This window comes from Lycorma delicatula, chromosome 1 (assembly GCF_047948215.1).
Source record: "Lycorma delicatula isolate Av1 chromosome 1, ASM4794821v1, whole genome shotgun sequence".
In the NCBI taxonomy this organism is placed as follows: domain Eukaryota; kingdom Metazoa; phylum Arthropoda; class Insecta; order Hemiptera; family Fulgoridae; genus Lycorma; species Lycorma delicatula.
The window spans coordinates 343,081,081-343,142,028 of record NC_134455.1 but is presented as its reverse complement, the minus strand read 5'-3'; the positions used below and the strand labels follow the sequence as shown (position 1 = coordinate 343,142,028).

The window sequence follows — 60,948 nt, the reverse complement described above, 5'->3', positions numbered from 1 at the left end:
TAGCGTCACTTTTTCAACGTTTTACAAATTTTTAAATTGCAAAAAATGCTGACGCGATGGAAAAAATGAAGATTATTTTCGAATTCAGCGCTAAAAAATACATAATATTCAATTATCAAAAGTTGAAAAACATTCTACAACCCATATTTTGCAGGCTTGTGTTATCCTTTTGTGGTTGTTACGGATATTTCCCCAATTTCGCCACAATTCAGTATCAATCAATACAAAACTCAACTAAATACAACAGAAAACCCCCGCTTTATATGAAATAAAAGATGTAAAACTTTAAACCGCTCTAACAAAAACTGAAATTATTTTATTGACACATATTTTGCACTTATATGCTATAGCATGGTAAGAAAATAAAAAAAAGAATAAAAGTACAATAACAACTACAAAATGCAGTATTTATTTTTCAATATAAATTAATAATTGAAATATTGTTATAGATCATTACCGCAGCGAAATTCCTTAAGTAATTAAGGATCTACATAGAAGCAAGTACTTGTTTACACTGATACACTTTTCTTAACGTGTGACAAGTTTTTGCATTCCGTCGCCGAAAAATTATGGCAGTCTTTCTCGGATCCAAGTGGCCACAGGTTCCTTCACCTCATCGTCGGTAGTGTAATGATTACCTTTGAGATGAGGGAAGAAGTAGAAGTCGCATGGAGCCAAATCCGGCGAGTATGGCGGATGCGAGATAGACTCAAACTTCAACTTGCAGAGAGTTTGCGTGATACCCATCGTGCACAGATTTTACGGTAACCCAATTGTTCGATAATATAGCCTACTCGTTCTTTAGATATGGCTAACTGAATAGCGATGCGTTGCTGAGTGATTCGTCGGTTACTTTGAAGCAAGTCGTCACCTCCTTTCGATATTTCTCGTCAGTCACAGAAACTGGCCGTCCGCTGCGAGGTGTGTCGCTTCACATTCGTGAAATTTCAACGTCCCCTATTCACAGTACTCCTGTCAACAGTTTCACTACGCTTTTAAACGATGAAAAATTTTCGCAGGATTCACATTTTCTGCTGTTAAAAATTCTATCACTGCACACTGTTTTAACCGTGCTGACATATTGGCCGTACTCGACTCCCTTTTAACTGCTACTGAAAACAAACCGGTAAACGGATTTCAACGCATTATTGGAGGTTTGTAGAGAGAGATTTTAACTATCATGTGCTGCCACGCCCAACTCGATAGTACCTCCTGTGTCTATGTAGCACACTACTGTACAAAATTTATCAGCCAGCCCTCGTAATATTTTCACAGATACCTTAGATATCTAAATTATAGTTATTTTTCTTTACCGGAGGATATGTAATTGCCCGTTGATAATTTGTTGATTTTCTTTCGGCCAGGCTTTGAGTTTTGAATCGGAGTCTGGAGTTGTGGATTTGGAGGACCTGGCAGAGAGTCTTTCGGCAGCCTTTATTAACGCCGCCCAAAATTCAATTCCCGCTGTTCTGGTCAAGAGAGGCTTGCTCCATGGTGGAGCAGGGAATTGTCAGCTTTGAAACAGGCTGTCAGTCGTTTGCGGAGAGCTTCTAAACGTGAGGGTGGTTCGGAACAGTGGGCAGTTCTTGTGACTGTATTCAGATATCGTAGTTCTCTATATTTTCACAAAGTTCGGACGGTGAAGAAGAATCCTGGCGTTCCTTTGTGCCTGAGCAGGGAAGTAAGGACCTTTGGGGAGTCGTCTGTAGGGTATTGGGACACAAACGACCTAAGGACGTAATTTTCTCTGCCCTCTCGACCAGTTTGGCGTACTTTCAGACATGTCTGAGATCTTACGCAAATTAATTTATGATTTACTCCCTGACGATAGTGAAGCAGGAGAAACTGCTTACCATCTGCGGTTGCGGCATGAGGTTACTAATTTTCGCGGGTATAGTATCCTTGGAGACTACCCATGTTGATATGCATCAAGTTATCTGCAGTTTAGGTAGGGAGGCAACAAGGATCCCGTTGTTAATTTGTCGTATAGCCCCTTCACGTTGCTGCCGATTATTGGTAAGGTCTTCGAAAAGGTTCTGTACCTGTGTATAAATGAGAGTCTGACCTCACAAAGCTTATTGATGGAAAATCCGTACGGGTTTTGTCCCGGAAAGGGTACCGAGGACGCCATACTATGCGTGATAATTGGTACGAGCTATTGAGGAGGAATATGTCTTAGGAGGTTTCCTGGACATCTTCAGTGCGTTTAATAATCTGTGGTGGCCTTCTGTCGTTTATCAATTACAAAAGCGACAATGGATTGATAGTGAACTGCGAGTAATACAAACTACTTCAGCTATCGAGATGTGCTGCTCCGCGACGGTGAGCATGATGTAGGCAAGATGCTGTCCAAGGGTTGTCCTCAGGGCAAAATGTTGGGTATACTGATGTGGGTGGTGGGATTTGATTTCCTTCTGCGGCTGAGTTTGCCTGGCGGTTCTCTCATTATGCCGACTATGGGCATTTGGTTCGTGGAGGGAGACTGAGTCCCAAGCTACCCATGCATGCAGGATACTTTAGTTGTGGGGTCATCAACATAAGATGATGTTCAGTCTGAAGACCACGATGATGCTTCTTAAAGGCCGTTTGGCAGTGAGGTATCAGGTTTGTGTTTCGATGTCAGGCCTGTGTATTAAATATGTTCAAGTTCGAAAGAACCTCGGGGTGTTTCTTGACGAGAAATTAAAGTTCAAGAAGCACCTTAATTACGTCGTAGAGAAGGCCTATCGTACCTTCTTTGGTATTTGATGAGTGATCAAACTTGATTGGGGACTGAGTAACCTGTATAAGGGCATGTGCGAGGCAATTATGCTGTATGCAAAGCCTGTTTGGGGGGATAGGCTAAAATTTAAAATCTATCGGGTTGTATTAAAAGCTCAACGCCTTTTATTATTAATGGCAATAGAGTTACCATAATATTTAATATTTAAATATATAATATTTAATATTTATCATAATATTTAATAGGAGGCAATCTTGATGAATGCAGATGTGAAATCGCGCAGTCAGAAAAGCAGCAACGTTATGTTGCTAAGAAGTTAGGTGAATTGACTTTAGAAAAAAAATTGTGAGATATAACGGCATGGCAATTCTTTATGGCAGGCCATATGGGATGAGGCAGAGGGTGGGCATTATATGCATGATTTCTTCTCAGATGTTGGTTTGCAGAGCGCCCCTTGGGTTCATCATAACAAGGTTCACCATGGCGCCTTCCAAGACAGCGATTTGGCTTGGTGGACTCAGGTGTGTGTCCAGATTGTGGACAACTAGATGACGCATACCATGTAATTTACGAATGGGCAAAATGCGCATGGAGACAATTTCGGGTCGACATTAGATCTCCGTGAAAATTGGAAAACCGGACCGATTCGGTAATCATTGAAAATTGCATCTGGTACCTGGGAAGAGAACGAATTGCAGAAGGAATTTAATATTCCACCTGGTTTTTCCTGTGTTTTGGTTTCTTGTATTTTAAGGTTTGACGTTTTTGTAGTGTTTTGTTTATTTAGTTTTATTTTTTGTTTTGTGTCATGTTGAACTGAACTTCTTCTAATCTATCGGGTAGGTAGTTGCGTTTTTAATTTCAGTTTCTTCTTGTCACTCAGTCTTGTGGAAGACTCGATATAGATGAGCTGTGTTTTAAAGAGTTCATTTCCTAGTAGTACACCGATGGGAGCTGGCCTCCGTGGCGCGAGTGCTAGCGTCTCAGCCTTTCATCCGGAGGTCCCGGGTTCGAATCCCGGTCAGGTATGGCATTTTTACACATGCTACAAATCATTCATCTCATCCTCTGAAGTAATACCATTCGGTAGACCCCGAGGTTAAAAAAAAAGAAAAGAAAAAGTACACTGATGGGAATATCACGTGTGGTATTCGCATTGGTGGCATCCTGACTGAGGCAAGAACGAGGCTGAGAGATGCCATTTGCCGAGGTTTTGATGTCCTCCGGTAAAGCCCATAAGGGCTGACCCCTATGGGGTCAGGATACCTGCTGATAAGCATGACGAAGTCAGTTTACAGTTGTAATGTAATAAATTTGAATGGCTCATTTCCTAAGTACGGGAATTATATTTGCAGTTTATAATTTCAGAAATTTATGTATTACCCTTGTTTATAGAAATAAAATCTCTTTTTTCAAGTAAAGTAATGCGAGTATTTCTATTTTGTTCATAATTTGGAACCAAGAACCTAATGTAAACCAAATATTTAAAATAAAGGAATAGTTCGTTAAGTAACTGCGTACTAAGTTTTACCAATCGGATAACCTACTCAACCCTAATACTATTATTTTAGGTTAGGTGCATTATTTTTATGTAGAAAGTTAAAGTGTTTACGTACTTGTAAATCAACATGATCAGAACTCGTCAACTACTGTTAACTGTTTCTAAATTGTTTTCCAGGTAGATATATGATACTGTTCTCAATGTATGTAAATGAATTTCGAATGGAAAGTTTTTAAAAGTCTTTGAACGGTGCAATTGACTTTCTGTAACTTATAAATCAATAGTGTCGGTATATTGTTCTTTCAAATTGCTCAGTGTTTTTATTACACTAATTCAGGATTAATCACGTGCTGTTTGTTCGCAATTAGGTTTTCTTAATCTTCTGTATGTGTAATAAAAGCCCTGTGTTCAGTTAACTGAATTTTATTTAGTAAACGTTTTTTAGTTTTGTTGGAACTGTAATTACTCTTAAATATTGAAAAAAAAATTGCAGAGTGCATGTTGCATGGTATTGATTCTGTGTTTAATATTATTTTGTATTCTTTTGATTACACAGCCATTACATACATAAGCATCTGCTTCAAAAATCTAAAGTTTTGTATGTATAATTTCCCAAGAACTTGTTAAATATATTGTTCAACATAACTAAATGTGATAACACTTTAAAATTGTGCAAAAGCACAATTTCCTTACAAATATTGTTTCAATGTCATTTTTGAACCTGTAATACTGCTCTTTCATTGGTGGTACTAATTTGAGGGCTTATTTCAAAGTGGTTAAGAAGATCATTGGTGTATTATTGTTCTTAATGTTTGCTTTTGTTTATTTAGCATAATTTTTTATCACATTAATCAGTTTCCCATTCTAATCCTTTCTACACATGCCTAATATGTCTGATGTTTGAGAAATTTTTTTATGTCGACGGTACTAATTATTATTCCTTTTTTAAAATTATGTTAGAACTCTTGTAGGGGAAAAGTGTGTGTAGAAGCCAAATTTTACCATTTACTTTTCCAGCATTGTAATCCGTGAAGAAAAGCCTGCCAGGTGAAATGCTTGGTTTTTGTATTTAGTCAAACAATTCTTGTGTTTATGTGATTTTATGCACTTAAGTTGCTTTGTTTAATTGATGTAATAAGATAGGTCTATTCTGGCTGAAACAATTAAAAATGTTACTTTTATTGAGTTATTTTTACTAATTAAACTTCATTAGGCCAAAGATAATGTTTTAATATATAATTTGATGATATTTTGTTACACAAGAAGGATAGTGGTCATATTTATAGAAAATTATTTTTGACGAGACAATTAAAAAACGTAAAACTGTTTTTATTTTCACCAAGATGCTTTTAATTATCTATGATCATTACTCCCAGGAATAGTACTGTTATACTGGGAGTTAGTCAAGAAGACATACTAGCAGTTTAATAAAAAAGTGGCCAGAATCTGTCAACAAAGAAAATTTTTAAACTGTGTCTATTCATTTAAAATATTGTGTATCCTATATTGTTTAAGTGTATTAAGATGAAGTATTTTTTTTTGTGTATGGAGTACTTCTCCAATATAGATTGGGGCCTAGCTGTAGATGTTTACCTACAGCTAGGTGCAGCACTAATGTAGGTTTAGAGAACTACACTAATAATATCAATGATTATAGTTGTAGATAGAGGAAAACCATTAGTGCCTCATGATAGCTGCAAATATAGATCAATCCAAGTATATAGTTTAAGATGGACGTTGCAGGATATCAAGTATTGTCAAAGGAAGGGCAATATAAATAAAAATTACCACAAAGTTGATAATAATACTATGCTACAGTTGACACATTCTGTAAATAAATTGGGAATTTCCTTTACATAGAAGCTTTTGCAACCTTTTGAGAACATGATGGTACTGTACATCCTACCATAAGAGGGGGTACTGGTGGGAAGTTCAAACAAAGGAATGATTTCTGAAAGATAATAGCAGTTTTTTTAGTATTTGTTGAATGCTAATTACTGGTTGATACAATTTGAACTACAACAACAAACAAATTTGAACTAATATGAACATTGTGCAGTTGAATGCAATGGAAAAATATAGCTCTTTCTTTTGAGGAAATGTATTGTACTCATTTCTCTTCTTTATATAAATCAATATTGTAGTATGTCGTCAAAAAAAATATTCCAAAAAAGAGGTAGTATAATTTGGGAAGGTGGATAAAATAATTCACAAATTCCTAAATCACATCTCTGATTGGAAACAGCACAAGAGAAGATTTAAAGAAGTTAACACTTCTTTAATGCGAACACTTTCTTAGATTGAGAATGTGGAATGTTAGAAGCTTGATTAAGACTGCTAGGCTAGATATTTGAAATAAAATATGTGTAGATTAGATCTGTATAAAGTAAGAATTAATGAGATAAGGTGAAAAAGGAACAAGATTTTTGTTGGAAGCTATTCAATATTAACCCAAAAAAAGGAAATACAGAAAGCAGTTGTAATTATTAATCACAATATCAATTAAATATTAATCTATCTGATACTGTGTGTATTTTAATAAAATACCTTTAAAAATGTTGTTAACATTGTATTTGTTGTGATTGTTTATAATAAAAGTGTGATTCTTTTTACTAGAAATGTCCTCTATGACTGTCATTATGGAACACGTGTTAAAAAGTTATTAAAAAACAACTTTATAGAAAACACCAAAAATAATTTCCTTCATATATCAGCAGTTCAGTCGATGTTTATCCAGACTCAAGAAACTCCAAACCCAAACAGCCTTAAGTTCTTACCTGGAATTAAGGTATGTATTGCTAAAATAGATAATTGAGAAGTATTTTTGTAGATAATGTATTGTATTCTAAATAATAGTTGTAGGTGCTTACTTTAATTTGTGTAAAACATTATTGAATCTTCTGATTTAAAAAAAAAAATTACTAAGTTCTTGCAGTCAAGTAACATTGTTTTCTGTTACGACTAATTTTGCGCTCTTAGTATCTTATCACTGGCGCGTAACACAAAGTAGTTGTGGTTTCAAAACGTTTCTGAAAGGATATGAAAAAATAAATTTTAAATGGAGGTTTACAGAAACTTGCTTCTTATCTGTCTTTGTACAAGATGTTTTTGAATAATGTTATTATCTTGAAAGACTTTTTGTTAGTGGTCTATAAACATTGAACGATAATAATTTTGGTGTATTTTAAAATCAATTTCAGTGGTTTCTATTTGATGTTGTTACAAATTTTTGAATTTTTTGTTTAATAAAAAGAATCTATTTATGTTTGTAAACATGTTTTCCAGTGTAAGGTAATTTTTTCTTTCTGAAATATTTTATTTCTTGTTTCATTTGTTGGCTGTAACTGTTCCTGATTCTCAATACAATTTAGAGTAATTTTTAATTTAAAAAAAAAAAATTACTGCAGGTTTTTTATTTCTTTTGAAGTTGCAGTTATAGTTTATATAATATAGTTAATAACCCCTTTTTTCAAATTTTAAAGAAAAGATTTTTTTAATGCAGTATGTTATTGAGACTGGAATATACAAAAAAAAAAAAATCAAATTGATGTATTGTTTGGTGAATGCAATGGTGTATGGCATTTTATTTGCATTATAAAAGATCACATTCCGCTGCAGCATACTGTTCTTGAATGTAGACTTCTATAAATAAAAATAGAAAAAGTTTGATGTGATTACTATACAATTTTCTATAAGTTGGATGTGATTGATATACAAATTTCTGTTACATAAAAAACTCAACTCTAATTGTTTTGATTCTTGGGATGAGCAAACTGCTGTTTTTATCTTTTTAATCAGGCTAGCTGCATTTAAAAAAAAAAATTGATGCCTTTTTTACAGCTAATAAAATAATCTTTCCATTAAATTAGATTTTTTTACAGTACAGTAAAGTTTTTTTTTTATTGGAGCTGGTATATTCATTTTAAGAAATTCATGTACAAAAACAAAATGTAAAACCTTCAATTATCAACTCATTTTTGTTTAAAGCCGTTTGTGATAGCGATGAATTTCAAGTGTCAGAAGAACAGCTCTGTCTTCCATTAGTCAACATTAGCCTTCTTCACTGAGGTTTTATCTAGTAAAAAGAGAAATAAGATTACCACTTAAACTCATTTGATTTGTTTTAAATAGGTGTACTTTTTTATTTGAAAGAAATTTCTAAATACTCAATCCATGTATATTATCACATGCATTACTGAACATTCTTCTGTCTTTTGCAGAAACTCTTCTCTAGAAGAAAAATATCCATTGTTTGTTTTCACATACCGCTCCCTTCTTTTTCATCTCAGAATATCCAGGAATTGCAGTTTTACCCCTACAATAATATTCCTCTTTTTTATTCTCTGACTTTAAAGTTCTAGAAATCATTGAATTAAAACATAATCAGGTTTTAGTCCTAGTTCTGGTTCTACATCTCTATGTTTTTCTTAGTATCACTTGGATTTTAAGCTAGTGAAGGATTGGCCTGCTGAATTTTATTCTGTTGGTAGAGCTGCCACCTTATATCTTTTAGGCCATCTGTTTCAGTTGTATCAGAATGAATGAATTTTTGGAAATAAATGAAGTGTTGGGTGATGTACCTGTTGTTTGCTGTCCTACGTTTGTGTGTTTTTTATTATGTATTTACACATGACAACTGTATGAACATGTTGGATGGTAAGAAGAATATATAAATCCAGCTAATTTAAAAAAAATGTTGAAGGCATTAACATCACTTCATAATTATTTGACATTGGCATGTAACTTAAGTTTTAAATTTGGTGGAAAATTATTACATTTAGTCTAAGAAAGTTAATGAAGATCAAAGTTACTTTGCTACATTTTTAAAATAACTAGTATATAATAAAGTAACTGGATTTTGTATTTCTAGTTAGCATAAACTTTTCAAATTCAATATATAATCACAATTATAATTAGACTGTTTATTATTTATCTTTAAGTAGAAGAAGGAATTTATTAAATAATGTATTTAATTAATAAAAAAAATGTGATGTACATAAAAAAACACACGTTTAAAATAGTTTAGCAAATTGAAATATTTTTTTCATTAATGTCTGAATTGGTAAGTGCATATCTACATGAAAAAAGCAATAAGAGATAGAAAAATTAATTTTTTAATAAAATCATTTCATAATACACGTAAGTATTAATTGCTGTTCTTGATTGTTATTATTAGTATGGAAACAGAAATATTTGCTGGATGAGATGGGTAAGGAAGAGGTAATTTAAATGTCTTTAAATTATTTTTATGATTTATACAGTAACATTCATTTTTATTTTCTTAACTTAGTTGCAGTTTGTTATTGGCTTACAATAACAGTTATAGAAGTTGTCAGTGATGATAACAATTATTACATTATATGTTAAAATAAATAAATTTATTCTGATTGGAACGTAATAATAAGTTATATAACATCAATATAGAATAAATTATAAATATAAAAACAAATTATAAGATAAAAAATAGTCATTGATTAAATAATAATGTTAAAGAAATACTATGTTAATTTTTTTAAAAATACTACAAAGTAATTCACAACTCAGATATCACTATTGAAAATTATTTTAAGCACATGCATACATAGTTAAATGGGATGCAGATAAATCACTATTTTTTTTCTTTTCTTTATCAAGAGTAATATTGTTCTTCTAAACAAATTATGTATTGTATTTTAAATAAATTGGGAAAATATTTTTCTGATGGTTCAGCCATTTTAAAATGACAATTGAAAGGGCCTTATTCCCATTCAGGGAATAAGGCCCTTTCTCATAATCCAAAATAGTGTTGTGTTATATGAAAACAGTTCCATTGTCTGTTTGGTAGGGATGATATTGTTATTTAAGAAAAATCTGATGTGGACATCACATGACTTCCTTGTATACCTATTAAATTACATGTACACATTTTTTTTTTTTAATGAAAGTACATATAATTTTATTTCATTAAAACTTGTGACTTTTTTTTTGTTATTGAATTATTATTCATCATAAAAATTTTTTACGAGAGGTTAAATTAAAAAAAAAAAAAAGTTAAAAAAAGGATTGAAGTCTGTTTTGAACCGGATATACCTTCCCCTAAGATCCAAATATTTCATTAATTAAAATTTTATTTGGCTGTAACTCTGGAACCAATGTAAATAGGTACCACTTATGATATATTGTTGAAAAGCTCTCAATGAGGGTTTATTACTGCAGTTAAGAAAAAGTCCAGAATCCAAATTTCTTTGAATTATGGGCATTTTTTTGACACTTTTGGTTCAATCAATGCCATCAAAAGGGGAGGTGCACAACTACATGTTACAGCAGTCCTAAATCCAAAATTTCAACATCCTATGGCTAATCGTTTTTGAGTTGTGCGAGATAGACATGTACGTACATACATACATACATATATGTATGTACAGATGTCACACTGAAACTAGTCAAAATGGATATTTCCATTGAAATCTGGAAACTGAAATTTTTGCGATCACAATATTTCCTATACTTCATACAAGGAAGTAATATGTGACTATTTGTTTTTTTTTGCTGATTCCATATTCATAACACAATTTTTTTGGGGGAATCCCAGGAGATGACATACTTTATATGAGAATATATGTAGGCATAATAAATTTTTAAATAATGATAACAATCTTATGGTTTTATTAAGGGTAAGGCGTTTTGGAGCAAAGCAATACAACTTGATTTTGTTACAAGTAAAATCAATTTGATCATCCTACAAGAATTTGTTAGCTAATAAAACAACCAAAAATTCTATTTTGTAATCAACAGCAATACTATTATCATTAATGGGAATTCTATCCTCACAATCAGTGTTGTGTAGGTTTAAGTAATTTGATATATTTCTTTATTAATTAAAGAATTTTAATAATGGTTTATTAACAGCAATTACTACTACTACTACTAAATAACTGTTTGATCAATTATATGTGATAACACTATTGTCATTTTTAAATGTTTGAATGGCAGGTTCTTGATCCTGGCCAAACAATGGATTTTCCAAATGGTACAATGGCTTATGGTTCCCCATTAGCAAAGCTTCTGTTCAGGATTGAAGGAGTTAAGTCTGTTTTCTATGGTTCAGATTTTATAACTGTTACTAAGGTTAGTATTATTCATTGCTATAATTTCTTGTCTTGGTTACTAGAAATACTGTATTTATTCGAGTACCCCTTGCACTTTTTTTCTTGGAATTGGAGAGAAAAAGGGTGCGGGGCTTACTTGAAATATATCCTTTAGCCAGGATAATTTATGTAAAGTAAACGTTTTCTTAGAAGTACCTAAATTCAATCACATAAATATAGTTACATTAGGCTTTCGTTTATCAATACTGGATGCCGCTTATACAGAATACATCCTTAATTATTAACATCCTGTTCATATTATCGATAGGAATGAAGTTATGGTATTTTTATAAAACTGATTCATTCTGTATAGGCTGCATCCGGTTCTAATGACACTACAGTTACAGTATCAGTTACTCATCGTTGTCTTGTCTATTCGCCAAAGTCATTGTACTGTTTGTATATGTGGACGGTTATGTGCATTTTATCTGTTTAGTTTATCTTGTAAAGTTTAATACAGTGATTTATTTTAATTACGGCATTAAAATGAGTATAAAAGGATAGCGTCTATGAACTTTTACAGTAAATGAAAAACTGCGCGTTATAGAAGAGGCTGAAAAAATTGGAAATCGGGCGGCAGGAAGAAAATTTGACATAGATGAAAGCTGCATTCGAGACTGGTGTAAGAAGAAACAACTTCTGGTGAAAGGCACTGGTAATAAAACTGCTTTTCGTGGCTTAAAACCAAAATACACAGACATAAAAAAAATTGTATGACTTTGTTATGTAAAAAAGGAAATGTGGTTATGCTATCACGACAGAAATGTGTCAATTATTTAGTCATGAAATCGCTAAATCACTGAATAAAGTTGATTTTAAAGCAAACCGTGGATGGATAACATGATTTTTTGCACAAAATGATTTGTCAATAAGACGAAAGACGACCATTTCGCAATGACTTCCAGACACTTATGAACAGAAAATATTACATTTTCACAAATACATAATAAATCTTAGAAAAGATAAAGGCTATTTGCCTTCTCAAATAGGAAACGCTGATCAAACCCCCATATATTCTGAAATGCCATTTGACAAAACCATAAACAAAAAAGGTGAAAAAAGTGCTACAATTCGCTTTGGTGGTAATGAAAAACAAAGGTGTAGTGTTATGCTTTGCATTACTTCTGATGGATCAAAATTACCTCCGTACATGTTTTTAAAAGAAAAACTCTTCCTACCGTACAAGTAAATGGAGTTATTATCAGAGCGCAGGAATCAGGTTGGATGAACTAAACCTTAATTTTAGATTGGATCAGGTGTGTTTGGCAAAAGCGATCAGGAGATTTACTTAATAAAAAAAATACCGGTATGCTAGTAATGGATAGTTATCGAGGGCATACAAAGTGAAAGATATTTTAAAAAAGGTATGACAGATCAAATAATAATTCCAGGCTTTCATCTCTATTACAACCACTAGATGTCTGCATTAATAAACCGTTCAAATCTGCATTAAAACAACTGTACAGTAAATGATGGCTGATGAAAATTTCTTTCCACGCCTACAGGAAGAATCAAATGCCCAGATTTTAACCAGATTTGTGTTTGGATAAAAGATGCTTGGGAAGGTATTTCCATGGAATTAGTAAGGAAAAGTTTTAAAAATTGCGCAATATCTAATTGATGGTAGTGAAGACCATCACCTTTGGCAGAGCGACGTTGAGACTACCGGTAACTTTTCTACAGAAATTGACAGTGATTAATTAAAAATAAATTCCCTTATTAAAAAGTGTATTGAAATGAACCTTTTCAGCATGATACTTTCTTTTTGTTTTACTGGCCTACTGATTCTCAACTAAACTAGTACTTATGGTAATTAATTATTAATGTAATATTAATATTGTAATTTAAATGAACAAATTAAATGCTTTACTTTCTGAATATTTTCGTATTTACGAAAATATTATATCATATCTGTTGCACTTTAAAATACCTGTATATACTCAATTTTTTTTTTAGATTTTCGATCCGGAAAATCGAGGTGCAGGGCTTATTCGTGGGCGGGGGGTTCTCGAATAAATATGGTAACTGTAAAAAATAAACCAGAGCCACTGTAGAAATAACCATTGTTTGAATCTTCATATTTCTGTTCTTTTAAGTTATATTGTTTCAAGTATTTCTTAAGCAATCAGCTGTTATTTAATTTTAATTTACTTTAAATACCGTAGATGTCATTTTATTTGTAGCATGTGTTCTGGTTCTATTTTTATCTGCTGCATGTTATTAGCTGCAATAATAATAATTAACTTGGAACTTACTGAATTATCACTTTTAAATAATTCTTTGTCTACATATTCTCTTCAATCATTTCCAACCAATTTGTGATCAGTGTATATACATTTTGTGATGAATAAAATGTTAGGTGGTAGGGAGAAATTTCTGTTAATTATTCTGATCAGATTAGAATATATCCAATGTTCCCTGCTGAATAGGTAAAGAAGTGCTAACTTTGTTATAAATTCAGCAGTCAGTTTTATATTCAGCTGACTGATTTTAATTATTATTCTTTAAAACAACAGTTACTTTGACGCAATTATGGTTAATGATGGTGCAACTGAATATTTATAGTCTGGTAAGAAAATGCCAAACCCAGCCGACGTTTGAATTCAGAGCCTTCCTGATATAAGCAAAAGTGCTTTTATTTACTTAATAATATCTTAAAATTTTTCTTGGTCTTTATCATCATGATATCCATTAAGAAATGAAATTGGAGATTGTAGCTCAGCAAAATATTTTCGTCTGATTTATTTTCTGATTTCCAGTTTTATTTATACATTACGAGTTCAAAGTTATTGGTATTGTGAGATTAGTTATTATTTATGCCTTTGAAACTGTTGAAGGTTTGCAATAGTTTGTTCTTTTGCACCAAGGTGATGTCTAGTTGTAGGGAGTTACTGATAGTGTTCAGATAGATGTGTTGTACTGTCTTTAGTGTTAACATTTTTCCAGTGTACTGGAAGTAAATTATATATGATTAGTGGTGAAGTGTTGATGTGCAATATATCACTGGTGGTATATTATATAGCTTGATATTACATTATTTTGTCCTAACAACTGGATATAGATTTTCTAATTTTTAATATATAGACTTTTTAGTTTCACAGAAATGAGATCTGTATGCCTTTTAGTAAGTCATATATTTATTTATGTGTGTAAATTTGGGCTTTTTTTTTGTGGAGCACAAATTAAAAAAATTGGGATTTTTAGATTAGAAATTATAAACGATCTTTATTCCTAGAGCAAAAAAAAATTAATTTACTCATCTTATTCGTAAATGCTTTCATTATAAGTATTCAAATGTGCATACGTGACTAATCCTGGTTTGCTTTGTTGAAAGAGAATAACACCTATCAGTCACTGCTCCTCTTCTACGCTGCTTAGGATATATCACCTTTTTCTTTATTTTTAATCTTGTGCTTAATTTGGTTATTTCAGTCACAGAGATTTTGCATGTTTCAATTTCCTCACCCTATAAATATACATATTATTAATAAATTCTCTATTCTACTAAGTTTTTCTTTAGGTAGATGATGATGTGGAATGGAGATTACTAAAACCGGAAATATTTGCTACCATTATGGACTTCTTTGCAAGCGGTCTGCCAATACTTACTGATGCTAAACCGTCTTCAGATACACGTAAGATTCTTCAAGTTTGTCATTGATCTTGTTTCTTATATAATTTTTATAGATAAAACAAATATTGATGTACTTTTTTTTAATTTTATGCATTATTAAAAAAGTTGTTTTTATTATTATTATAAGCAGATTCTAATGTACGTTTTAAATTCATCTAGCAAAATTAAGTTATTTCTCCTTAGTTTTATGTAATATTATCCTGCAGTAGTTTTAATGGTTGACTTCTATAAATATAAATAACAAATTGTTTAGTTATCTCCAGTACTTATTATTGCATTGTCTGTGCCTTTTTAATTGCCAAGTTCTATAATCATTCTATTTATTCTCATTCTTCCTTCTTTTCATGGTTGATTCTGTCTCCTGTTTTCTTCAGAGTCTTGTTTTTCTTGTTTCCTGCTGTTATATGTAACCTTAGGAAAGCCTGTTTTTTCTGTCTGTAATTTATTCTCATTAGGTACACATTAGTCTGTTTTAGATAAAACAGCGTGAAATCATCTCTTTCATAGAGTACCATTTGTTATTTGTTTATTTCATTCAATTGTAAAAACCAGACAATCAATTCAGTTACTTTGCATAATAATAATTATAATACATTTATGATAATAACTTTCTATTTATTTATCCTACCAACCTAAAATATTTTTTTTTATGATTCGGAACAATGAGGTGTTTAAATAAATGAAAATTAATAAATTGCTGGCTTAATAAATTATTATTAAACATAAATATAAATTTAAATTAATAAATAAATTAATGGAGTTTCAAAAAAATGTGATTACACTTATCCATATGATCAGTTTTCTTAAGAATCCTATAGCATTATGGTTTTATGGCCCTGGATCATCCTTTTATGATTATAGAACAATTACATGCATAAAATAGAGTATTTTATTTTGTGTATTTTTTAAAATGTTTATAGAAAAAATCAAAGTCTTAAAAAAATGCATTCAAGTGAACTATAAAATTACTTTAGCAGAATAATATATATATATTTTAATTCATATAAAATTATGTTTGTAATCTGTGCAACACAAAGAAAATCGGATAATAGGAATAAAAATGTAATCAAAGACAAAATATTTAAAATAATACAGAACTATTAAAAATCAAAAACTGGAATGATTATTGATTTGGGAAAATTAATATTTAAAATTTAGATAATGATTAATACAATTACTATGATGATTCTAAAGTATATTATATTGAGTAAATAGATCCAGAAATAATTAAAAAAATAAAAACAAAATTAAACGTAGAGAAGAAAACAATAGAGGTAGAAGGGTGAAAGAATATTTATAAAATTTTAAAATAGTTTTAATGTGATACAGAAAAAATCAGGAAATTGGTTTTGAAATTAGAATACAAAAAAGTATTGTTTTGAATTTTCAATAGTGAAGGATAATTTTGAATCTAAATCAACAAACTATACCCAGCAACTTTTCCAATCTCACCACTCAGATTGAAATCGATATTACCTATAATGTGGAACATTATAGGCACACACATTATTGTGTGTGTAATGTAGATGTGTGATAATGAATGTATTTGGTTCACATTCATGATATTATATAAGGTATATTAAAAAAATTCCAGAATTTTTTAAATTTTACTTATTTTTCAGGCACGTACAGTTTACTGAGCCTTTTCTTCTTCATGGACATTGTTTCTGAGATGGTATTACTTCTCCCACATTGTTGTGACTGCAGAATGTAGCCCAGATTGGTCTGTTTTGGGATATTCATTTACAAAATTTCTGTAATTGTCTTCATTTGCTTCAAATTATTTTTAAAAAGAGGATATCAGTTTACAAAAGTTAGAGGCAATCAAGTGTGTAGGGTGACTGAGGAAACAGAGTTGTCATAGTTTTTCCTAAAAAGTATCACACATCGAAGAGTGATGTGTGAGCTGGTTTATTTTCATGACTTAGGATCTAGACTTCTTTCCCTCGACTGAGATCTTTTTCATCTGAAATCTTATCTCAGATGTTTCAACATTTTGAAGATAATTCTGCTATTACAATTGATGTAGATTTTGAGATAATATTACAATTCACAGTTTATCTGATCATGTTTAAAACTCAATTTGATGTCAAAAATGTTGTACTATGACTTCTTTGACTTGACCTAATGTACCTTTTTTGTGAATTGGTTAATTTCTCATTCCATTATGACAATTACATTTTTGTTCCCAAATCAAACTTGTAAATCCATGTTTCATCTTCATGAAATTTCAAGGCCCTACTTATGTGATTTTAATTTTTGTTAACTGTCAAATTAAAAAAAAAAATGAGGAATTTTTTAGAATCTTCATACCACCTTAAATTTTCATAAATTCAGACAGTGTATAATGTAATAAAAATACAGTATTTACAGGTAATACAATAAACATAAGCTCAAAAGATGGTCTGTTGCTTTTTGAGAAAAGATAGTGCAAAATTGAAAACTGCACATTTTTGCTGTTACACTGTTTCATAAAATTGAAAATATTTTCTCTGTTCATGGAAAAATATTTTACATTAGTCTTTATGTAGTAAAGTCTAGGGTGTGGGATGCTGCAAATTCAGTCAGGAATAATTGAAAACTAAGTACTATTATACCATAATTTTTTAAAAAGGTAGTGTCCAGAGCTGAAAGCATGAGCTTTATTTAAAAGTTAGATATCTTGATTTATACCTTAGTCAGCCAAAGTTAATATCATGAGCCATATTTCAGTTAGTTGAGATAATATTGTGATGTATATTCCATCAATTTTCTGATCATACTGTCGTATCATAGAAATTCAGATTGCTTTAAGTTATATTATAAACAGCTGTGTTCTTTGAGAAACTGTTTTGTTGTTATCTTCAGTTTTTGTTTTCTCTTGATGAAAGTCTGAACAAAATTTCTCAAATGAGAATTTTTTTTTTTATACATTTTTGGAAGTATGAAAAAAATTATTAGATTTCCATTTTTGGAAGTTGAAAATACATATTTAATATTAGCTTTTCTTCAAAATGGCAGCTGATTTACTATTTCATCATAAATATCTGTTTTTATTATATATATTTTAAATCTATTATATAGATATATTTTAAATATATAAGTTTCATTTTTTCAAATTAAATTTTTTTCTGTTTTATGTATTTTGTGATTAATAGTTAAATTTATTTTGTCAATTATTTAGATTAATGAAAAAGATTTTCGCTATGTTTAAAATTATAATATTTTTCTGCCACATTTTGGCTCACTTTATTTTGAAATAGTCAAATGTTTGAAAGTTTTATTGACTTTTGTTTACATCAGTTTCCTCAGAATTAATTTCTTTGCAAAATTTGTTGGAAATTTTTATTTGTTTAAAAAATTAATTTAAAACAAAAAAATTATTTTTTCAAGCAATTTTTGAGACGTTGGAAAGGTTTTCTTAGACACTAATAGAGATAGAGAGTTCTGTGATCAATTTTGTTCAGTTTTCAAGTCTGAAACATACAAAACCACTAGACTAATTCCTTAATTTGGGACCAAAAAGTTTCATTTTGGCATAATTTTTCCCTTGAAGCAGAAATTGAGGTGAAATATTTACCTCAGAAAATAAGCATTTCTGGAGATATGTTAGGAACTATTTGTTTATATTAATGTGTAGATCAGCCAAGAGTTGCCTTGGAATTTTAAATCATTATATATAAATATTTAAACTGTAAAATTATGCCCTTGTATAGCTTCCCAAGTCGGCACAGATCTGATCTAAGCGATGGTTGCCTAGCTAGCGCAGGGCTATAACATGCTATTTGTGGAAGACAGTATATATACGGTGTAATAAATTTTACGGTATATACACAGTATAATTTTTTTTTTTAATTTTATTGTAATTTTCTAACATAACTAATTTTTTTATACTAATGTTTATTCCAGTTAATAAAGAAATTCACATCATACATTTTTAAGTTTTTTTTTAATCTTATATTTATATTAAAAAAATGTAAATTCATAACCGAATAAAACAATACATAAATATTTAGCTAACTTATTTTTAAATACTTTAAAAAAATTAAATATAATTATTACCTTGAAATATAGGTATTTCTTGGTTTTCTGTGTTTTTATAATTGTTTTTACTAGCTTGACAATCCTTTTTTCGGTGGAACCTTTACACTTTACGTTATAATGTGTTTCATTATGAATTTTGTAACTAGCATTAGCATAATACAAATAACTAAAGTAAAAAATTACAAAGTTGCCGAATATATAGCACTTCACTCCCTGCTGCATGTTTTCGTCTTCTGACAATTCTGATGAACTGTAGCTTCCCAAATTGACGATGACATGTTCAGTTTGTTGTTCTAGAGGTCCTTGCAGCTTGTGATAATCATCTTCATGTTTTTTAACATGTTTGCAATATTTAATCCAGTCCTTAACTGAGATTTTTGCAAACTTTTTAGGACAAATTTCTATTGTTGCAGCTGTTGTAAATTGTACATTTTTGGCTGCAATCTAGTTCTTCACCTGTGTCCATATCATCTCAATGGGATTCAGATCGGGTTTATATGGGGGTAGGTGTAAAATAGAGAACCCACTTTCCTCCAATATCTTATCTATCTTATATGTTTTCAGATAATTGTATTTTTTTTAACTGTCTTGTACAACTGAACTTTCGTCAAATTTTCATGGAATATTAAGCTGTTAGTCTGAAGTCAGTCAATCAATCAATGATTATTTGTTGATGCTGTATTCAGTGCTCAGCTTTCTTCGGCATTGTGATAACAAGCATTATCTAAAATAACAACACTGTTTATTGGTAAGTTAAGCATTAATTTTTCTCTTTTCCATTTTAAAAACATGTTGCAGTTCATCTGTGAATGATAATCACCTGAGGAAGATTTGGCTTTCCATGTTGTCAAGCAGTTGGGAACAAATCCCATTTTACCACCAACGTGGATAATTATTATCCTTCCTCCTTTTGAAATTGGCACAGCAAAACACTCACATGCATTGAAGGTTGCCAACATTTCTGTTGGCAATGAGAACGTAAAATATAAGTCTAATCGATGTAAACGACTGGTCTTCCTTTAACTTTATATTCTTCACCTTTATTCAAATACAAAAACCATTTGCATTAAATATCTTTTTTTTTTCAATAAGAATTGCCCTGTTATTTCTAATTTTCTTCCATTTGAAGTTCATGGTTAACATGGTCCGTAAGCTACTCTTTTGCCCATTAAATACCCCATCATGTTTTAGTTTTGCGGTAAGCTTCCTTAGAGAAGGCAAGCAGCCCTCGATTAAGTAAAATTTTAACACTTTATATCATATAGCATTCCGATCAAAACTGTTTGAGTTTGTCATTTCCTTTTTGCCTTTTAATCCTTTGCGAGGAGAAGTGAATTTTTTTTTGCGAAACTGTTTCACCAGTAATACAATAAACTGTTTTTTTTTTAGATTCCTGTGGCACACGCAACATGTTCTACATAGTTTTTGGGGTCACTAACAAACATTCAAACTGCAGCTTCTCCTGTCATGTAATTGAAAACGTGTTTAATTTCTTTCCCTTGGCAGTGAATGTCTTTTCCATATAAATTAGATGTAATATGCAAAATAATAAAATCAATTCACTCGCGTAAGAATAGCCGACAAAAATTTACTAATTTAATGCGAATAAGCTAAATTACTTTTAAAATTTCATATAAGACTTCAACTACTTTCAAGAATTGAAACTCAAAGAAAGCTATAATTCGAACAATAACCTTACTCTACGGACACACATAATTAACTGGACAAATTTTAATACATGTTGAATCTCTGATGGCTGGTACTAGACTGACCATCCACATTAGAAAAATTCATTAAATAAGAATAATAAAAAAAGTGAGAATTTATAAAGAGTAACAAAAAAACTGAAAATTTATTTAAAGAGATTTAAATTTTAAAGAGAAACCTGAGTCTTAATATAACTGCCTGCCAAAAATCATATGATTAATGTTATTGTTTGTAATAATTTTATTTATAATATTACGTTTTCACCCCCTCTTGCCGTCAGGTGCTGAAACCTAGCGGTGGCTAGGGTGCCCACAGCAAACTATGTTCTCCAGACCTTCACTCTACTCTACGTCACAAGCTGCTCCCTCGAGCACTGTATGTAGCATCTTTAGCCAGTCTGCACTCATACCTAACCCAAGGCGGTCATTCTTGTTCGGATGGACTCTCTCAATTCTTGTTCGGATGAACATTACTTTTAGTTTTATTTTGCTTATGTTTGCTATCTTTAACGTTAAGTTATAAGTTACAATTGTTATGTTACAAAATTATTTAAAACCGCCAAGATGGCGTACAATTAAACAATCCTTCATTAGTCAACAAGGTGTTGTCTTCATTCATCACCTATGAACACATACAGTCCTCCCTCGCTCTAAAATCTATTGCAACACTGTTAACCAACAGCGTCCCGTCAACGTCGCAGCAAATATAAAAAAATTATATATTTCATATGCAACTGCAAATACAGTATAAATTAGAATGGAATCATTTACAAAAACAAGTTAGTCTTTGAATGAATCAGGAACGGTTTATATAAATAGAAATTTAATGTTTCATTTGAATGTTTAGAATGGCACATCATTCTGTTATTAGTTGAAACACAAAACACAAACCTGAATAAAGAACGTATGACTTGTTGCCTAGCCTAGGTTGTTCACCTCTCCCAAGGGCAAAGAGCAAAGCATAAACACTAGACATCAATCTTGTGCTTGTTTAGCTTGGATATTACACACAGTTTTAAAACTATAAATAACTTTATTTTGGCCTAAACACTAATCAGTAACTGCCGATTAGTCTGCATAATATTTCATAACATATCTATTTCAGTATCTAATAAAGATATAAATTATTAATTTAATAATATATAATCTCAGGATTAAATAAGTTGTTTGAATTACTGTGCCTAAATGCACCTTTCAGTATTCAGAATTTATGCAGCTGGATCATTAATGTCTTTCAATAAATACCTTGTTAGTGTGATCAGTTATAGTTTTATTATATGTAATTTGTAACAGATTTAGATACATTTAGTGTATTTTAATATTATATTATTAGTAACTTATTTTACATTGTTAAGGTTAATTATGATGTACATGTACATTATTTGTATATTTTAAGAAGTATTGTATTAAAGTATTTTATTTAGATTCACATTTAAGTTACATCTTTAACATAAATGAGTTAACTTTAAATACATTTTTTATTGAACTGATTTAACTTTAACTGAATTGAATTTACTATTAATGCATCTTTAACTGTACTGGATTAACTAACATACTATTATAGAAGCAAAATATATATTATAAAACAGCTATTGAACTTTACTAGATTAACATATTTATATGCCTTACATAAGTAAGAAAAAAGAGTTACATAATTCATTTATCCTTAATAAGGAGGACATGAAACTGAACATAAGTAACTAATAAATACAAGACGTGAATTTGTTTACCGTTTGTTAACAGTTGTACCGTATACATACGATCTTTAATCGAATAGTATTATAAACCCTTGCTCTTTAGGCAGCAAGATATACAGCTGTGCTGTTCTTCAGATCTGCACCAATTTGGCTTGGACAAGCTATACCAGGATTCTATTGAGATTAAATGCCGTACTGTGTAGCTCTGATTGGTATCGCCACAAATCTGTTAATATTAACCTAATTTAACAATTAAACTTAGTTAAATTTAAATCACTTAATAAGCAATTCTAAAAATAAACATTTTCTATTACTGAAATTAGAACATAAGCTAAAAGTTAGTTTTTTACTGACTGGATATTCTAAAAAATTACATAAAAATACGTTCCCAGCAATTATTTTGAGTTTAGACCATTAAAACTTTAATAAAATAATCCTTTTATTTATAGAGATTAGTCACATACATTTTTTAATGCCTATTTTTTATTGCGTTATTTTAGAAATTAATGAAGATGATGATGAAACAGTTCAGATGATTAAAGAGCTTCTTGACACACGAATACGGCCTACTGTACAAGAGGATGGTGGTGATATAATTTTTATGGTTTGTGAAGTACCAGATATTGCTAAAATTATAGTGATTATTCTAAACTGTAAGGGTCAGTATGTTATAATTATTAATTATAATTTTCTGAAAATTTAAATAATTCATCAACATACTGACCACTGTGCCAATTAAACTCAACAACAACTTAAACCAAACACAGTAACAGAAAACCTTAAAAAAATAACCAATAGTCGACTGTCATGGGATCCTGCATCATCAGTTGGTAGATAATTCTATATTTACATTAACAAATAACAAAAACAAAAAAGAAATAAAAATTAAAAAATTAGAAAACATAATCTCTAACATCCATAAAATTTATTACAATAAACTTCATTGCCATAGTGGAATGATGTAAATTTAAAACGGCACATAACTGCATTCATAAACGTTGCCAACTGCTGCAACCCATTAAGTTTTTAATTAAAACATCATCTTCAAAAACGATCTGTTGTTTAATCATTTCATACTTTTGTTTAAATTTATATATATATATAATATTTTTCAAATATATTAATTTTTTATTGTTATAAATGCCCAATATTTCTAAATTATTTTTATAACCAGTAATTCTATGCTTACATTGCAACAAATGGTCGGCAATATTAGACATACCTTTCTTTTTGCACTGGAACTTAGTATTCCAGTATGGCAGTGAAGTTGTACTGTTACAAATTTTGTAGTTGTTAGAGTTTATGCTTTCAAAATTTTTTAGGTTTTATTTCTTTTTTTGTTTTGTTACTTGATATAATTATAAAATTGTGTACTCACTGATGGTGCGGGATCCTGTGAAAGTCAACTATTGGTATTAGTTTTTTTATAATTTTTGTTACTATTTTTGGTGGCTCTTGTTTTTTGAGTTTTTATTAGTTCCAATATATTATATCTGAAAAGAGTAAGTAGATCAGTTATCGTAAAAAAAAGTGGAGGAAGAAATCATATAATTTACCCTATTATTATTGTTGGTTTATATGGAGGTGCCCCCATATACTGGTTGGTTTTTGCTGCTATTTAATTAAATGACATTAATTTTTTTACATAATTCCTACACCTTCAGTTTCATAAAGATTCTTAAAAATATTGTAAATTAAAAAAAAAATGTTTAAAACTTGTAAACAAAAAATCAAAACCAACAGATGATTTTTTGACCAAAATCTATAGAATTATAGGTTTATTCAAAACCTTTGAATAAAAATTATTAATGAATAAAGTTGGTTTTATTCTAATTAGTTTTAATCATTGCTTGCTTTTAAAAATTTGATTAATGCTTGTTTTTATTCAAAGAATTTACCATTTAATTTTGTAAATTTTTAAGCATGAAGTGATTTGGTCCAAATGATTTGTATATCATGTAATTATTGAAAAAAAATGAATCTGGAATTAGTAGGAGTTGATTGCATTACATAGCTAAGTATTTAATACAAAAATACTTCCAAATAAAATCTTTGAATAATCTGTAAAAATCCCTTATTAAAGTCACAATGTTTTGGAAAAAAAATTCTGACTAATACACAGGCATGATGAAAAAATCTTTCTCTTTGCTTTTGTTTGTTTCTTACATATTTTTTTTTATAGTGATTTAAAAAATAAAACTTAAAATCTCATATCATACACAGTTTTCATATTAGTTTTTTTATACACATGCTTATTAATATTGTACTTTGTATACATTTCCATTTTATTTTAGTTATTGGAAAAATCTGGAAAGCTGTAACATATAAATTACCTTTTATTTATAAAATTTATCATCATCAATCATTGTAATGCTACTTTTTATGTTCTGGTTTTCTTATAATCCCTCCAGAATTAAGAATTGTCATAAACTACCAATATGTAAATATTGTATTCAATAGCGCTAGCAATGGTTATTCTTCGAATTAATCAGTTTTATAAGTTTGTGTTAATAGTGGTTTCTTTAATCATGTTTTAATTTCACTTTTGATAGTGAATTTAGTTTTTTTGTATTTAGTTTCCTGTTGTGATGAAATGAGTAGCCATAGTTATGTAAATCATCTAGACAACTTTTGTCAATATTTGTGGTTAGTTTGCAATTAAAAAATTACAGATTTTATTAGAAATGTTTATCATGCATACTTTGAAATAAAGTTAAAAATCTGATATAAATATGCTCTGTACTAAGTTTGTTTCGTTTACATGGAGAATTTAAAAAAGGGTCAAAAAGTAAAAGAGAAGAGAAATGATTTTGAGGAAGCAAAAAAATCACTCTGATGATTGTTATTTTTACGGTTTTAATGATAAACGATAGAATTCAAAAAAATAAAATGCTTATACAAAAACCTTACATCCCCATCACAACCTGTTCCACACAGTTCAGAAATGCCAGTGCCTCTTCCTCCCAAAATGGTTAGAAGAACTTTCTGATGTTTCTGATTCAAATACTGATGAACAAAATAATGATCAGAAATTTTGAAGATTATGAAGGCCCTCAGTTGTTCAGTCAATCTGAATTAAATGATCTAAATAGTGATTTAGGATTATCTGTGGATTAAGATTCTGCAGAATCTGAATTCTTCACATTAAAAAAAATAACTTGACAGCAAGAATGTCTATTTGCTTGTACAGAAAGAGAGAAAAGGATTCACTTCCTACTTTTCACAGGAGTATGATTTGGAATACTGAGGATATTGCCAGTTTGATGTACAGTTTGACATTAAGTACAAAGTAGAAGAATATAGGATTTTGCAAAATATCTGAGATTTTTGTTCTTTTGCGTAATGGGAATAACTAACTGTACCTGTTGGTCACTTGTCATGTGTGCACTGAAATAAAAATATGTTAATTTAGAACTGGCACTTATTTAAGTATAAATAATATAACTGTATGGTATGTGGATACTTTAAAATACTGGCTATGCTTCTAGGCCAGCAGGGTGTTTATACTAACTACAAGCCATGCTTGTTTTGTGAATGGGATAGGCAAGGAAGATGTCAACACTAGGTGTAAAAATACTAGCCTTTAAAAAAATCTCTTGTGGCAGGAAGCAAGAGTATTTTGAATGAAAGTCTTATCAACTCAAAAAAATTAATGCTTCTGCTGCTACTCCTTATAAAATTGGTTTTCATGAAGCAGATTGTTAAAGCCTTATAAAAAGAAGAAAATTGCTTTAAGTATTTATGCCTGAAATTTCCTCACTAAAATAAGGCACCGAAAGAAAGCATATTTATGAAGGTCAGATATCCGAAGGCTTATTATGACAGATGAAAATTTCCTGCTTATAATAAATGATGTAGAAAAAATGCTTGGATTGATCTTAAAGGTGTTATTAGCAAATTCTTAAGAAACACCAAGAACCCTGGCTACAAAAACATTGTTGAAAGGATGCTGGATAATTAAAAATATTGAGATGTTCTGAGAGCATAAAAATTTACTTTTTTATGGACATTTAGACATCTTCCCTTAAAATCTTGGGGCAGAGTATGAAGATGAACACTTTCCAAGATATTAAAGAAATAGAAAAAATCACAGGGACACTGGAATGTAAGTTTAATGGACGACTATTGTGCTAGATGCTATTTCATGACAATTAGGATTCACTGTTCAAGAGAGTAGGTTAAGTTTAACAGGAAAAAAAAACGTTTACCTTATCACAAAGCTTTCAGATAAGGTAAACAATTGTATATTACTTGAAACAGTAATATTTTCTAACAAATAAATTTAATTAGATAATTTTGATGAAGCAAAATCCGTACATTCTATTTGGATTTTTAATATTTAGTAAATACAATCAAAATGACTTAGCATCGTGAAAACACTGAGTTCATACTTGGATTTAGCACAAAAATAATATGATCAGTAAAATTGTTAAAAGGCTTTCATGAAGTAAAATTTTGCTGGCCTTTGTAATTATTTTCTCATGAAATTATTTACACTTACTCGAATTAATTCATGTTATTATTTTAAGAACTATACATTCAGCAATGGTAGTCTGGATTAATTAGAACTTACTTTAAGAATCTATTGCTTTTATAGATGTAAGTTTATAATGTAGTCTACAAAGATGTTACATTGAGATTTTCTCCCATTATCCTGGCTCCATAAAATAAAAATTTGTTGATGTTTTTGTAGAAGAAATCTTTTTACTGACAGGACAAACTGCTGATTGAACCAATTTAAGCTCTGCTTTGATATTTACATATAACAAGTATTTTTTTTTAAATTTTTGAATGCTCTTGGAGTTTTAGATATGCCTATAACTGACAACTGAAGCTTATGTGTACTGTTGGCATTCGAGCATGGCATGAATGTGATTCGCCATTCAACTACCAGAGGCATTGGCTTTTGCTCTTTGGACAAATGATTTTTTCAGAAGAAACCTTCAAAATAACCCACTCTCATTCACATTACAGATGTGATTGGGGATAAGATTTAGCTCGTGTACAGTTTTTAAAAACTTTTCTTTAAATAGTTCAACAGTTTCTTTGTCACATGAAAGTTTCTTGCCTGTAGTTGTCAGCAAAGGTATTCTGAAATTTTTTTTAAATTTATTGAGCCAGCCTGTATTGGCATGAAAAAAATTGGTTTTCTCTTTAATAAATTTCTCAGAATTGGGGTATGTCAACTACATTCTTGGATGATCCATGCATAAACAGCATCTTCTACTAAGGAGTATTCATCAGTTTTTAAAACTTTTCTATCACTGCCCTTGATATCGCATTACTTGTAACCTTAAACTAGTAACAGTGCCATTGCTGTAGATACCATAGTAATGATTGTAAGCAGCAAACCTCTTTTCCAATTAGTTTTTCCCTCTATCTTCTAGATGTTGGAACATTATGAAACGAAAATTTGTTTGCTTTGCCGACTAGCGGTGTTAGATTATTGGAAGTGTCAGTCTAGTGAAGTGTCAGATTACAGAGAGTCTACTGTACATACTTGCATCTCCCACAGTTGATTTTAGGCAAAACCAGCTTTAATTCCTGACTTGGTTTAATTATAGACTCCGGTCTGGTCTACAAGGGAGAGGCGGACAGACCTCCTACTTCCACTAAGCTCCATCGCAGAGTCCCTCGTGACATTTACTTCACTTACTACCACCATCAAGATGCCGCTGCACCTCACAGCTCACAGTCACCATTCTGCCAACAGCTAACATTCAATAATAATAATCACCACAAATTTTATCTAACCGTGGCTCGTTCCCAACACGCCTACCTCCAGCCAATCAACTGCCCAGGCAGTCCCTAGCCACCCGGGATGCTACTCTACTATACGCCTTTAGCCATCCTGCTCAGGGTGAGGAAACAGAGGAAGTCAGTCACAATAGTCCATTCTCTGCGAGTCTTCCAGTTGACTTACAGATCAAAGAAGGAATCTACTCTCTCAAGTTCCCTAACAACTCTGGTATGTTCAGCCTCATACCAGGGACAAACAGAAAGGACATAGTCCACAGTTTCATTGACCTTACAATCCAGGCACAAGCCCAAATTAAACCTAGCCAAACTATTCCTAAAAGCACCATATTCTGAAAAGAATCGAGTTACGTACCGATTGGGCAGACCCACCTAATTGCTCACAACTCCCTAACATTTGGAAAAATACCATGTGTGTATCAACCAGTTCCACCTAGCTTGCCAAGAGTCAAAATTGGTCTTTGATTTCTCGCATACACTCAGAAGTAAGAAGGTCTCCCCTCTTAGAAACATACTGCTTGCTACGTTCTGCAGTGAGAATGTCAGTTGATTTAATGCCGGTGATTACAGACTGTCTCTCTCAAGACAGTTCTGTAGCCACTGACAACTAATAATAGAAGATGCTGGGCTCACAATAGAATGTCCCTGTAACATTGGAATTGTAAATGATGAGCCCAGATGGACGCAGGATACAACATTATGCCCTCACAGACACCTTTGTAAAGAATACACGTGGTATAATAATTCAACCCCCAATCGGGATGGATGACGCTACAGACATCAAAGAAGGCATCAGTGATCTTCCTTGCAACAAACTGAAGGTAGAAGAAAGCCACAATCGTGATGTCAGCATTGTTGGTGGCGGCTAGGAGGAGAATCCAAGTGGGATGGATCCATTGCAGGGTGACTAAGCATGGAGGAGCCACTGTACTGCAGGTGTTTTGGGTTGGGGCACATGGCAGCCAGATGCAGTAGCCCTGACAGGTTGCCCATGTCATAATTGTGGTGAGGAGGGGCACCAAGCCAAAGTGTGCAAGGCCATGGCGAAATGTTTGAGGTGTGGTGAAGTTGAGCCTTGGATTGGTAGCGCCCTTTGAAACAATAGAAATGCCTAGATTCCTGCAGTTAAATACAAACAGTGTGGCATTACATGACATGTTCCTGGAACTGGGAAGGAGGAAGGGCGCCGACCTTCTGCTGGTGTCCAAGCCTAACCTCAGGAAGATGGCTGGGCAGTGGACAGGCTGAGGAGTGCAGCGATCTGCAGGGGCAGTATGCTGCTAACTACGGTTGGAGAGGAAGGGGTTCATGTGGGTTGAGCTCTCAGATGTGGTCTTCTTGGTGTACATTTCACCAAACTCCGGCTTGGACAAATATGAACAGTGCTTGAAGGATCTGGTCGATGTGATTCACACCCTCCAGAAAGATGTAGTTGTGGGCGGGGATTTAAATGCAAATAACGTGACATGGGGAGGCCATGTTACGGATCTTGGAGGAGTACATAGCCGAGTTGGGTCTGGTGGTACTCAGTAATTGGACAGAGCCTACCCTTGTGAGGTACAATGGATGCTCATTTGTGGATGTCACAATTGTCTCACCGGGGTTGGCAGACAAGATGGTGTTGGGAGGGGCTCATGGAATAGGATCGTTGAGTGAGCATCTCTTCATTTGGTTTGAGGTAGGGGGTTAGTGGATGCTGTAGAGAGGTGGCTGACAACAGGAAACTATGCTTAAGAGTGGGTGTGGTCATGCTCAAGAAGTTGGTGAAAGTGTGCCTTGGTCATCTGGAAAATATCTCCCCCAGCAGCACATCAAGTGTTGGCAGCCTTTAACCAAATCCTCCTGGACGGTTGTTTGCTACCAGAATGGAAGGAGGTCAGGTTAGTGTTGCTGAGGAAAAGTGGTGGAGAGGTTGGAGGGTCAGCTGATACTGACCTCTTTGCCTTTTGACCTGCTTCAGCAAGCTCTTTGAGAGGCTGTTGGTGGAGTGGCTTCGAGATGAGGTTGAATGGAAGGGGTCTCAGTGAACATCAATACGGGTTCAAAGAGGGTGGAAAACGGAGGACACCATAGCTAGGGTGATGGGAATTGTTGACAAGGCCACAGCGGGTTCTTAGAGGATGAGGTGCATCCTGGCAGTGGTGATATTGAATGTCTGGAACACATTAAACTCATTGCCGTTCAGGTGCATCATGGACGAGTTGATATGGGGAATCTACCTGTATCTGGTGCGAGTCCTCCAGTACTATTTTACCAGCAGGAGGATACTGGGCCATGCAGACGTGAAGGTGGCTACGGCCAGTTTGAAGTGTGGTGTCCTATAAGGTTTGGTAATTGGACCAACTCTGGGGAGTTGTTCCAACATATGATGTCATCCTAAGGTTGAGGTACCTGGAGAGAGTCTTAGTGACCGGCTTTGTTGATGACGTCTCAATGGTAATAGTTGCCAGAACAGAAGAGAAAATAACCAGGAAAGGTGAATGGGCCATTCTACTTTTCGACATCTGGTTGGCAAGCTACAGTCTTATTCTCGCGGCGGAGAATACAAAGCTGCTGTTGATGGCCAGGAGAAGGTGACTCACCCCAACAGGCTTCAGGTAAAGGGGGTCATCATCAAGCCGGTCAGTAGAGCCTGGGAATATGGCTCGACAGCCAGAGAGTCTTTCAGGACCACATTAGGGGGGCAGTTGGCAAAGCATATAGAACAGTGTTTCCTGTTTCCAGACTGTTGCAAGGCTGGTGCGTTGAGCTCATCATAGAGAAGGATGCTGGTGGTAGTGGATCAGTCTGTCAACTTGTATGCCGTGCCAGTGTGAAGGAGGGTGCTGAGCAGGAAAGTGGCCATTAGGAGGCTAGAGGGGGTGCAGCATCGACTAGCAACTAATGTTGCACGTTTGAGTTAACCCAATTTGTATTGCGGCATGGTAGCTTTAACAGCACTACCTATGTGGCAGAAGGAGGTGGTTGTCTGAAATCTGTCAGTACTGTGGAGAGTGGGACACCGCAGAACATACTGTTTTCCTGTGCCCAAGGTGTGAGGGAGACAGGAGAGTGACGCAGGTGCTGTTGGGGGAGCTACAGCAGACAACATAGTGGAGACTCCATGTGAGCTAAACTGGAAAATGGAGATAGGGAGCATCATTTGGAAAAAGACACTGGAAGAAGTGGAAGATAGGTCGATAAGGGATTGTTAGCATTAGGACAGCTGACAGCTCTGTTCAGCAGGGGTGGGAGACTCTGGTGTCTCGCTTTCAGTGATTGAACAGGGACTCTTGGGGTCCTTAGGTGGGCAAAAGAAGAGACCGAGACCCGGTCTGGGGGGCCTCGGATTAGAGGCAGGTGCTAAAAGTAGTATTGTTAATTTTTTAAATTTGCTTCTACTTCCTTGTACGAAGTAAAGGATACATTATGATGGTGAAAAATTTAAGTTTCAAGATTTAAACTGAAATATCCTTTTTGACCATCCCTGAATCCATTTTGATTAGTTTTGGCAAGACGTCTGTACGTATGTATGATGTATCTTGCATAACTAAGAAACAATTAGCCATAGCATGTTGAAATTTTGGATTTAGGACTGCTGTGGCATCTATTTGTGCACCTCCCCTTTTGATTACAATCAACTGGACCAAAAGTGTCCAAACAAGTCCAACATCCAAAAAATTTGGATTTTGGACTTTTTCTTAACTGCAATAAAAAGCTCTCATTGAGAGCTTTTCAACAATATATCATAAATGGTACTTATTTTCATTGGGTCCAGAGTTATAGACAAATAAATTTTAATTAATGAAATATTTGAATCTTACAAGGGAAGGCTCATTAGGGCGAATCAGATTTCATTTCATTTTTTAACTTTTTTTTTAAAAGAAATACATTGATTTATTAATAATTATTAACCTCTGATTATATAAAATTTTTTACAATAAATAATAATTCAATAACATTAAAAAAAAATTGAGAAAAATCAGAAGTTATTAAGAAATAAAATTTTATGTACTTTCATTTAAAAAAATATGTGTATATATAATTTAATAGCCGTACAAGTAAGTCATGTGGTGTCCACATCAGATTTTTTGTATATATTGTCAATTAAAGAGTCACTATAACCATTATGATAGCAATTTGTTTTTTTATGTCTATTTCTTTCTTTAATTTATTTTAATTTTATTTTGTATAATTAATCGCTCTATTAATCATGTTAGTATATGTATTAATTTTATGTGACCAAGGATGATTTGAATATCTATGTATTGTGGTTTTATTGGTTGTAGGTTTCCACTGTACTGATTTTATAATTGATTAATTTTGATACAACCATATAAATAATTTCATTTTATATTTATCGATTTCAAAGATAAATTTCAAACCATTATAATATGAATTTAGTTTATTCAAAATTATTAGATATTCATTGTATATAACGGGGCTATAAACAACAAAACTATTATCGACATATCGAGTCCATATAGGACACTCTTGAGTGTGAATAATGCCATAAATAATTTTATTTTCAAAATCCTATAAATAAATTTCAGACGTGATGGCTGACAAAGGAAAACCCAACAGTAAGGTATTTTCTTGAGTATAATATTTGTCAGTAAATTTAAAGTAGTTTTGTTGGCATATATTTCTAATTATAGTAATAATATTATTAAAAAACAAAGGGTCTTCGTGATTGTATATTAATTTATTTTTTATGTGAATTATTTTTGTCTGTGGGTATGTTAGGATACATATTAGTAATACTGTAGAAATCCATCCTAGTTTTTTTCCAATTATTAAGTGTTAATTTATTCACAAATTCAAATCCATTTTTTATATTATAATTGTAATATAAATTTATACTTTTAAAAATTTATTAGTGGGGTCATTTATTTCTTTGAAATTACTTTATAATATGTATTGTTTCATCAAATTATTATAGTTTAATGCAATTATTTTTCAAATGGTAAATTACTTTTTTATTATTATTAAAAATTGGTTTGCGAGTTAAATTTTCACATTTCATGAATTTTACTACTAATGATATTATGTAATTGTCCTTTGTCATTAGGATTTACTTTATTAATATTTATTTTAGAATCAACTAATATATTTTTAATAATATTATTCTTATCACTATCATTCAGATTAAATTTAAATGCATTAACCATCAGTAGTAAAGTAACATTAGAGTAAATGAAGAACAGAAACACAAAAATTGAACATGAGAACAAAAGAGTGATTATATGACAACTATGTGACTAATTAATTATAAGGTGACTAACATATGAGTAATGTTTATAGTGATGTATATAGATATGGCCAAGTTGTGAATTGGCACTGATACATGGGATGTGACTTGTAACTCTACTTTTATATCGTTTGGTATTTTATTCTTTATGCGTTTCTGGAGAAATACTTCTAATTTATGCAACATCTAATATATGAAAGCATTATTAAAGTAAATCCATTTTGGCTTATAATTTGAAAAACTGAAATTTATCATTATTTAAATAGAAGTTATTAAAACATACTCGTTCTCTCTAACCATCTAAGTTGCACAGTCACACTATCCAGTTATGATATGAAGAATTGGTGGCCTCAAAATTAAAATTGTTATATCTTAATTCTTTCACAAGTTATAATAGAACAATTTTGAAATAAAAAATTTAATGCAACTAATTTATGTTAAAGTTATGAAATTCACTTCAGAAGTATGTAAGAGTGGCAAATAGCCTCTTTTCTTATATTTACTTCACTAGAGGTTTCTAGTGTTTTATATAGTCACTACATATACAGATTATTTATTATTTTTTTTTTTTTGTGTTGGAATTAGTTTAATTTGATTATATTGTACCCTTGTAATAAATTTTTCCTTTTCCCAGGGTTTTGAAGGTGGTATTGTAAAACTAAAAATGCAGGGATCATGCACTAGCTGTCCTAGCTCAGTTGTAACGCTTAAGAATGGAGTACAAAATATGCTTCAGTTTTATATACCAGAGGTAAGTATCTACTATACATACTAATTTATCATTGTTTTGATTACTAATTCAGCTACTGTATGTAAATATTAGAAACAAAACAACTGGGTTTACAGAAGTAAACAGTAACTTGAGCCAGTGAATGATCTGGCCAACATACTTCCATATACTTCATTATCACTATCCATCTTCTTTCAAGTAACTACTCAAAAAGTATCCAACAAAGAGATGATAATGTGATGGAGCCCCATCTTCTTGCAAAATTGGCTGATTTTCTTCACATTACTATTGCATAAGGGTGAATCAAATTTAAACGGTAATTTTGCTATTGTATGCAGCAAGCAGTTCTGAGTTGGAAACGGAATGGGGGTTAATGTTCGGTGTGTAGAGAGGGGGAACCAGCTCGGTTAGCTCCTCTGCTCTGTTCTGTCGTCAGTAGAGCCATGAGTGTGCAAGAGGTTCTGTCATCTGTTGCACAATGTATAATCATAAATTTTTGTACTAATGAAGGCATTAAACCTGCGGAAATTTTAACTCGTTTAAAGGTACAGTTTGGGGATGCTACACTGTTCTAGTACCAAGTGTATACATGGGCCAGACAATTTAAGGGCAAGAAAGTGTAGAAAATGAAAGTCGTGATGATCACCCAAGGTCAAATCTCACAGCTGGCAACATCCGTGCCATTAGAGAGTATATCAAAGATGACCACCCGTTTACTATTGAAGAAATTGCATCAGCTATGGGAGTGCTCAATCCATTATCACTGATCATCTTGGCTTTAGAAAAATTAGTGCTCAATGGGTTCCGAGGTTGTTGATCGAAAATTAAAAACAGGTCAGGTTGGAAATCTGTGAGAGACTTCTGAATTGATTTCAGCAAGAACAATTTTTGAGGCGCATCATCACATGGGATGAGACATGGGCCCATCATTACACTCTGGAGTCAAAAATTGCGAGTAAGGAGTGTCAAAGGAAGGATGAGGGTTGTCCAGTGAAGGCCAAAACCCATCTGTCAGCCGGAAAAGTTCTTGCAATGATTTTTTTTGACTCAAGGGGTGTTTTACTCATTGATTTCCTCCACAATTGACGAACGGTGAATGTGGATTACTATTGCCAGCTGCTACAGTCAACAAAAAGCCACCTACTGAAACAAAAGACGAAGTATGCCCATCAGAGATGTCATCCTTCTCCTTGCATTAGGCCCCACACTGTGATTTTGACAAGGGATAAATTGGAAAAAATGCACTGGGAAACCCTCGACCATCTTTCTTACAGTCCAGATTTGTCCCTTTGTGACTATTTTTTGTTTGCATCTTTGAAAGAATCGCTTGGAGGGGAATGATTCGAAAATAAGTGATGAGTGCAAGCGCAATTGGTTGACAACTCTTTCCCAAACGTTTTATGAACAAGGAATATTCAACCTTCCAAATTGCTGGCAAAAGTGTGTAGATCATGCAGTAGGCTATATAGAGAAACGATGGAAGTATGAATTGTTTATATTATTAATCAATAAATTTATAAAAAAAAAAAAACCACCATTTATATTTGATTCACCCTGTTAATTGCTGGAACAATATCTTCCCTTAACATGCCATAATATTTGAACTTATTTATTCACAAGTTAATAAAAAGTGATCCAGTGATATAAATCCCCATAAATTCCTACCTAATCATTTAGTGTTTATGGATACTGAGTAATTATGAAACCCCAACAGGAGTCTTTTTTTTTTTTAGACTTTGGGGGTTGGTGTCCCCATGGCCCTAGCCTTGGCGCTTTTCTTCCCATTACACACAATGCTGCAGAACACTTTGTACATACACTACACCAAAAACATTACTTGAATTACTACATACACACACAGCAACACAACACCTTATACTGTTTCTCCTTATACATACATTCACCAAGGTGAAAACTATCATGCCAATGGGTGGATGGCTCTACTTAATGAGTCTCAGATGATGTCCTCTGGGCACCAGGGTAAACCCAGTTGTATGCAGCCTTAGTTACAGTACATGTGCACTCTGCTGGAGTGGTCCGTTATATCGCCAGTACTCATGGAAACTGAATGTCAATTTCACTTAAAAATTCTTCGGTGATTGTTGGTCCACTTGAAAATACCAACAAACCCAGGAATTACAAGGGACTTTGGTCAACATTGTCAGTTGAAGATTTAGCTAGTGGTGAGGAGTCAAGAAACGTTACAGAGATGGTTAAATTTTCCTGTATAAGGTTTCTTTTAGTGAGATACAGCGAGGAAGGTAAAGTTTCTCCCTTCCTGAAGAATAAGTGTATTGTAAGAGCTTACAGTTCTTCAAAACCTACTAAAATGTTAAAATTAAAGTGGCAACTTGCTTATTGCAGTAAATAATGAGGTAAAATGCCGAAAACTGCTAGCCCTTAAATATATAGAGAAAGACTAAGTGTTATCTGAGCCCAATAAGATGCTGAATTTCAGCAAGGCCTGACGTGGAGTTATTTGAAATGAGTTTTCACCACAGTCAGTCACATCAGTGTAGAGGATTATGAGAAGGAAGAGTAGTTTTGATATAGCAGCATCCTTGCTAATTGTAATGTTTAGAAATTCAACTGTTCCTGACAATAAAAGTAGGTTACCTCAGTATTCGTATATGATCAAATATACCTATTCCATATACTGCTTCCAGTGTCAGGGTTTTCACCTCAACAAAGATGGTTGCACAAAAGAACAAATTTGTGTGCCTTGTGGCTGTATGGGACATGACATCACATGTGCTGATGTAGAAAAATGTGCAAATTGTAAAGGTCCACACTCAGCAAGGACTCAGATTCACTCCATTTCTTTGTATTTAATAGATTTCATTTTTTTATTTTCTTCCTCTTTGTAGTCCCCTAAAAATAAGGGAGGGTAAGTAAAAAGAAATTTAGCCTAGTAAGTTTTACCAAAATATAAATTTTTCATCTTTAATCAATAAAAAGCTAAGAGGAAAAAACTTTTTGAACACTTGCATAATAAATTAACACACTACATAAAATCTAAAACAATAATGGATAAATTAAAAGTCGTTATTAAGTTTTTGCAATGAAATTACTGTTTTATTGAAGAATATGTAATGGATGATTAAACAAATGATTTCATTATGAGTGCTGTTGGTATTTCTTGCTAAATAACATAGAAATTATTATTAGATATTCCACAATGACATAAATCAAAAATATTATGTATAAGTAGTATAAATTAATTATAATTGTACATTATAATTTTATTTATATATTAATTGTAATTATAAATATATAAGTAATATGTAGTGCATATGTATATACAAGGTTTGTTAAAAAAAGATTGAACATTTTTAATTACACACCATCTGAAATATTTAATGATGTGCAGTTGTTAGCATTGTGTTCTGCATAACCTCCTCTGTAACCACATGTTCCTGGATGTTTGTTGATATTTCGTTTAGTTCTCGTGTTATTGTTATTTGAGTGCAACATGTTTAAGTGTTAGTAGCAATTTTTGTAATGTGTGTTTGTCAGGAGCAATGATACAATATAAAATTTTGCGTGAAACATGGGAAGTTTCAAGTTTTGAAACGAGCTTATGGAGATGATGCTCTGGGTCGTACGCTATGCTGTAAATGGTTTTCATGATTTAAAAGTGGTCGTTGGTCAATTGATGATGACCCCCGACCAAGAAGGCCTTTGACTTCAACTGCCGACACACATGTTCAGAAAATCAATGATCAGGTCGTGCAAATCACCATTGGCTATCAGAGAACTTGCAGAAAGGGTTAGCATCTCGATTGGATCATGCCATGGCATTTTGACTGTAAAATTGAACATGCATTGAGTTGCAGCAAAGTTTGTTCCTTGTTTGATGACCAAACAGCAGAAAGAATATCGAGGAGTGGACAGTTGCCACAACTCCTTGAACAAGGTGATGACGTTGAAACATTCATGCAAAGGATTGTAACAGGAGATGAAAGCTGAGTTTACGGCTATGACTTTGAGATAAAAGTTCAATCATCAAAAAATTGCACATTACAAAAATCACTAACACTTGTTGCACTAACATGTTGCACTCAAATAACAGTAACACAAAAACTAAATGAGATATCAAAAATCCAAGCACATGTGGTTACAGGAGAGGTTATGCAGAACACAATGCTGCCAACTGCATGTCACTAAATATCGTTGGTGTGTAATTAAAAACGTTCGTTCTTTTTTTGAACAAACCTCGTTTGTATAAGTAAACTGAATATGTATATTTTTTGTACTGCATTAATATTAAGATTATTTTAGAAATTGTCTTCTACCACAAATGTTTGTTGTAACATGACTAGGTGTATAAATAAATAAATAGTACATTTTTTGTTTAGAATTGTGTTTGAGTAAATTAACAGTTTTATAAAATTTAAGCAGATTTACTTGGGGTTTTCTTATTATACTGCATTTTATCCACTGATGCTTTCTGATGGTGTCACAGGTCTAACCCCAGCACTCTTTCTCCAAATTGTCAAGTCTGTGTGAGTATGTGTATTCACACAAATGTAACTCTCTTTGCATAGAAAATGTTAGTAAATTTTCCAGCATGATGTTTCTTAAAATTTTATTTTAAGAAAGAATTTAATAACAAATGAATCACGCTGCTATTTATTTAACTTTTAGGTTTTAACAAATATATCGTCTGTCGACGTATAAAAAAACCATAAAACAAAATACATAACCCAATTTAATTTAATTTTAAATTTAGATCAGAATTTATAATGATTACAGTTTTAATCATCAGTATACATGTTCTGTCAAAAAAGTATTGGAAATTTGTATTTTAAAAGGACCGTGCTAATGATTTTTTTTTTAAATTCTTCTATCCATAAGATGGTAGCACTGTACTTAATTACAATGCCCAAAATGAACATGACCTGTCTACCAGTTTGTTTAAAGCGGCTGGTTGAATCAGTCCATTTCAGTAGTGCATCATGATTTTTACAATGAACAAAATTATTGACCAAAGAGTTTGCCTTAAATTTTTACCATCATCATCGATAATTTAAGCGTTTGGTCACAATTTCATATACAACATTTCTTGAAATGTTAGGAAACTCTTCAGATAGTGAAGAAATTGTAAAGCTTCTTCTGTTCTCTCTCACTTTTTCATCAACTTTCTGCACCAAATCTTCAGTAATGACAGAAGGTCGTCCATTCCATTCCTCATCATGAACATTCTGGCAGCCATCTTTAAAAGCTGTAACCCATTTTCATACCATTCTATCACTCATAATGTTTTCTTCATACACTTCACTGATGATGAATTTCAGCTGCTTTCATGTCTTTAGCACTAAGAAAACAATTCACACCATACATTTCACAGTCGGCAAGATTCTTGATCAGTGGAGGCATTTTAAATATAAACACAGTTGAATATTTCCATAATGGCGTCTGTAGATTGCCAACAGGTGCAGTTACACAGTGCACATGTGTGGAATGCTGACCGCAGCGTAGCAGCTGCGGAATTTCAAAATGGTACTTACTTTAAAAACATGTCTTGTATAATGATAAAACAAATGGCTCCTCCAACTTTCACAACAATTTTATAAGTTTTGGATATTAATGTTTGACCTGAACAAGGATCATCATCCCGTTGAACTTTGGTTATCCTTGAGTTGTTTCAATCATTCTTACATTTGAGTCTGTCTTAAAACCTCATTCTCAAATGCTCAAATGCTGATGCAGCTGTTTGTTGATGTATTACCAAATGCTAATATTTTAACATTTCAAACATCTCTGAAAAGGATCTCCCCAATTTAACATAAAATTTCATGAAAGTTTGTTGATTGTGAAAATCACTTATTTTAAATATAATAAAAATTGCTGGGAACATGTAACACTTTTGAAACTAACTAGTGTACTATGATGACTAAGCAGAGTATTGCATTGGAGTTTTCATTGAGCTACTTTCTAATGCTACCATTAAATTGCAGCATGATATACATTCTGTTTGTTAGTAGCGCTGTCTACCAAATTAATTAAAAAATTTGGGAATATAATAAAATGTGTGAATACACAAATGAAATGTTTTATAAGTCATTTGAGATATGTAATGTAATATGTGAAAAAACCAAGAAGCATAAATTATTAAAATGATAAATCTTGTGAATTAAACAGAAGAGACTGTGGTTTTGGACTTTACCTATTGCATTTAATCTCTAAACTAGCCTTAAAAAAATTACTAATGCAGGACCAATTATGTCATTGCATGTTATTTTGTCATGTGCATGTCAGGTTTCATTGAATAACTGGTATAATATATACAAATTTCAGATGTCCCACATACCTAATTTTCCAATAAATCTATAAAATCATCAAGATTGGTAGAACACTTGAAAAATTTATTTCAAGTGTTTTTAGATACTTGAAATATATTTCAAGTGTCACACTTTATATTTCACCACTTGAAATAATTGTATTATTTCAAGTGGTGTTATTTCAACACCACTTGAAATAACACAAAGACCACCACAAATGACTACCACACAAAGACAATTCTCAAAGACTGATCTGTCTAACATCCATCATTGTCCGATGTATTTTATTCTGTACAACAGAACAGAAAATGATGGGCTATGATCATCTTGCAACACTTTGCTGATTAGCATCAAATCAGGAAAATCACATAGTATTTGTGAAGAGTTAATCTTGTCAGTTATATTGTGTTGCACCTGTTGTAACTGCCATGACCAAGCAGATTCTTAAATTTGACGAGTTGGTGATGGATGTTGAAGAAATAATTAATTTTTTATTTATTTATATGTATAATCTGTTCAAAGAAATAGACAAACTTTTTCTAAAAAATAATTTTATTGAATATTTGCACCATTATACAATTAACATACTTCAAAGTACTCTCCTACCATTGTACCCACTTTTTCCAACATCCCTTCTATTTCAAGAAGAAGCTCTGGAATGAACCTTTTAAAATAACTTTCAGGGCATTTTGTAAATTTTTTCATGGACTCTGATGATGTCTTAAATTTTATTCTTTTTGACAGCAATTTTAATTTGGGGATTAAGAAAGTAGTTAGCATCTACTGTATACAGTGATGCAACTACATGACTTCCTTGTATGCCTATTAAATTACATATACACATTTTTGCTGCACTTCATTTAAACCTATTTCATTTGAAATTGAGATACAATCCTCCATATCTTTAATAAAATGGACAGTTACACAATTGCTGAAATATTCATTTTTATTAACATCAAATATTTATACAGTTATTAATTCAACAGTCTTACAGTCTATTAGGATAGAGTAAAAGTCCCTTTATTACTCATATTACTAGTTCAGTATTATTAGTATCTTCATGAGTTGTTGATTAACAAAAGTTTCCGATTTCTGGTATCATTTAAATAAAAGTTAATAATTAAACTATTATGTTTAGTGAACTCCTGTATACTGGTTACAAATGTTTGTAACCTAAATAAATATTTGTAATGTGGAACAAATTACATCGTAAAACATTCAGTTTTTATTATTGGATTATTTGATAAATAATAAAAAAAAACAGTCATACAGGAAAAAGAAAGATAACATGAAGAAATATATATCAAAAAAAATGACAAGAAGATAGATATGAAGAGGAAGAAAATGTTACTAACAAGGGAAGAATAAAAAAATTAAGATGATAAATGTAAAGAGGAAGAGAATGTTAAAACCAAAGAAAGAATAAAAAAATTAAGATAGGATGATGGATATAAAGAGAGAGAAAATTTGAAAACTAGAGAACATGTACACAAATTAAGATCAGAAGAATTATATCAAACCAAAAGCGATTAAAAGATTGGCATCAAAAAACAAATAAACAAAATGATGATCAACTCTGACTTAGGGAGAATATTGTCCGATAATATCAGAGGAGTAATGAACTAAAAGATAAGAATTTTTTGCAATTTATTAAAGACCGGGCATGCATGCCTCAGTGTATATGTTCTTGTGAGGGTCTATTTTTCAGTCACTGTAGTTAACTTTAATGTAGGTAAAGTTAAACGGAAATTCCAGAATAATTAATTAAAATTAAACTAGAAAATCCAAAAATAACATAATTCTAATTATAAATTTTCAATTAATATTAAATAATTACATGTTGCACCAAATCTATTACATGCACACATATGTAATAATGCCTATTAAATTACACATACACATTTTTAAAAGTACATAAAATTTTATTTCACTAATAACTTCTGATTTTTTTAAATATTTTTTTTGTATTATTGAATTATTATTTATTGTAAAAATTTTTTACAGTCACAAGTTAATAATTATTAATAAGTCAATATATTTAAATAAAAAAAAAAATTAAAAAAAAAAGGAGAGAAGTCTGATTCAAACTGATGTGCCTTCCCCTAAGATCCAAATATTTAATTAATTAAAGGTATATTTGGCTATAACTTTTGGAACCAATGAAAATAAATACCAGTTATGATATATCATTGAAAAGCTCTCAATGAGGGCTTATTGCTTCAGTTAAGAAAAAGTCTAAAATCCAAATATTTGGGGATTTGGCAGTTTCTTTGAACAGTTTTGATTCAGTTGATTGCAGTCAAAAGGGGAGGTGCACAACTAGATGTTACAGCAGTCTTAAATCCAAAATTTCAACATCCTATGGCTTATCATTTTTGAGTTATGCGAGCGAGATATGTACATACATACGTACGTATGTATAGTTATCATGCTGAAACTAGTCAAAATGGATATTTACATTGAAATCTGAAAACCGAAATTTTCCACGATCACAATACTTCCTTTACTTTGTACAAGGAAGTAAAAACAGCTATATTATTTTTTAACAGATCTCATTTTGGTATTATTATTTTAAAGAGTATAACTTTTTTTTCTCTTTTAATATTGTGAATTAATTCATTCCATTTTGTATGTTTAAATTGACATTTATTAGTTTGTTTGTATTCTTTATATTAAACCACTTTCAGTTGGTGTATTTTATTGAAATTAAATCTTCATTTTACACCACACTTATCATCTAATACTAGTTGTCTCATGAAGAAATTGAAATAATTCCAGGATGTATTTTATTAGAAATTACACCTTTTCATAGATTTTGCCCCCAAAAGTACAGAATTTATATTTACATTAACACATTTTCAGGTTGTAGCTGTGGAGCAAGTGGAAGATGAAATGGAAATAATGACTAAGGCAGAATTCCTTAAACTAGAAAAAAAACTGAAAGAAAAAGAGAATGAATCGAAGACTTAATTCAGGTATGTTGTGATGAGGAGAATTTTTTATGATTATAATTAATTTTGTGAGTGTAGTTGTATCTATTTTGTGTTTATTCAGATTACCATTTGAATAATTTCACAAGTACATGTAGTAGTAATATGTGTGAAGGTTAATAAAGATAAGATCCCATTAGAATCATGTCATTTTTAGCAATAAATAAACTAAGTTTGCTATGATTTTACATTTGAAAAAATCCTTATGTTGATCATTCCATAAGTTTTGTGTCTTGAAACTAAGGCAGCAGGCGCATTGAATTTAGTTGTTTCAGTTATTTTAAATGTAAAAATTTAAAAGACTAAATAAGAAGTTCATATTGATGATGAACATTTAAACTGTCGCCTTGTTTTATATAAATTTTTTTACATCAAATGTTTTTCTTTATTTGACATATTCTGTTTGTTTATTTAACACATTTGATTCGTTTCTAGTTAATTCTGTTTGTAGTGTTTTTTCCATCCTAACAAAGTCTTATCATGCTGTGTGTAGACTACACCACTAAGCAAAAAAAGGATATGTTTTACTATTATTGTATTCTGGATTAATTTCTAGCATATAAACTCTTGTAGTTTGTAACAATTTATTACAACAATATGTAGTAATAAATGTTATTGTTTATTACAACAATATGTTTTCATGTGTTACTTGCTGTCCTCTACATAAGCAAACAGCTACAACTACATAAGCCCAGTACAAACAACTTCTAACTTTGTTTTTCTCGATATATAAATAATTATTATTACTTTATTTTCCCAATAAACAATTTATGTTGTAATACTTTATAACAAAAGCAGTAAACATATGTTGAGTATATGTTCACTGTATACTTTCTAAACATAAATAGATATATTGAATTTACATTACTAAGTAATAACAATGAAACAAGATTTTTTTGTACTACCTTATGCTGTGGGTAGTGAAGCAAGATGAAATTGTTTGCTTGGAGTAATTGTTAAACACTAAAGATTGAATTACTCAGAAAAAGAGAGAAATGATTCCTATAATGGGGCAACAGTATTCTTTTAGTAGATAATGTGGCAGTAACTAATTATTATGTGATGCAGCTTGAACAAACTTTAAGCTTTATGGCAGTAAAATATGGACAATTGAAAAAATAACAGGGAGGAAAAGAACAAAGACCTTTGAAATTTTGGTGTTATAGGAAGATGATGAAAATTAAATGGATTAATAAAATACAAAATGGAGAGATCATAATACAAATAAGAGATCCAGCTATCTTTCGTAAGTATTTAAGAAATTGATAGAAACTGCTATAGGATAAATTTTACATTTACTTAAAAAAAAAAATTGAATAGTATGCATAATAATGCGATATTGTAAAAAGTATGCATTTAGTGCAAAGATAGTTGATATTCTGAGTAGTATTTTAGAGATAGTTCATTGCTAAATCATAATTTCTTTAATGTTTAAAAGTGATTAATAATATAAATAATGATAATATTATTTTCAGGATATGACGTACATGAAATGTGACCTGTGAAAAATATGTTTTTCAGTTGCTGTAAGGTATATATTTTGTTAAACATTTGTTTAAGATGATATTTCATTATTTGTATTAATTTATATATTCATTGTAGTATATAGAACAGATTATGTATATAATTTTGTTTGTAACATCTGTATTTCTTATATACCAGCACTTTTGAAAATTGTGTATTCTGCTTTAATAAAAACGAAACAGTTGATTATTTTATTTAAATATTTTTTTCTTTTTGAATATAATAGTTCCTAATAACATTGAGTTTACCCATTTACTTAGATGCATTTAGAGCTTCAACTTTGAGCCATTTATCTAATCTGATCTGAAATCCCATACAGCTCAGTAAAGAGGGAGTAGGGCACATATTAACCTAACCATGAATACCATGTATTTCAAAATGAATATTGGGCTTTTAAAATTATTTAATATTTATTAGGTTTTACATACATTAAAAAATTATACATAAAATGAAAGGGCAACTCAAACAATTTTTTCTGTTCAATGTGAGCGTTCATATATTTGTTACACGTCACACACCCAGCCAATAGGAGAGTTCATCCCATACCTTAATCATCAAGTCTAAAGTAATTAATGCGACAGCTGCTTCAATCTTATATCTCAGGTTGGGCAGGTCAGCTGTTAACAGTGGCACATACACTTGATCCATTATAAAGCTCCCAAAGAAGAAAATCGCACAGGATCAGATCAGGCAACCATGGAAGCCATGGCAAACAAGTCCTTTCATCTAGTCCCCAGCGACCAATCCAGGAGTTGGGAAAAATTTCATTCAACCAATCATCTACAGCGTTATGCCAGTGAGGAGATGCACCATCTTATTGCCAAATAAAGTTCTATGGTTCGTATTGCAGTTGAGAAAAGAGCCATAATTGTTGTAGCATATCAAGATAGTTCATTCCAGACATACTTGCTTCTGCAAAAAAGAATGGCTATAAACTTGCCATAGGGATACATTACAATAAACATTTTGTTTTGGGGAGTCTCGTTCACACTGCAATATTTTGTGAAGATTTTCTGATCCCCAGATATGCACAATATGAGGGTTTACTTTTCCACTAACATGAAATTTTGAGTAATCATTGAACATGACATGATAAATAAAGTTTTCATCTAGATAATGCATCATTTCATTTGCAAAGCTAGCACGCCAACCATAATCTATAGGCTTCAGAGCATTTAACAACTGTAAACAATATGGACGCAGTTATAAGCATTTCCTTAAAACTCTTCTCACAGATGTCACTAGAATTGCTAATTCACAGGTAGCCTTCCTAACAGATTTCCTTGGACTACACACAAAAGGATCTTTTACACTTTCAACATTGTCTTCAGACATCCTCGGTCATCCTGTACTCTCCCTTTATAAATGCAGCCAGTGGTTTCAAATTGTTTATACCACCTATGAATGTTATTGTCACTAAGGTGATCACAATGGAACTTTAAATGAAACGCATGTTAAATAGTAATTACAGATTCACACTTTGCAAACTGCAAATCACAGAATGCTTTTTTTTATAATCACCTACTTTGCTACTAGTGCTTTCAAGCGGAAAGTACAGGAAACAGTGTATAGCTTGTGTACAGCTAAAACTGTTTGACTTGCTCTTTCATTTCTTGTATAATTAATCAGTATATGTGAAATCTCGAGAAATGTTATATATTATTATTATTTGTCTAGCTTTAAAACATCAATATTCATTTGACACACAGTATATGGAAATTTTATGACAAAAGTAACTAACTTTTGATATATTTTTGACAGCTAAAAAAAAATGACCATATGATAAGTATTAAACAGTTGAAGTGCTTGCGATCTAAAGTAAATCTAATACGTAGATTATATATCACAACATTTTCAATTTCTGTTATCCATAATTTAAGTACTGTTATGTGCAGTGGGCTTAAGATCAGGTATAGGCTGTATTCTTGAATTTGTAAAGTTGCTCTATTTTCATATTGAACAAGCTTAGATATAGAACTTATGGTAAGTTAGTTACTGTAGTATTTAACACACTGGCATACTAGACTGTTATGTTATAAGAAGTTTACTTTATGTCAAGAAATTCAAAAAAATATTGTTAGATAAGAAGTAAAATTACTATAGTATTATTTTTTACAAATTTTTAATTAATTTTTCACAAAATTCTTCAAATTTTATTTATTCTTTTCTTCAACTTGTTTTTGATAAATATATATGTTTGTTGTTTGGCACCTGTGCTAATTTATTTATTTATTTATTTTTTTCTAGTTCAGATACCTGTGTAATACATGTTTGTATTTTATTAAAAAAAAAAAAGTCAGAGAATATATCAGACTGCATCTGATGTATGAGGCAAAAAGTGATTCTTCTAGTATGTATCCACACTTGTGTATGTGATTAGTTAATATAATTACAAACTATACTAAACTATGTTCAATTTTTGTTAAAGCAAGAACCTAGCTTTTCATGGCAAGAACATTTGAAGCCTCATTATCAGTAAAAGACTTAGAAAAATAATGTTTACGTTGTATATGTTAACACTTGTAATTCATATGCAAAAGCAAAATAAAAACACAAAGATATATCACATTATTAATCTCAATAAAATTTATAAATTACCATCTGCTACATGGCAAATGGCATAGATAGCTGAAACATGCTATAGTAAACTCAAATATTTGAATACAAATGGATGGCTCTGAGAAATCTTAAAACATAAGATAACATCATTTCATTATCCCCTAGCATAGTTCGCATGTTAGCCCCTAGTTTAAACTTGCGATGCAATCCTGCATAACAGATATAATCTACAAGATGTGGTGCACTGTTAGTTAGCAGTTGTAGCATGCACAAACTAATGCATTTGTTTGAATCATGTCATGTCCACGAGTGACCCTAGTGTGCTCTATTCTTAAACAACAAGTAATAACCACCTCTTGATGGTTTTTTCTGCATGAGGAGCTCCATGATGACACAGTATTCTTGATTGGGCAAAGTTTATTGTTAATGGTAGCATTCCATTCACTTTGGTACTCATCATGAACTACCCTCCTCAGAAAACAGACAAGGTCATTTGAAACAAGCAGTTGATGAAAGGAGGCTGGAAGCAAGCCTCTTTTGCCACACTATCAGTGTGCTCATGATCAATGCTACCAGTGCACTCATTGCCTGAAATTCCAATATGGCTGGGGTCTCAGCAAAAGCTCACAGTTGTATTACGTTGAGTCATTTTTGAAATAGCACACTGAATCTCACGGACAAGAGGGTGTCTGCAGTAAATGTCACTAATTGCCTGTAATGCACTCATGGAATCTAAGCAGACCAGTACACACAGAAAACTACTAGTTCTAAATAACAAACTAATTTATTCTAGAGTTATAGACAAAGTAGTATAAACCATGGTGATTTCACTTAAAAATTGTTGTAATCATTCTTTTCAATTATATCTTTAAATCAGCACAAGCCACAAAGTTACTCATGGATTGTACTTTTGGACTTTCTTTTTCCGTTTACCTCCAAAACCACCATAAGGTATTACTTCAGAGGATGAATGAGGATTATATGTATGAATGTATGTAAAGTGTAGTTTCGTACAGTCTCAGGTCAACCATTCCTGAGATGTGTGGTTAATTGAAACCCAACCACCAAAGAACACTGGTATCCACGATCTAGTATTCAGATCCATATAAAAGTAACTACCATTACTAGGAGTTGAACCTTAGAACTATTGACTTTGAAATCAGCTGATTTTCATACTTTTGGACTGATATTGATATTTATGCATACTTTTGGACTGATATTGGCGCTCCAACGTTTGTATCCCACTTTGTATTTATTATGTAGGAAAGAAAAAAAAGTCTTGAACTGAACATTTTTCAGTATCCAAAAACATGTTTATTTTAATTTGGGGGGAAATTAATTATTTTTTCTATTATTATTATTTAATAAATCTCTAAGATGTAGTTATTTCACCCCATATTTAAAGATATAAACATTTAATCATGTGTTGTCATCGAGGTAAATTTGAACATGTATAATTTTATTAGCCAAAACAGATGAAAAGTTGGTAATGAAAGTGGTGATGTAGAAGGTGGATTGAGATGACTAATCATATATAAAGTAAAAGTAAAGGAATGTACTGAATCTTTTATTATATTATTCTGTAATCTTAAGGAACATATGTTCTCATGTTTTTACTATATGAAGCTAGTCCTATAAAATATCACTGCAAAGTATTTAAGGGAATAGAAAATTAATAATTCCCACAATAAGCAGGATTTTTTCATCTGACTGAACAGGTGTTGGGTAGCATTGAATACAAAGCTAAGTAAAACTTTAACAAATCAGTAATGAATAGGAAAGAGTTTTTGCATTTTAACATGTCTCTTTTTTGTAATGTTAAATTACTTCTGCTGAAAAAAACTCTTTTTGTTTTGATTGATGTTCACTGCATTTATCAAAATAATTGTATGTATCAGTTTATAAAAGCATTTATCAAAGTAATTTTTAGTAAGCTCCATAAATTGCATTTCTTTTGATATCTTCTGTCTTCAAATCTCTTTCCTATAAGCAGAATTTTAAGCTAGGAAAGTGCCAAAATTTGCAGGGAGCGTTGTTTGGTGAGTAAAGAGCCTGCTGAAGCCAATCAATCCTGTGTTATGCCAAGAATCTCAGGGTAAGTTGTGATGCAAGGTTTGAATTTTCACAACACCATGAGTTGAATTTTCATAGTGGCAAGACTGTCTTGTTGTCTTTTGATTATTAAGGCATGATTTATTACAAGTGTGCTTCCGAAGGACAAACTTCTCAATAAAGAGTACTACATAACTGTTCTTTGTTGGCTAAGAGGTTCTGTTTGATACAAGAAATTTTGGGAAAATTGCAGTTTGAAAATTTATCATGACAATGCTTTATTATCACCATTCTCACTTAAAACATATTGTGATTGAAGAATATTTTCTCTTTGAATGTGATAACTTTTTTCAATCCACTACTAATAATATCCACATACCACTTTTCCGTACCAGATTGAAAATTATCATCAGAAACAATAACTCTACAAGGTCACATTAGATGATGCGAAACATGCTTCTGCGAAGCTACATGAGAAACAACATACACTGTGTACAGTTAACATTTACTCCTTAATCAATAACACTTTTTATTGTAACAGACTATCAGTAGTTGAAAGAAACTACTCAGACAACCATACTTGCATGATGAACTGAACAGAATCAAACAAAAGTAAATTGTGGTAGTCTGAAGACCATCAGTAGTAGGTTGCCTTATTATTTCTAAAATTAAATTTTTTTAAATTAATTTATATTTTAGATATATTTGAATATTTTCATTGAATTTCATCTAATTTAATAAAACCCAGTTATAAAAAGTGAGTTAAAATTGAACTCAAATAAATGTAACATGGAATTAGATAAGATTATACAGTGAAACCTGTTCGAAATGGAAACCAACGGAATTAGATTTTTTTTCCATTTTGGACAGGTTTCCGTTTTATCCAGTTATGACAGTAATGATGAACATATTGTGTACTGTTTATGGCTAAGTATCACATAATGTGTCATGCTAAGAATACACAGCAACTTATCTAGAATGCTGTAATTCACTGGAATAATACAGTATATAATTTATTAAAATAATTCAATTTGTAAGCTTACCAGATATTTTTATTACATAATTAACATTACACTTATTAACTACAAAAACTATAAAAACACAATTCAAAAATACATTACATATAAGTTACATTTTTATCATGATTTTTTGTGTGATTTCCACATGTCAACTGATGATACCTGCTTTGTCTTTTTTTTAACAGCATGCTATTCTGAAGAAATACCTGCTTTATACAAATACTCCAAAAATTCAGTAACAGTTTCATCTTGCAGCGAACTTTTGTAAATCGCTTTAGTTTTGGACTGCATCAAAGTACAAGTTATTTTGATGGTATCTTCAATGTTGCTAATTGAATCACCACATTTAGCACAGTCTTTTTCATCTTCATCAGTGTTATTATCTTCTCATGGAACTGACAAAACTACATTGGTTGCATTGTTAGCCATATTACAGGTTGCCAAATCACTGTCAGAGTTTACATATGTATCGGCATCTATTTCAAATTCATTAGTACTGCACAGATTTTATAAAATTCTCATATTTTCCTCTGCTTCATCTAAGTCTAAGTTGTTGTATCGGGAAGCGATAAGAATTTAGCTTTTTTAAAATATTATGTTATGGTTTCCTCTTTCATGTTTTACTGCGATATGAATCTAGTAGACAACATCAAGTACTGAAATTGATTTCATAAGCTCATTAGCACTCTTCACACCATTCATTTTCATAATAATCGATTGCAACACCATTCTTCTGTAGGGGATTTTCATGGTGTGATTCACACCCTGATTTGATGATTGTGTGATGCTTATAGTTTTTTTTGGAAACCCAACCAATTTAACATTACAAAAATTGATATGAAGACAACAAGTTGCATTAACAAGGATTAACTGAACACGGCAGTTTTAAATTTTCATTTTAGAATTAAAATTGTTCAGTCTCTCTTCCATTATAGAAAAAGTCTTCTTAGCTTTTTTGTTTAATCGCCAAGTCACCGAGAGTTATTAACATTAATGTGAGAAAAACACTGTGGTCTTTCCGATTTACTGATGAAGAGCAATTTTAGAAGTTTCCCCAGCCATGTTTGTACAAAGAAGGTCAGTAAGGTGTTCTTTTGACACCTTTCTACCGACACATTTTTCTCCTTGTAACACCAGTGTTTTAGTTGGCAAATATTCTTATTTTATCACAGTTAAAAATGCATTTTTGATCACCACCAGCCAGAACGATAAAGTTAGCAATAAATAACTACAGACTTATCGACATCACTTGCTTCTCCACAAACTTCATTCCAAATGATGTTATGTATTTTTAAAACTTTCAAGGCATCCATTAGAAGCTTTAAAATAGATTTGTTTAATCTTTTAGCTAATAGTAAAGTTTGGCTTTGTAAAGTAGGGCTAGAGATTTTCAAATCTTTAGATCTACTGCCAACAAACCATTCCTACCAAAACACTCATCGGCAAGCAGCCCTCCCACTGTGGAAGGCGCAGAGCAATTCAGTAGTAGGTTTTCGATACAAATTAGGTAAAGCCCTGCGCTGATCCCTTAGTGCACACCTGTAGTGTGCATCTAACCAAGGAACAGTAGGCCTTTTTCCAGATGTTAAAGGGATGAATTCATTTAGGCAAGTTGGGTGGATCATACTACCACTCTTTTCACATTGTCCAAAGGAATCCGATCCAGTCTGCTTTCTGAACCCGGTCAGAACTGGTCTATGATCATCTCCAAAGAAATTTTAGTGACACACCAGGTAAGATACGGAAGTAGTGTTTCTGAACATAGGAGAGATCAATGCACAAAATGTATGTAATGAAGATGACATAAACGTTTACGATCCATCGTTCAATAAACAGAGATCTAAGTTCAGCCTCAGTGTAATACTATGTGTAATACTAACCAATACTATTCGGTTTTTCTTTTTGTATTTTATGACCCTTAAACAGTGCTTCACTTCTTTGAGTATTTCATCCACCACCATATCCTCATAAAAACTTTGAGATGGTGGAGGAGGCTTGGAAATCTGGAAGAACGAAGATGCTGTACCAGTCGATGAAGTTTTAATACAATTAGATCCCTTCCTGAGGAATCTTGGTTGTTTGCTGTGTAATTGGTACACCATCAACTTTATGTGGTGGTGAAACGACTGAAGTGGATTTAGATAAATAACCATCTGTATTTCTAGCAGAAGTTACCTTCTTGCCATTACTCAGTGCTGTTTTAGCAACTGTGAGGGGGAAAAAAATATAGCCATGTAAAAATAAAAAATTGTAAATTATTCTGAAAATATGATATTAATTGCATAATCTAATTCAGTCTGTCAGTAGTCATGAAGTTACATCACATTTCAATGTTGTATTATAAAACTGATTCATTTTATTTTGTTTTGTTTGAGATATTGTTTTCTCTTTACCTTAGATTGTTGTAATTATTCTTTTTTTAGACTTCATTGTAGGTTTTGTTTGTTTTATTGTAAATTTTTTGAAACCAATCTATTTTACCTTGTTTTTTGAATAGTTTTCTCTGACTTTCCAGATTTTAGAGGAAAAGAATGTATATCTTGCCTTACTTAACGATAATTGAGTATTTGGATTCTAGTTCTCGATGAGCGTAATGTAATGAAAATTTTTTATTTCATTCAGTAGGTATCATCATCCTTCAAAAAATTGATCTATATACACAGATCCACAGATATCAAAATTATATTTTCTGTTTGTAGGACTAAATTCAAGATGTTTTAAAAATAAATAAATGAGATAAATTACTGTGACTATAAAATATTCTATAAGAAAACAGAAGCCGGCCTCGGTGGCGTGAGTGGTAGCGTCTCGGCCTTTCATCCGGAGGCTCCGGGTTCGAATCCTGGTCAGGCATGGCATTTTCACACACGTTACAAATCGTTCATCTCATCCTGTGAAGCAATACCTAATGGTGGTCCAGGAGATAAAAAAATCTCAGATTTGAATTTTTTTAATTCAGCTACACCTATTCCATTAATTAATATTCTGAATTCTTTGTAATATGAAATAAAAGACGTAAGTAGGTTACAAGATAGAAAAGACAATTCTGTCAAATATTATTATTAAACAAAATAATAACACACTGAGAAATTATTTTTTATTTATGAACCAATTTTAACAACGTAGCAGTTCCTCAGTAAACAGAATACCATGCTTTCTTAACATTTTAATGAAAATTAGAATTATTTTTCTAAAAAACTAAGCGTTCTTATTTCTTCCCAGAACAGTATGAAATCTTTGCACCTGAATTTGTTTAGTTTGTTATAATATGATTAAGCTTCGTGTGTTTCCCCCCTTCTCTTTCTCACCTACTATGATTTATTGCGATGCGGTAGACATCCACGTAACGTTTTTTTTTACACTGGCATCAGTATTGAACTGCGCAAAACATTTAACCTTGAAATTGCGTGTATCATCCCAGTCGTAAACGAGATGCTTCGCATGCTTATGAGCAAAGAATCAATTGATTGTTATTATGAATACTTTCATTGAACTACCGTTTTTGTCAGTAGATAAATGTTGAAATATTATATCAGTTTTAGGGTCAAAACGGTTTATCGGAAGTCATATTTATTTTACAAAATAGGCGGCTAATAACTCAATAATTTATGATAAACCGGATAAAAGTTTACGAAGACCCTATAAAAATCGTGTGTAACCGGTTTTCGAAGTTTAAAACAATACGCTACTTAGTTAATTATTTAAAATGTAATAAAGTATGCCCTTAAATGCTTTATTATATATTTGTATTTATTGCAACTGATCGTTTGGTTTTTATTAGTTAAATATTCTTTTTCTGTAAATGGTTTATTCTATCTTTTTGGTGTATGGCTTGAATATTTGGGGCAAATATTTTTTGTAATCTCCAGTTTTAATTCGGTTTGTTTTCCGTTTTTTAAATACTTCATTTTACAAATGAAATAAAAGTATTGATATAACTTCTAAAAACAGTCATATCGTCTATGCTCTTGGCATAGGTTTTATGATGTAAAATAGTAAAACCCATATTTATTTGTTTTATCCAGATTGTTTTTAGCAGTTAAATTAATATTGTATTTCTAACGTTTAGTACAAAAGAAAAAGTTAATATTTCTGTTTAAAATAGTAAGAATAACTTTGATTTAATAAAATTATTAATTAAATTAATTTTGTATTATTGTGGCCATAGTCTTACGACAATGTGAAATAACATTAAATTTATAAGACAAGGGCAAGAGCCGGTCCTGTTTACCAAGAAATACCGGCAGCAAAGACACAAACTGAAAAAATAAAATCTATTTTTTAAAGACATGTATGACCATTTTTGGTAAATAAAACACAAATTTGTGATTAATTAACAATGTCTTAGGAAATTACTATATTGTACTGTTGTATAAAAGTAGACACATGATATAATATATCATTTGTGCCATATTAAATTTTATTTGTATGCCGTTGCAATAAAGTACGATATGTTCCGTTAACTGCGGCCATCATTTACGCTTTATATATATGAGCAACAAAAACCTGGCGTATAATGCAGATTGACGTTTTATATATATATACAATCTATATATTTTTATTACAATGTGGAAGTACTTGTATCTTTATTATTTTTGTCGCTAGCGATGATAACTTTCATTACAGCCTAATGAATAAGAATGAAACTGTTTATAAACGTGCTCGTATCACGGAAAAGTTACCTGTAAAACGAAGAGGCGCTTAAGACATTACGTCTTATAAAATTATTGCATAGACTTTTCGTTGTCATAGCTTTCCCTAAACTTTATTAACGCTGATAGAATAAGTTTCGGGTTATAAAAATAATTAAACGGTAAAAAGTAATAACTAACTTAACAGTGAATACCAATTTATCGTAATAATAAATATGTTTTAGTTCAAGGTTTTGTTAAGTTATTAATTACCTCAGTGTGTCTAAATAAATAAAACTATTTATATGAACAGATCAACTGATAAAAATAACATAAATTTAGCGACTAAATTATTTTAAAATTGCTTTGTACAATATCCTCAAGTATGAAATTTACATTCAAGGATTGTGTTAATAACAGCTGTTACCAATCGCTGACCTGCACTTAAATTTAAGTGCCTTAAAAACTTTTTTTTGCTAACTTAATATTTTGAATGATTACTGTAGTTTTTAATTAATATAATTTAAAAAATTGGTTCCAAACAACTGAGGTACTTTTATCTGTCATAGCACAGTGACGGTGGATGAAAGAAGTAAATGTCAAGCGGGACACTGCAATGGAGCTGTGGAAGTAGGAGTTCTGTCCGCCTCACCCTTGTAGACCACACCGGAGTCCGTAAATTAACCTAAATTCAGGGATATGAACTGTAGTAGAGTTCACTAAGGGAACTAGACTAAATTTTGTTGTTGCGAACAACATTTTTGGTGATATGTTGTTGTTAATTTGCCTCGAATTTCGAGATATTTACTAGAAATTGGCTCAATAAAAGTAGAACAAGGCGCGGGGTACGTGCTTCCGCGGGCTCGGTTAGCTAGTTCAGAGGGCAACGATATAGGACATTCAAGATTTCCGGACGAGGCCTACAGCTAACGCAAAAGCCGAGTTTAAAAATAACTGATGTAAATGTCTATCAAGGCATTTACATCGGTGGCATCCCAACAAGGCCTGGCTTATTGCTATGAGATCTAAAAAGTTAGAGGGCGAAAGACGACTCCCGTTAAAACCCACCAGGGCTATGACCGTGGTGGGGGGGGGGGGACGACTGGTAGCGTCACAAGGCGGGTGTCTTCCCCTACGGGGTTGGGATGTCGTAGCACAGTCAAACTGATTTAACATAAATGATAGCCATAAATTAGACTATCTAGAGTCCTATTTTATTCCATCTATAGACCTTTCATCACTGGTTTGTGAGGATTCACTTGAAGAAGAGAGTGGTGATTCATTCAACAATCTGCTCGTAGCAATCTTCCTGCAGATTAAAAAGTAAACTTCATAATAAAACAGTTACTTTCTCTATTTCTTTTGGAAATCTTTCCGCTTCTTTTTAATACAATGCGTAGGAGTGGAGGTCCATACTTACCGTAATAGCTCATCCCGAGTTGAATTTTTGACTCCGGGCAGGTCCACTGACAAGCCACTAAACCGTGCAAACCCGTCCTTAGCTCAAGTCTGTTGAGCAATTTATCTAAAATAAACAAAAAATTCCAACCTGAGGATGTTAAAGATACCGGTATGAAGTAGACAGTAAGAAAGAGATGATCACTTCCAGATGGGTCGCACAAAGGGACAAACACCTAAAGGGGTGTTTGCCCTTTGTGTCTTCTAAATAGTGGATATTCATCCCTACCGCAATATTACCGAAAAATCAAGTTACTGTACTTTGTTCGAAATGGAAACATCATAACCTACCATTACTCCGATTACTGTAGTAATCCAAAACAAAACGTCGTCCGGCGTAAATGATTCCGCAAAATTTATTTTATCAAAAGCGATTCTAGGATTTAGCAAGTTTCTAAAATGATTTAATGAAATCTGAATCGGAATATTATTTTTTTCAAAAAGAACTTTAATTTTCTATGATCGCCCTCCAAGCATTTTCAGTCATGTACTTTTCTGGATTATAATTTTTCCGTTACGCTCCGTTTATCCCTAAAGAAACTGATAACAAATTTTAGTATCTATAATGTTTTATGAACTCTCTTTTAGTAGTGTGTGAATCAATCTTTCGATTATTCAGCCAAAAATCCGTACAAAAATTAGTACTTGATAAAAATACTACAAAATTAGTACAAAAATTAGTATTCAGTAAAAAAATCAGAATGAATGATAAAACATCATGTGCCAAACTGTTTTCTCTTACGTTATCTTGTCAACATATTTTAGTGACGTATTTTGTAGATAATTTTTATTAAATAAGTCATTATAAGAGCACATACGTTGCTCTTCCAACACTTAGGTTATTTTTGTTATCTTTATTACGTCATACCGCCTTTTGCAGCACAAGTCATTTCATCTATTTACCGTCTCTTTAAAGAAACTTTTCACAACCAGCATAAAATAAGGATCAGAATACGGCATGTCGTATACGTCAATGATTTAATCAACTGTAATTTTTTGAGATGTAAGGATATACTGCACGCATTAATTTACATAGTACATTAATTTCCAGTATATTTACTTTTTTAATAAACTACCAAGGCATATACATTTTTTTTAAAATCGTTAGTGAAAATTTCTACATCATATTTATATGTCCGTATCATCACATTTATAAATTCAATTATAGAAATTTTAAAAAATCCCCTACTAAAGTACTAAATATTCACTCAAAATCATGCTACTGTGTGTGTGTGTGTGTGTGTGTGTTGGTGTGTGTGTGTGTGTGTGTTGGTGTGTGTGTGTGTGTTGGTGTGTGTGTGTGTTGGTGTGTGTGTGTGTGTTGGTGTGTGTGTGTGTGTGTGTGTGTGTGTGTGTGTGTGTGTGTGTGTGTGATTATATATAACTAGTTTTTCAAAAAATGTACGAAAGTTACGATTTTTGTTATTTTAGTCTTTTATCAGAGCATGGTTTTTATGTATATTCACTTGTAACAGCGATAATATTTTTTTTTATCTGTGAACTGTGGACTTGTGATTCATAATTACTGACTGAATATTACAATTGGCAATTTAATTGTTGTTTGGCTATATCATATATAAAAAATACACAGACACAATGACATGTACTAGGAAGTCATATAAACTACTGTACGTACCGAATATTAACGGCCTTGAATAATAGATGTGAGGAAGAAGAAAATACTCTTTTTTTTATTCAGTGTTAGACTATATACCCTACTGTAACTAACAGCTCAACCGGTTGTAGTTACTGTTAATATTGATGGCCAATATTTTGCTCTGTTGCTGCATTATTATATTATCTGACTTATAAGATCAAGGAGACTCATGATACTCTAGTCGCATGAAAGTAATACGGAGCTAACATCCTGCATGCATGCTATGAAAAGAACGTCTTGTGTATGGTTCATGAGAGTAATTAAATCTACTGCTCGTACTATTACTGTTATTATTACGTAGTTTATCGTGGCATGTTATTGTTTTCTTAAATTAATAATATGAAATGGAACAGTAATTTTATGAAGGGATAATTTAGGATAAAATATCTGCTGTAATACAAACAGTATGTCCTATTTTTACCGGAAATTTCCAAAAGTAAAGTACTGTGTTGATTGATTAAGTCGTTTGTTTATGCCCCTGTAATTTCAAAACGAATCTATTGGTTTTCATAAAACAGATATCAAATGACCCATCTTAATCGCGCGGACAACACTATCGACATATATTTGAGAGGTCGTCGAATATTGATCAATTTGAAGAAAGCAATATGGTGAACGGTAAAAGGTATTTCCTCCAACTAAAATACTTAAAACTCATCATTTGGGTTATCAAATTATTGTTTTTGATGTATTATAATAGACATCGTTCCAAAACAATATTATGCCTGAAAAATAGTTATAAAATCTAAAAAATTTTTATACTTTTATAAATTATAAGTATCACTTAAATTATGAAAGCATAATAATTGAAATAATCTCGAAGAACATTTAATAAATCTTTAAAAACCGCTCTAAAGACTAAAAATAAAAAATAAAATAAAATAATATTGTTTCAATTCGATGACAAATTAAAAGATAGTGAGTTGTTGGTAGTTGCATTTTAATTAGACGTTGATCTGAGAAAGTTAAAATTAAAGAATTAAAAAATGTAACACTCCGTTTTTTTAAAGTTTATTTTAATCATATTCAGTTTTTTTGTTACTGTTATAATTTTTAATATCCTGCTTGTTTCGTACAAAAATCTTTGAACTATATAACAGTTCCTGTTGACAAAAACTGGTATTTCGTCTAGGATTCGAAAAATTGATCTGAAGGCCGTGTATTTAAATTTAAAATATCTTATATTGCAATTGTAATGTTACTTACCCTCGTAGATCTCTTTTGTTCATTATCCTCTAGAATTCTTTAGAACGTATAGATCAACATTTTATCACAGATGTGACCTCGAAATAACTTTAACCTCAACTTTTGTTAGATAATTATAGTATTGTTTGTTAATAATTGCGGTTGAAATGCACTAGTGTAATGTAATTCTATGCGACAATAGGATAAGTAATATCGATTAAATATTACAAAAAGACAGAATATTATTGTCAAAAGAGAAACTATGGGATCTGATTTATTTATTTATTAGATTTATTTATTGATTTATTATTTTTTTAGGAGATTAGATCACTTATTTCATTTTACGGTAGTGAATAGCGGATTTACATCACTGGGAGATAGGCGGTGATTTGATGGAACCTAATATCGTATGCATCGTTATTTTAGAAAGGTTACACCTAATAATAATTAGTAGAATGAAAATGGTCCACCTCTACGTTTTCTTTTAAATAAATATCATTTCTGACACGATGACGATTTATCATCGTCGAAAACCGACTTAACAGTCAATAGATGATTAGATTTTGGTCTGATAATCATATAATTTAAATAGAATTATTATTATTTATTTAAAAATAAATATAAACATACTATTTCACTTGTATGAAATTTCAGTTTGCAGTAAAGTCATACTATTTCGAAAAAAGTAAAAGTGAAAAAATCCGGCATTGAATTGCATGACATGACCGGTGTAACCAGGAAATCCATCTTTTTAAGCAATTCAGTTCAAGCAGTTTAATTTCCGTTTATTTGTATCTTTATGATAAGATAATTCCTTTTTATTTAAAAAGAATAACTGTTATTACGAATTCTTTTTTCCACACTTTTATATAAAATTATTTATTTCTAATTTTATGAGTGAATTTTTTAGGAAGGGGTGAAACTTTTTGAAGCTATTTTTTCCAAGAAATAACTAAAGAGTAAAAGCAATCAAATAATTAAGATTTTTACATTTTAAATGCAATGGGTGACTTTCAAGATAGATTTAAATTTTAAAAAAAATTTAATAATAAAAGTTGATTTTTTTTCATAAACCTTATTACATCAGTTTTCTCAGATTAAGTTCTCTACATATTTGGATAATAAAAGTTAACGCATTTATTAGGCATTTAACAAGTTGTTTTATTTCAAACCTAAAAAAATGTGCTTTGCGTTATCGAATTTTTCTGTTTTACATTGGATATTATGAAAACTACTGGAGATGCAGTTCTTGGACCTACTTTATTCGATTTTTCAGGTCGACAAGCATAAGCAACCACCAAGTTTACCCGTTATATAACGCCTTAAAAATTTCAATATGACCGCATTTTACCGGGGGAACTGAAATCCGGACTAAATGTTTTCGCTAGCTGTAACTCGATAGTGTTTTCGGACATGTTTGTGTGCAACTCATTTTTTTATTTCACGCTCTAGAATCATTCCC

The 60,948-nt window shown here is 31.6% G+C and overlaps 1 protein-coding gene across 1 annotated transcript; it reads left to right on the top strand.

Annotated features, from left to right (window-relative positions):
• Positions 1–4,244: 4,244 nt before the first annotated feature.
• Positions 4,245–45,125, top strand: LOC142318384 (NFU1 iron-sulfur cluster scaffold homolog, mitochondrial-like). The gene is made up of 8 exons (XM_075354964.1): positions 4,245–4,400; positions 6,840–7,011; positions 11,196–11,330; positions 14,871–14,985; positions 22,911–23,014; positions 34,032–34,148; positions 43,274–43,386; positions 44,877–45,125. The coding sequence occupies exons 1-7, from the start codon at positions 4,351–4,353 to the stop codon at positions 43,379–43,381; spliced, it is 801 nt and encodes a 266-aa protein (XP_075211079.1). The 5' UTR covers positions 4,245–4,350; the 3' UTR covers positions 43,382–43,386; positions 44,877–45,125.
• Positions 45,126–60,948: the final 15,823 nt, after the last annotated feature.

Coding starts and splice junctions, on each gene's coding strand:
- LOC142318384 (XM_075354964.1), top strand. CDS start 4,351: ATGATCAGAACTCGTCAACTACTGTTAACTGTTTCTAAATTGTTTTCC. Junction 4,401..6,839: donor GTTTCTAAATTGTTTTCCAG/GTAGATATATGA, acceptor TCTTTTTACTAG/AAATGTCCTCTATGACTGTC. Junction 11,331..14,870: donor ATTTTATAACTGTTACTAAG/GTTAGTATTATT, acceptor GTTTTTCTTTAG/GTAGATGATGATGTGGAATG.